This window comes from Lissotriton helveticus, chromosome 4_1 (assembly GCF_964261635.1).
Source record: "Lissotriton helveticus chromosome 4_1, aLisHel1.1, whole genome shotgun sequence".
NCBI classification, from domain to species: Eukaryota; Metazoa; Chordata; class Amphibia; order Caudata; family Salamandridae; genus Lissotriton; species Lissotriton helveticus.
This window is the reverse complement of record NC_136063.1, coordinates 2,111,166,857-2,111,238,945: the sequence shown is the minus strand read 5'-3', so window position 1 is coordinate 2,111,238,945 and position 72,089 is coordinate 2,111,166,857.

Sequence of the window (72,089 nt, the reverse complement as noted above, 5' to 3'; positions counted from 1 at the left end):
GCGATCCGCCCGACATCTGACCCCACCCACCACCTATTTCCTCCCGGCCATATTACAATGGCGGGGGGGACCGCGGCGGACAGAAACACCGCCTGCCGCTTTTCCGCCCGGTCGCCTTTCGGCCGGGGCGGAAAAGGGTTCATATGGTTGGCGGTGTCTTTCAGACACCGCCAGCCATATTAGGATGGCCTCATGCAGACTTTACTTTACAGGCATGCGGTCTTTACTTTGGGGGCCCCCCTGCGGGCCCCCATGGTGAAGGCGAGAGGGGTGTGCACATGGGGAGGTACCTGTGGTACCCCCCTGCATTTGCATACACAAAGCGGCAGGCACCGCGCAGTGCCTGCCGCTTTTTGTATGCAAGTCATGCATTTTTAACATTGCGGCGGGCGGTGCTGATGCGCCCGCCGGTGTGGCGGGCGCATCATAATTGGCATGGCGGGACTGCTGCTCACGTCCTGGACGGTCCCGTTTTCCACAGGGATGGCGGGCGGGCAAAGTCCGCCCGCCATCCTAATGGGGGCCATAGTGTTTATGGATGAAAAAATATGAAACCCTCCCTTTCCATACATACAGTCACAAAAAAGCAAGGATTTTCAATGCAATAGGTCCCACATTTGCAAGACTCAGAGCTGTTAGGTTTGTAAACATTAAAAAATGGGTGCCGTGCTGAAACATAAAGCCTGGCGCCCGCATTGTAAATATGAAAGCAGGAGCTGTGCTTAAGGTCAAAATGTCAATTTAAAACTGCACACACAGGCTGCTGTGGCAGCCTGAGACATGTTTTACAGTGCTATTTTGGTGGGCGTCACAATGAATGCACCTTCCCACTAATAGCATTTAATTTACAGGCCCTGGGTACAGTATATTGAACTTACTGTGATGTAAAGTCTTCTGATGCACAGTGCTGCAAAGTAATGACTGACATTCTCTAATAAGGAGTGGATTTTAGAAGCATCAGTGGCACTCTGGGGACTGATATTTCACTTTTCTTGTTACCACGGATAATTCATGCTAGCTGTTTCATTTTAGGTTGTAGTCAACGGGATTTGTGGCATAGAGTTTGGTACTAGAACTTGTGAAGGTTCGACAACCTCATATGGCGCTGTCTAGATGAACGGACATTTTGTTCTTGGGGCCATGGCTCCTGATGTTTTCACCTCCATTGATTTCCTATCTGCTACTGTATTAAATTAAGCACTGGCAGCTTCACGCTGCATACGCTGTAGCTACAGATACAGAACCAAATGTACCAGTTTATGTGTGTTTTTATCATTGGATCAGAATATCGCTGAACCGGCACGAGGCTCAGTATGTATTTTTATTAATGTTTGAAGTGATTTTGAAAACGTATAATTTAGTACTGTGGTAAATTGCATCTATTTTCTGTTAGGAATTAGACCGCAAAGATAGCCTGGCTCATGTTGTCTATGAAGAATTTATTAATTAAAAATGTAAACAAAATGGGCGCTAAGTTGTTTACGGAACAGCCTTCCTGGCTTAATGCCGCAATCCACCACTTCAGAAACGCAGAGCTGCACTATATTTACAGCAATATGGTGCAGCCCGGTGATTCCCCCTGCGCTGACGCTAAACTTAGCAGGCAAGCGCGCTTCCAGACAGTGCATGCGCCCTGCCTAGGCTCGACCTAAGAGAGAGCAGCCTCCCTGAGAGGTCCTCACTCAGTCATACGCTATGCTTGGAGGATCAGCCAGCTTTCCATTAGTGAATGTTCCCCCTTACCCTTAACACACATATACACTGGATTCCTGCCAAAACAACATTGGTGTACTAAAAACCTGAACTCAACCAGTGCCCCACTACTAACAGCCTTCTATCTGGAATAGCTGTGTGACACATCATACCCCCTCATGAATTACACTAAGGTTGGCACATTGTAGCAAATTCATGCTCAGCACCAGTCCTTGCCTTTATTTTGTAATTTGTGAATGCACAATTCTCCAAAGTGCGTATATGCTGGCATGTTGGCACAATATAAAGCACTACAAAAATACATAATAGTTAAACACTTAAAAAGACTAATTAGTTCAGCCAAAGACATTTGATGTTTCATGCAAATCAATCTGTACATCACAGAGCACACTGCTTTTTTTAATTTACTCTCTTCAGATTCAGAAAGATACATTCAGAGGTGATTTATCCAATGAAATATCTGTGCTGAACCTCACAGCTTAAAGGCACTTGCCTGCATTGCACATTCCTTCAAACAGACACACACTTTGCCCTATGTGCCATCCACCCAGCCCACTATGCAAACTCCTGCATACTGCATGTTCTATAGTTTCCTCTGCAGACTCATGATCGTTGTAGACAGACTCGTGCACACAGTGAGCCTGATTCACAACTCGTTCTATCACTAGGAGTATTTTAGTCCAGGCATAGGTATGATTTACTCAAAGATTTTCAAGAGTAAGACATCCTTACTCTTGAACCTCATCTGCAAAATACTTGTCCCCACTATTTGTCATGCCTGACTCCTGATGATTCAGGAGCAAGTGATGCTTAAACTTTCTTTGCTATTCGGGTGGAATTCACACTTAAGAAGAAGTAAAACACAATTATTCTTACAAAACTTTATGTGACTCAGGCCATGTGTGTACTCACTGCCACAATCCTCATTTGCCCAACTCTTGTGCTCCTCTGCATGTGGATTGTATTCACTATAGCTTGCACTATTCTTCTATCTTTGTGAAGAAACATCTACACACTAACTCTACTCACTGCAAGCTACTGTCAGGTAAAACCAAAGGGGCGTAAGCTCTTGGTTATGGCAGACAAGAGTTTAGTGGTTGTGACGCTGAGCAAGCTACTCAGGATTGAAGTCAGTGGATGGGGCTTCCAAGGCATTGTAAGCAACAGTTCTACTTGTGACGCAAGTTTCATTTAGGAGGGTGTCTGTTTCCGCGGTGCACTGGCGCAACCACTTATTGTCCTATGTTATGCATTGTTTCTTCATCCTAAACCTTTCTTGTTTTCTCCTTCATCAATTTCCTGAATATTTGGTCTGTACTTTTGACCACGATTTCAAATAGTATTTTGTCTCTGTTTTGGGATTTTTATTTGTGCCCTTTAAGGCATAGATTCATCAAGGTAAAATCCGCTCGCAAAGGGGCAGATTCTCAGAATCTGCCCCTTTGCGACCGGTATTTTTGCATTTGGGATGCATCATCCCAAATGCAAAAATCACAAATTAATAAATCGCAAAATTGCGATTACTTGCATTTAAGGAATCTCAAATTGAGATTCCTTAAATGCAATGCATTAAAGTTTAAAAAACCAGCGATTTCGCTAATAGGGCTCGCAAATTACCATGACGTTGAACTTCATGGTAATTTGCAAAAACTTTGAAAAATGCACTAAAGTGAATTTTTCAAAGTTTCATGTTGCGCACACACATGCCCTAAGGGCTTGTGTGTGCGCAACATATGTGCACAGATCAATTTCAGGGGTGCAACAGGGTGTCCTTTGGACACCCTTGCACCCTTGAAATCGCATTCTCAATTTGTGATTCGCTAATTGCGATTCGCAAATTGAGAATGTCTTCCCATTCATTCCTATGGGCCTTTAAGCCCATAGGAATGAATGGGGAGGTATTCCTTAATTGCGACTCGCAATTTGCGAGTTGCAATTAAGGAATTTTAAGAAATCGCTATTTTTTTTGTGATTTCTTCATGCATTGCATTTTACTATTCCTTAATAGCAAATCGTTATTTTTCGCTATTAAGGAATAGCAAAATGGGTTCTTGATGCATCTGGGGGTAAGTCTTTTCTACTAGAGTTCCTATCTCTCGGGGCGTGCACTATCCGTTGCATTGGCTTCTGTCTCCAGCTTCCCTATGGTGTAGGTTCTTGGATGTCTGGCACCATGAATACGGTAAGGAAATGATATTTTCATCTCAGATAAAATAATATCTTACAATGCATGTTTACTTGGCTAATATTAATTTGTGCTTAATATTATTGTGTACCCATAACCATTTGAGAGCTCAAGTCTGCGCTATTGCTACTACCAAAGACCAGAAGTCAGAGAGAACTTTCAGTGACGCGGCTGAGAAGTCCTGGCTGACCCTTTTGCTCTTTCATTTCCAGATCCCCTTTCCTCCAATATTTTGTTCTGCTTTTAGTAGTTGTCTGCACACTAGGAGAACCATGTTCTGAGGACTAGAGTGGATTGTCAACAGAGTCATCAGGACATTAATCCTAAAATCTGACAGCCACTGTCTTAAAAAAAATGTTTACGTTGGTTGCATATGAAAGTATCTAGCTTTCATTTTTATAATCTTGTTCTGGAAACGCTGAATCATATTCAGACTAAATATTTTGAACAACATAATTCTAAATATCAATGTGAAACAGCTCTCAAATAATTAAAATAAATTCCTTATTCCTTATATTCCTATTGTAGGGTTAGGTGACAGACTTTGTACACCCTTGCATCTAAATTAGGAATCACACACCCTCCTATCCTTCACCTAGACCTATGTCATTCAGCTGTCCGAAAAAGATTCAAAATGTGAATAACTTTATGGGGCAGATTACGATGTCGGTCGGAAAGTCTCCGACCGCTAGTCGGAAGGTTTCCGACCGTGGTCGGAGGTATTCCGACCAACGTGGTCGGTCTGCAGTCCGACTGCCAAATTGCGATGCCGGTGGTCAGAGCACAAACCAACCTGATATTCCAATGCGGTATTGACTGGCTCTTGGAGTCTTCCGGCCAGTTGGACCTGCACCGTAATCCCCTATGGACGATGTTTCTGACACAGAAACGTTGTCAGAAGTGACTTGGGGACCCTTAGCAGGGCCCTCTTGCCTCCGTGGCCTATGGTTGGTGGCCGAGAGGGTGCCCCCCTGTAAACCCCCACACTGTATGGCAGGCACAATGGTGTGCCTGCCACAGGCTGCAAGGTTTTACACACACCCACATTTCTCTATGGGAGCCTGTATTACGGGCGGTTTACAGCCATAACACAAGCTCCCATAGAGAAATGGGAGTATGCGACCGAACAGTCAGTCACATCATAATCAGGTCGTCAGAATCACTGACCAGAGGTCGGTCGGTCCAGAGACTGACACGATGTTGGTCGGAGGCAACTACAACAGACATCGTAAAAAGCCCCTAAGTGTTTTTCTCTTTTAGTAGACCAATCAGCTTTTTTTAAATGTATTATTTGAAGGTTTAAAGTATTATTGTAATATATTTTATGATGTTTTTTCACCAAAGTTTCATTTATTCTTTACATTTTATAGAATAATGGGAATAGATAGCTGGGTATTGAATATGAAATAAAGGAATGCAATTCTCTTCGGATGTTATGATTTAATTCCGATTTAAAATAATGGGGTAGTTGAAGTTTTTTTATTCCTTATTTGTAAATATTACTATTTTACTTAATGTGTACCTTTTTATTTTGTTTTCTTGAAATTGTTTTAACTGAGAATATTTAGTTATTGATGATGAGAAACAATATATTTTGCACTTTGCACTTCAAAAATCAAGAAATATAAGCATACTAAAGTTTACTTTGCACCACAATTCTTATTATTTAAGAAGACTATCCATTTTTACAAGCAATAGATACGTTGTAGGAATTTTTGGACAAGAGGGAGCAATATTTTAAGTATGTTAAATGTCTTTTATTTGTTTGGATTCCCAGGCATTCAGATGGTAAAACGTTTTCGAGTTTAACATTTAGTTGTGAGGTGGATGTGAGCTTTGCCCCAGGGAGAGGTGGTTTGATTTAATATTTGTTGAGCATAATATACAAGCGTAAGAATATCATAGCGCTAATAAAAACAGAATGATTCAATGATGAAGAGCTTGTTTTGAAAAAAAAACTGCAAGCGCTTTGGGCACGTTTGGCGTAGGAACTTTGATCCACTGATATGGCCAACTTTTGGTTGGTCTTAAAGGTATACCACAAATGTATTAAGCTTATCCATAACAAGTTTTATACTGTTAAAATTGAGGCAACCCAGAACTCCTCCCAAGAACTCTTCTCTATTGTGAAGTCTATCCTCATTGGACCGAATCCCAGTGTCCACTTCGCCTTCGGAGGAACGCTGTAACGCCTTAGATCAGTTCCTATTCTGATAAAGTGGCATCCATCTACTCCTCCTTCTCTGAGGCCTCTAGGGCTGCTCCTTGCCTTAACTTGTGGTTGAAACATCCTGCTGACCTCCCTGGCTGCCATTCTTTCGACCAATTGAACTTGAGAAGTTGTCCCTTCAATTCAGTCAAGTTAGGTTCTGATTTTGATCACGCATCTCCCGCCATCCTGGAACGAGAAATGGCGATAGTACTACCTGTGCTCGGTGACTTACTCAATGACTTTCAGGATGGGCGGAGTTCCACAACAATGGAAACACGCTACAGTAGTCCAACTTTAAAAAAAGACTCTTTTAGATCCAGCCAAGCCTCAAAATTATAGGCCTATTTCTTTGCTACAGTTTTTCTAAGTTCGCTGAGAAATATGTAAACCAGCAGCATTTGATCTTTATTGAGGCAAAGGAGCTTCTCCACAGGACCCAGTTGTGCTCCCGCACCCTGCATAGTACAGAGTCTGCCTTACTGCTTGCTTCTGAGACCATTCATCAAATTGTTGACAGGGGTGATACTGCAGCGCTGCTGCTAGATACCAGCATGGCCTTCAACACCGTTTCCTACTACCTTTTACTGGAACGGTTGTGGAGCTGCAGTGTTGGTTACAAGGCCTTGCAGTGGCTATTTTCTTTCTTACAAAATCGCACATTTCAGATGGCGCAAAGACCTTTTCAATCTCAGGTCTCCTCGCTGCAGCAGCGGGTGCCTCAGGACTCTTCTTTGAGCCCTACTTTATTCAATCTGTATATCCCCCCCAGGATGATTTCATCGAGCGTTACAACTTTAACCAGGGCCGGACTAGCCATAGCGGGTACTGGGCGTTTCCCTGTTGGGCCTCTATGGTGGCAGCCAGTTTGGGCCCTGGGGGGGCGCTTTTGTTACCGGGGGTGGCAATATCGGCCCCCTGTAACAAAATCAGCCAAAACCAGCCCTCGCAAACTGCTCTGCTGCACTCCCCCTTACCCTAGGGGGGGGGGGGCGTGAGAGCAGTTTGCCAAGGCCAGTTTTTTTTCCCAGTTCGGCCCTGACTTTAACATCGTATTGTACACTGACGATACGCTGATGATTATCACCTAGTCATAAAATGAAGTTAATATGGCTGCTTTGCTAAGAACCTTTCTATCGGAGGTCAACCAGTGGATGGAGCTCAATTGTCTCAAACTAAATGCTAGAAAAATAGAGGTCTTTGTCTTAGGCAAGCAGCCTTCAATTTGGTCCAATGGCTGGTGGACAGATTCACTCTGACTTCTACCTGTTCCAAATCCAAGGTCAAGAACCTAGGCATTTGGTTCAATGCTAAGGTCACATTTGACAGCCAGATTACAGCTTTAGCGGGAGAGTGCTTTGGGATCTTAAAAATTCTCGAAAAGATCACTGGTCTCCTCCCTAAAGCTGCCAGGAAGAAAGTAGTTCAGGCCTCGGTTACATCCAGGCTGGACTACAGTATTGTTCAGTACCTGGGGGTCTCGCAGTCTCGGCTGATGAGACTCCATCTGCAAAATGCGGAATCTCGTTTGCTGCTAAATCTTCCTAGATGGACTTCCATGAGCTCTGCACTTTCAAAATTGCATTGGCTACCTCTGAAGAAAAGGCTTTCCTTTAAGGCACTGTGTTACTGCTACTGCTTTACGAATAAGGGTCCTCGCTATTTGTACTCCTTTGTAAAACCTTACTCTCCTGAAAGGAACCCCTGATTGGCAGGAGCCTTGCTGGCCTGTATCCCCACTGTAAAGAAAGCTCTCATTGGGGGTTGCTCCTTCAGTTTTCTAGCAGCCAAACTGTGGAATTCTCTCCCTCTCAAAATCAGGCAGGAAAAACCAAAATCTTTGAACAGTAAAAATCTAAAAACTTGACTGTGTGCTCCTCTTTATCAGTATGCTGTACCCGTCAAGTTTTCTGAGCGTGAGACTTTAGTGCTGGGACACTTCGTCAGAAGTAACCATACGCAGAGACGTTTTAAGGCATGGGCAAAGTGGGCTCTGGCCCAGGGCCCCAGACTTTCAGGGGACCCCCTGACAGAGCCAGCTCTCTTGACCTGATGACCTTGAATAATTCTTACACAGATTATTTTAAATACCGTTTACCTTTGCTTTATTTTCAATGTGGGTGATATGCGAGTGTCTATTACAGACATTTTGTAGGGAAATGTGTTTATGTGACATCCAACAGCCATAAAAAAGTTTAAGATCAAATCAGAACGACACATATGAGATATGGGAAAGTGTCACAGAGATTATTTGCAGTATTAGCGAGCAGCTGCTAGGTTACAATATTGAAAACACATATCACTATCCCTGAATATTACATGTGAACATAATTAGAATTTGGATGAGTATGCATGTGCACTGTCAGTGAACCGGCCAAAGAGGGCATGAAAGAGCTGAAATTGGATCATAAATCCAAAATTGTTCCTAACAGGGACCGCCAAAATATGCTTGGCCCAGGGCCCCCAAAATCCTTAAGATGTCCCTGACCATACGCTTTATGAATCCCTTTTTTTATTAATATTATTGTTATGAATGGGGTAAAAACTGTTGTAGGGCTCACCAGTAGCACACTAAAGTAAGGATACCTTCAATGAACTAAGCTAATCAGCAAAAAAATAAAAAATCAATCCCGAGGGTCTCCTAAATAGGAGGACAGGGTGGTGACCTCACCGGATACGTGGCATCTGGCAAAAATTGGCTTCTTAGAGATCATACCTTGTGATGCACACTAAAAGCAGAAAGGACATCCTGCCATTTTTGGCAGATGTTCTGCATCTTCTTAACTCTAAATAACTCCTCAGTGGCTTTCAAGGCAACAATGTTGGAAGTTGTTACAAAGTTTTTAGCCTATGAATCTCAGGAGTGATGTCCTATGCATGAACGTTTTCTCTGTGGAATTACGGAAGCCTGGCAGGAGTGATCTGTCAAGGTTCTGTACAAGGAAAAACATTCATTCTGGCAGGAGAAATCGTGACTAAAGGAAAGGTTATGCATTAAACTAAGTCTCTGGAAGATGACTGGTTGCTTTACCAGCAGCAAATGTAAGCTACTGCATGTAAATGAAATATGAACAAATGTTGTCAGACTTGATACTGTCTGGTCAACACACTTTTGGATCCTTTGTAACTTAGTGCAGGACCAGATAGGCCTAAGTAGATACGACTGAAGTTGTCAGAAATTGGTGAACCTTCCCCAGCCTTTTCAGTGCATGGAAACTGGCAGGAGAGGCAGCATTGGTTTAAACCTTAAAGGTAAGCTCTTATTGTTTGATGGAGATCTTATAACTGCAAAGTCCACAGCATTCCATTGTGTCTCATTATCTGCTTTCCAAACAAGAGTAGGTTGGTTTTATTGGCATCAAGGTTTAACAAAAAACCAGCAGAGCATTCATTTTTATATGTCCAGAAAGCAATTTCTGATGCCTGGTGGGTGCCCCAGTAGGTCTAAGTGAACTCTGTCATCAGCTTAGGTTACCACAAAGCATCCAAAAGATCTATTTAGTTTGGACAGTGGGGATGTATGATAGTACAACGCGATCATTTTGATTGCGGTACTTTACATCGCGGATTTTACAACACAAGTCGTTACATTTTTATATTCCAACACCAGTCCACGTAACAGTAGGGAAGGTGTTGGAATATAAAACTACAATATTCCTTAACTAACAGCGCCATCCAACGCAAGTCGTAGTAACGACTTGCGTTGTAATGGCAGGGTGGTAAAGGTTGTGCGGTGTAAATACCGCGTTGTAAACGACGTTTACCGGACAGTGGTCTGTTGTAGATATTAAACAACATTGTCGGTAGAGCGCAGCTATGCCTGATGCCGCTTTTGCAAGAGGAAACTCTTTGACCGAAACAGGTGAGGCCATGGATTAAAACCGACTTTCATGAAAGGACACATAACAAACAGCAACAGTGCCTCCGTGAGGCTGGTGTACAGGATGTGATGATCCACAGTGTTCAGAGTAGCTATTCATCACTGCGCTATTGTGTGAAATATCACATGTACTTTCAAAAGGATGTGCCATCCAGCACATTGAAAAAGTAACATGTGGCGACAACAGTGGTAATAGGAATCCATATGACTGAACTTAGTTCTGACCCGTGCAATTACATTTTGTTTGAGAATTGCATATCGTGTTCCCAGTGATATTCTTGAGTACTGTAAACTCTGCTACAGGATGAAGAAGGGGATTTCTTTTAAATGAACAGATACAATGATTAATACAGACATTGTCTCTGCAGCTCAATATATAATAAAAGACCACGGCCGAACAGGCCTTTTGTTCTGCTGGGCATTTCCTCGATGGGCTGGAGCCATTGGAGGCTAGTTGTCAAGGCCAGGGCAGCTCCTGGTGCCTCTGTCACTTTCTCTAACTCCATGGGTTTAATTGCAGCAGGCAGGGGGAGACTTCGAGAGAGAAAGAGAGGAAGGGAGGGGAAAGGTAGGGAGAAAGCCATTGAAGAGGAAGAAGAGAGATAGGAGATAAAGAGAAAAAGAGAATGGGTGGATGGAAAGAGGGACAGATCTACCTGCTAAGGAAGCAGGGCTGGTTTGAGCATTTTTTGCCAGAGCTGCTTTTGGTTCCCCAGTCTGACCCTGCTGAAGATGCACAACCAGCTATAATTAAGCAGACCCAAACACCCTCCCAAGCCCATGATCTTACAACAGAACCCAGGGCTATCACAAGCAGGGGGCAACGTGGACTCTTCACACCTGACCCCACGCATTGCAGGGCCCTGCTCTCCTACTGCAACAAGTTAGTAATAATAAAACTACTTAATACAGCTAACACAGGATCACCAGTGGTGCAAAATATTGTGTTTTTAATTTTCCTAGGGAAACACTTCCCATACTGTGCGTCGTGACCCACTGGTGGGCTGCCAGACAATTTCTGATGGGCACGAAAGAGCACTAAATAAAGATGCCTTTACAATTTTCGTTTATCTTTTCTCATTTGCTGTGATTCGAAGGTAGAGGTCGAATATCAGGCTCTGTCTTCTGACAAATTGCTGCTTATTCTTTTAACATGAGAATTGATGTTTACTTTTTTTTCTGCGACTACAAAGTGAGAAGAGTTTTTAAAATGAACTACATAACACTCCTGCTTCGGCACAGGGAGTGTGAAAGCAAAGGCTGTAGGAGGTCATTTTTTGTTACAAGAAAATGTAAATACCTGTAAATGCACTGTACATGCATTTGAGAATATATCAGCAGTTGGGAAAGCAAAAATGAAACACACTTTTTGTAATTCTGAAGTGTGATGAAAACAAACAATAGGATCAAAATAAGTCAAGAGACTTTTACTTGGTGATGTGCAAATGATAAATATTCACTGAAACCTGATTTCCACACATTATCATTTGTGTGCTACATAGTTTTAGCAGTAAAATTGTATGTCTATGCAAATGTAGTGGCCATTTCAATGGAAAATCTGCTGTTTGTAAATCGGGCTACAGTACAATGCTTTAGTAATATATGTGCAACAGTGTAGTCCAGAATGCACCATCAGCTACATACTACACCCCCACCACTCTCCTTCTGAATACATTTGTTACATTTTGTGTGAATCTAGTTTTTTTCACAATCCTTATGACTTTAGTGATGTAACATTAATGTCAGCACCCCCTCCCTAAAAAATGTTCAAGCACCACTGGTGCAATGGTGCAGAACCATGTCCCTAAATCCAGTTTTAAAATCCAGTTTCAAAACAAACTCTTGTAAGCATTACCAAGCAAGACTCCGGGTCAACTTTCCAGTATTGTTCACAGCTGTGTTTTTACTTCACAAAGTCGTTTCTAGGGGGAATGTGCTTACTATATGTGTTCATGCGCAATCATGCCACTTGTATATCACTTTCACACAAACATTGAGTAATGTGGTTGTGGCCTAATGGCCAGAGCTGCTGACTTTGTATCTAGATAACCAGGTTTGAGTCCCGACATTGGCAACGGGCAAATCACTTAGGGCTTGAATGAGAGTTTGGTGGAGAGGGTACTCTGTTGCAGTTCACCCTCTGCCACTCTTATAGCAGATCACTCTCTTGGCCACAGTCCAATAAAGATATATCGAATGGTGTGGTCAAGGTTGTGACATTTACAAAAAATTATTGTTAGCGAGAAACACAAAAACTGTAAAGAGTATGTTATTTTGGTAATTCACGGCATTTTGAAAGCATGTTTACTATTATATTAAAAAATCACCCCACCTCGTGTCCTGTAAAGCTAGGTGGGTCATGACATTTTGTCATTCTAAAAAATGGGTTGTGGTTCTAAAATGTTTGGAAAGCACTGCCCTAGAGAACATCTTCCATGTTATAAGCTGCTTCTTGGGTTCTGAACTGGTTATGGTCCCACACAGGTTATGCCCCCTGGTCCCACCAAAGCTTCTGATAAGTCTGACTGAACCTGTAATTATTGATGTAATTAGAAGGTCACTAGGTGCAGCAAATGCTCTAGGGACCAAATTCCACTGCCTTTGCAAGCCCTAGCCTCAGATGGGCCTAAGTAGAAGCTGGAATAGATGAACAGGGATAGTTTGCTGTGCACAATGCTCCCCATAGCTCAGAAAAGGTCTCACCTAGCAACATGCCTTTGAGGCATTCCAGGCCCCAGACAACCCCAAGCTTGAGTATACTTGGCCAGTAGGCTTTCAGTATTGGATTGTTATTGCAGACATGTCAGCACACAATAAGGAGCGGTCATATGTCTTCCTGCTGCTGCTGGACCCTTGCTTTTTTCGTGTGCAACCTGGTGAAATGCTACACGTTCTCGAAGACAGTCACAGTGACTGATTTCATTTACCCTTTTCAGTTTAGACCAGTTCATGTTTAGTTGGCTGCGGCTGCAGCTTCATGGTTTTAAAATTTCATATTTCAGACGTTTTCATTCACTTTTGTTAGAATCCGTTTCAGAGGGCCACAGGGCAAGCAGGAGCTACAGAGCCCAATCATGGAGAGTTGAGGCCTTTTCCTCCTGATGTCTTTGAGCCCAACCTAATAGGTACCCTGAGCAGCGGGGCCAACCCTTCAGCACTTGACTCTCAGTGATAGCGCAGGTTGAGCACTCCAAGGCTTCTCGGAGGGAAGGTAGATATAGTGGGGTGAACACAAGCTCAAAACTCAAATTATATTCAATAGCATAAAAAATGATTATCCAGTCAAATACTGTCTTTTAGGGCAAAAGTAGGGTTTATCTACATACACAAAAGGCAAGTAGAGCATACACAAACAATAAACACAGCCCCATGAGGTCAGGGCTCGAGTGTTTAATAAGCAAAACCCTGTGTCCTAATTCCCGCTTACTAGTGGTAGTGGTTATTCCTCATTCACTATAGGCGACATTAAGGTCAGGCTCTGCTAGCAGTCCAAGCAACAGGATTTCCACACTGACTGTTTTAGAAAATTAAAAAGTGTTTCAGCACCAAAGCGCTATCTGGAAGACAAGCTCCCGCAGAGCTTTCTGGCCCTTCAATCAGTCTCACGGTACCAGCAGGGATTACAGAACCGGAGTCTCCACGAGCCTCTCCCTTACAGGTGCAGATGCAGTGACTGCCTTAGGTGAGTAACACTTCCAGCTCTGCAGGGGCAGTGGCTGGATAACGTCAGTACTCCTCCGGTGCGCCGGTAAGTTTCCTTTGATACACCCACAGGTGGGGGGTTGGGGATTCAACAGCTTCTGATTCCAATTCTCAGTCACGGCTCAGGCCCCCTTTGTGTTACCATGGTGGCCTCTCCTATCAACAACGGCATCAACCAGGCTACAATCCTTGTCCTTTCCTGTGCCCCACGTGGCATACGGGGTCACCAACCATACTCCAGAAAGCAGTCTGTCCAAGCAGGAGCGACTCCAAATCTGATAACCCCACAACACAAGCCACAGGAGAGACCCGAATGTTCACACCTGGAAGTCAGCCATAGTGATATGTGTATGAAAAGGTTTACCCAGGGCCCCAAATCTACTCTTTCTGATTCTTTTTGTTTCTCTAATCAGCACTATCTCCTTCCTAAGATGTGGCCACACACCTTTCAGTGACTTATCTTTGATTCAAAGAGCACCCTGTAAAGTGTACTGGGGAGCATGGTTCTCCTTCCTCCAGTGTGTGTGTCTCACGCAGCAATCCACAAATCTGTCTGGTAGGATTCCTCTACTCCATCATGCCCCTCCAGTCAGCCCGAAGTCTCACAAAATGAAACGCAGAATATTCCTTGTATCATTCACAGGCACACATACACCCTGCATATGAACACAAGACACATACCCGGCGCAGCTCTACATACCACTTGATGAAGACTAAGTGTAAGTTAAGCACACAACAGCAGAACATTTCATGAGTGAGCATGTAGGCCTCACTCCAGTAACACAGGTAAAAAGGGCCTGTTCACTTCTACTGATCCCTACTCAGTACACTGCCACCACTGCGCTCATGCTACTTAACTCCTAGCAAAGACATTAGGCTTCTACCACTATGAGGGTAGCACTTTGGGTGCCCCTCCTCAGTCAACAAGACTGCAATCCGTGGGACAGGCCTATGTCATGGTGCACACGCATGATCCGGGTTCGCCGGCGACAACAAAAATCAGCACCAGTGATCCAGACATCATTGCCGCTGAGGCATTCAGGGTATGGGAACCTGTCCGTCACCATGCAAGGGTCTTTTCCATCCCAACAAGTTCATTTTCATCCCTGGTGGTGAGGCTTCTTGGCATATGATCCACAAAGAAACAAATGATTGTCCTTTCATTCAAGTGTGGACGAAAGAGGGAAATTGAGTTTTCACAGACCACCAGGACTTCAGTTCAGGTTTGATATGCGTGTGTACAGACTATGATGGGGTGCTACATGTCTGAAATTAAGGAGTATTTTAGAGCTGGTTGTGGGTCCCAGTTAGGGTGCCATTTTACCCTCTTTGCCATCTTACCAGTATTTACAGACCTTGTGTGTACTTTCATGTCAATGCTGGTAAAAAAGCAACTTTGGATAATCATCAAAAGGTGGTATTTTTGCTATTGCGATGTAACTTAAAACATTAAAAGGAATAAGTAATCACTTAAATTTGTTTTAATGTTTTCTAAACCTGTGGTTCTAACCTCTTGATGTCTTTGAACCACCAGGTAATCAATACTGGAATCCGGGGACTCCACGGAATCATTATTGGAATCCAGGGACCCCGGTCTAAGCAATTTCAATGATTTAAACCGGAAAAAGAATGCAAACAAATACAGAAAGTCTGACCACCTTTTAACAGTGTCCTCCCCGGAGTGTTGCCTGCAACATAATCATTGGCGCACTTTCACTTCCACTCTCTGTCGAGCTCTAGACCTTTGCAATATGCCCATTGTTACCTTCTCACCCAAACACTATAAATTATTGGCACAAGTACTTTCCCAAATTGAATTATCTCTTTGCCCATTCCTTTTGCCAGTCCTACCTGTAGCACACATGGTGCGCCTTTGCTCTAGGGCCAGGCTGTGGGGTCTCAGGCTGCCTGTACGCAGCTACTGAGCCACCTGACCTCACTAGTTGTTCCGGGTGATTTCTCCAGTCAACCCATCTCCTGCAGATTCCTTTGCTGAGGTCTTGCCCTCCCTTAACTGGTGTGCCTTTAGTCTCTGTTGGGCTTGGTCATTGTACTGTGCTAAGCATATTGTGTACTAGAGATGCCAAAGGACCGACTAGATATCGAACTGGTTGTTGTCGATAGTGAGTATCCAGGTTACCCCATAAAAGGCTAAGAGTTGATGGAAAAAGCAGAAGTGAGATTTGTGTAGAGTAACATGGTGGATAGTTGATGGAAAGTGATTGGACAAGTTTTACTCATGCTGTTCACTGTCTTCTCACTGTCTTATTTATCAATCTGTATTCATTCTTCCACTTTCTGTACAAAGTATATGATTTCTAAGCATGCACTGGAGCTCAACAAATGGTGTGTCCTGTCCTCTGGCCTAATGTAAGATATATCTTTGTTGCTGTCATATAAGCCTCTGGCAAGAAGCCCCAGGTCATGCTCCTCTACTTCTCTTTGCATTGTGGTACACATAGTCATGCATTTACAATGGAAAAAGTAAAAATTTGGAGCATGCAAATTAGAAAAAATAAGATGAGCCACCCACACCTCACATACGGCCTAACTGATCTTGTAGGATGGAAATATTTTGGTGGAAAAAGGAAATATTTTCAAGAGCATTGTGGCACACTGTAGGTATGAAAGTATAGTAGCAACATCATTTCTGTGCAATCCCTACCATTTGTATTTTGTCCCCTCCTGTAATTGTTAGGGACCCCTGGAATGACACATCTGGTGCTCCTTGTGGATATGCTTGGCACACCCTTAACTTAAAATGGTGAGAACCTCCATTATTATTATTATTATTATTATTATTATTATTATTATTATTATCTTTACTTATAGAGCGCAACTGACACCCTACGGGTAACCTGGCGCTGTGATACAGGTGTCTAGCTAAGTGCGGCAAGACTGTGCCCCCTGCCGGGAGAAAATTAGCAGGATGCCAAAGAGCATACACGAGGTAGAGCCAGGTTTTTATCCTTTTTCTGAACTGCAGGATATTATCTATTTGTCTAATATCAGGTGGAAGTTTCTTCCAGAGGTGGGAGGATGCCGTACTGAAGGCCGTGCCTCCTGATTTAACTTTCCTGACTCCAAGTACCCTCACCAGATTAGCCGATGAGGAGTGAAACGCTCGGGAGGGACATACCATGTACGTTTCTCCTGCCAGGATTGGGCCCATGTCTATGCAGAGCCTTTAAAACAATACTCAGTGCCTTGAATTGTATCCTCTGCAAGACTGGCAGCCAGTGAAAATCTGAGAGTGCTTGGGAGGCGGAGGAACGGCGTGGTTGCAATAGTGCCATTTTGGCCGCCATGGTGTGTATTCTCTGCAGTCTCTCAATCAGGTATTGTGGAGATTCCACTAACAGAGTGTTCCAGTAGTCCAGTCTACTGGAGATGGTGCTCCTTACTATCAGCGTTCTGGCCTGTATAGAGAATATCGGAAAGATTTTCTGAAATACTCTAATCAAAGTAAAGCAGCATCCAACTGTTTTGTTGACATGTTTTTCTAGTGTCAATTTGTTGTCAAACATGACTGGGAGCCAGTGGAGTAGTAGGGGATGTTGGCCAAAAATCGAGCGGAAGTGTAGGGGGGATTTTACCTACTGCACACTGTAGAATTTCTGTCTTCTCAGAGTTAAATTGAAGCGAGTTCTCCCTAAACCAGGTTGCTGTGTCCTGCAAACATGCATGAAAATCTTCTAGGGACACTGATTGCTCACCCTCTAAGTACAGGATGAGCTGGGTGTCGTCTGCATAATTCACTAAATTAACATTATAAGACCTTAATGGCGAGTAGAGGACTCATATAAATGTTAAATAGGATGGGGCTAATCGCCGATCCCTCCTGGACACCATGCAGTGTGTTAGAGAGCTTGGACCGAAAAGGGAGGAGGGCTACTGCCTGTTGTCTCTAAGATAAATATGAATAGAAGCACTTTAGGGCAGTGCCCGCAACTTCCACCTCTTCAAGCCTGGACATGAGAATCCCATTTTTTTACCATATCAAATGCGGCAGACAGGTCAAGGAGAACCAGTGTGACTAACTTCCCCCTGTCTGCACGCATCCGTAAGTCATCCATAACGGTCACCAAGGCGGTCTCCGTCCCATGGCCTGGGCGAAATCCAAATTGCAACTTGTTCAGAATATAAGAATATTATTTGTTTCTAAGAACTGGGAGAGTGTTTACTAACCACTCGTTCCAGAATTTTAACTAGATATGGTGAAAAAGAGATGGGTCTGTAGTTCTTTAAGCAGGCTGGATCAAGTGATGCTTTTTTCAAAAGGGCCGTCACCGATGCCTGTTTCAAGCAAGCTGGTACAGAGCCACTCATCAAAGATTGATTACAGATTTGCCGCAATGCCAGGAAGAGTTCAGGGGCAAGCTCCTTCCAGATTTTATGTGGCAGTGGATCCAAAGGGGACCCTGAGGATACTCAACTTTTTCGAATTCTTCTGCAGAAAGTATGTCAAAGTGGTCTGGGGAATAGGATTTCTCCACCCCAACTCGTCTTGCAGATGGTAATTCCTTGGGCGTTCTACCCAGATTTAGTCCATACTGTTCCTTAAAGGGTAGCCCTCCTTCACCTTCAATAAGAAAGCCTTAGCTGAAGGAAACTGATTGTTTCTGATGTGCTTCAGTGTGCCCAGGGGAGATGCCTTTTGGCCTTTTCATTTTAATTTAAGTCTGGAGGCTTGAGGCAGATGGGAGTCGCTTGCTTGTTAATTTTCTTTGGGCTAAGCGTAATACTTGTTTACATTATAAGTTGCCAGTGTAATGCTTATGACCTCCAGTGAGTATGAATTGTGACAGAGGGCTTTGTGAAATTTATTGGTGCATCTATGGTAGGGTTATTTATAAATGCTTTTGAACTTATCATAATGTAAGAATGGCATTTACAAGATGGAGGACATGTAGCGTCTACAGACATAAATCCCATCACCCACTCCTTGTTCCTGCTCTTCCTATGATTAAGTACACTGAAGGGAATGCACGTGGTTTATCTCCAAAGAGGATCAGAGCAATCCTAAACTCTTCTCAGAGTAAAGAAAGCTGACCATGGGGCGACTGACTGACATCTTTGAGTTGTGTCTGGCAGCTCGCTGAGCTTTTCTTGGACTCAGACCCATGGGGACCTCTTCTTCCAAAGTGTGGAGCCCAGATCTTTCTGGCTGAGACTAAGGGGTCGATTCCAATTCGGGAAAAAAAAACGTCTGTACGATTTGTATCCGGAGCCCTCTCCGTACGAATCGTACCCGTCCGTCCGAGTCGCGAAGTACGATCCGTATTCCGTGAATCCGTCCGAATCGTCGCGATCCGTACGTATTGCAAGGCTGAAACCATGAACCGTACGACTCGTACACATACCGTACGACTCGTACACATGCCGTACGACCCGACGAGTACAATCCGGACCGGGGTATGAGGACGCGATTCGTACAGTTCACGTCAGGTAAGGGCGAGTCGTACGGAAAAGCACACAAACACATACACACCGTACGGTCCGTACCCCCCATAATCGCAGGGGTACACACCGTACCCTTGCGATCATGGGGTGTACGAGCCGTACCCCCATTGTACAATCGGTGTACGAGCCGTACCCCATGTACGATCGGTGTACGAGCCGTACCCCATGTACGATCGGTGTACAAGCCGTACCCCCATTGTACGATCGGTGTACGAGCCGTACACCCATCGTACAATGGGGGTATGGCTCGTACACCGATCATACAATGGGGGTACAGCTCGTACACCGATCGTACAATGGGGGTACGGCTCGTACACCGATCGTACAATGGGGGTACGACTTGTACACCGATTGTACAATGGGGGTACCGATCGTACATGGGGTATGACTCGTACACCGATCGTACATGGGGTACGGCTCGTACACCGATCGTACAATCGGGGTACGGCTCGTACACCGATCGTACATGGGTACGGCTCGTACACCGATCGTACATGGGGTACGGCTCGTACACCGATCGTACAATGGGGGTACGGCTCATACACCCCATGATCGCAGGGGTACTGCGATCATGGGGGTACGCACCGTACCCGGGGGGGCCGTTCCGTACCTGTTTCGGCGTGAACTCTGCTTTTACGGCTGTTTTCAGCTCCCGTAGAAAAAGGGTCATACGGTGCGTACCCGACACGTATCGTACTTGCTGGGTCATAAAAACGACCCACGAACCGTAGAGATGTCGCGTACAGCAGGTTCCGAGGGAGAATCGTACAGAGATTGGAGGCGTACGGTGTCTTGTACGACTCGTACGGAGTACGACTCCTGGTACGAATCGTACTTCGTCGTACGTACGGGACGTTTACAGGTACGATTCGTACGGGGAAAAAACGCTCCGTACGACGATTCGGAGCGCTTTTTACCGGATCGGAATCGACCCCTAAGTAGAGGCACAACTGAAGCTCTGCTTGCCTCCTGCTGCTGCTGCCAGCAACTGCCCAGTCTTGGGCCTGTGAACTCGAACTAGTCTGCTCTACCTCTCACCACACGAAGGAGGCACTCAGCCGCTTGACTCGCACAATAGCAATGGACATAGGTTGCCACAGAGACCGTCCCTATGTGTGCAGTTACGATGTTGGTGCTTTGAACTGATACCCTTTTGATTAGCCAGCCCACCAGATTCAGATACTTTTGTGGTCCAATCTGAGTTGCGTGTTTGTGGGCCGTTATGCCACCGTGCCTGCACATATGTGTATAAATCTGGGATAATGTGTCCATGTCTTGTAGGTGCCCATAATATTGTTATTGTATTTCCTGTCTGTGAGCTCCCTTTTAAAGTAACTTAGGAGTTACAAAGTATCCATTTTGGTTAACTGTATCCATATCAGTAGAGCTTTGTGAACAATAGCTGTTAGCAAACTTCAGATACTGTATCCGTATGTCATTGCCTTTGTCAGTTTTCTGCTGGCAAGTTGTTGTACATGTCTTTCGATGTTTGTGATCATTAGCTATCATGAACATTAGAGCTTTGTGAACATTAGAACTTCATATTCATAGAACAGTCTGTTTAGCGAGGAGCTGTGGTTTCAATAAAGTTACAACTGCGGTTTTTGTGTTTATTCCTCCCCCTTGAGATCATCAATTTTGTAATGAGAAAACTGGCTCATGGTACCATTAATGTATGCTGAGTGCTGCATTTAGTATTCCTTAACATTTGGTCTGAACTCTTTGATCCTCATATACGAAGAAGTAACTGTCAGGTTCTACTCACGTTTCCGCAGTAACGTTATGCAAAAGATGAAAGGTCCTCAACCTCTCCTGGTCGTCTATAGTACCCAACTGAGTCAAAGTACCAACAGTAACCCGGGGAAGAAGGGAAAAAACAAGGAGGACAACAAAGGTCCCACGGCGCACCCCACTCCGGGACGTAACCAGTCAGCCAAGAGAGATCGCTGTTAAATCAAAGGACAGAAAAAGGTAAATATGCAGGGAAATTCTATTTCTAAGGTCAAGGCTTTTCTATGCATATTTGTAAACTACCTGAATAATTCCCTTCTTCCGTGCATTCTAGTAATTGGTGTGAGTGAATGGGTGTTTATGTCTAAAAAAGGTAAAAGAAAGAATGATAAATAAGGTGTTCAGAGTTAGGAGTAATTAACAGGAAAACGTATAAGGCAGACTGCACTGAAACCCACCTATGAGCATGTAATGACTGAATAAAGGACTTTCAACTTAAAATATCATAAGTTTCTTGTGATACTCTATGGTACACTGGATAACATCCACCTTAACTTCAGGTAGACCTAACAATATTCCTTAACTTTCAGGAATACTCATGTGCTAATCAGCAGCTGGAGCAGAACAGAGCTCCACAGACACTGAGCCTGCATTAGAGAAGTAACACATAGAGTTAAAAAAATAATCATCAATTCAGCGCTACAAGCGATGTTACCGTAGAAGAGTGATGCAGCTTTTCTTTCTCTCTCTTGTTTTCACTGTAGGAAAAATATCCCCAGGAGTTTGCAGTTTCAGTTCCATTATTTTTGGGGTGTTTGTTTGGCAGTAGTATGCCTTGAAACCTGAGACTGTTGCAGCTTTCCATGCCTAATACTGCCAATGTTTGGGAATTCCAAAAAGTAGTACATTTGCACCCTTTTAACGAGCACTTCTATGTGTGCTGATTTACTACTTTTTTGATAAACCGATCACTATACATAGTTAATCTCCAAATCCAAAAAATGAACACGTTAAAACCACTTAGTGAAATGATGGCATCAAAAAACAACATAGGCATAGCAGACCCGACTCAGGCCCTCAAACCCAACCACCAAGCCAAGAATGCATTTATTTGGGGAGGTGGCACCAACTCCCCCCCCCCCCCCCCCCCCCCAAGCTATGACCCTGATTACAGACATTGTTGACCATTACCCTGGCAGCGCATATGACTCTTTCATTTCCGTCACTGTGGACTTAACCTCTTCGATGCTCATGGCGGCTCCCGGCCGTCATGAGTCACGGTGGGCGTGTGCTGATGACGGCCGGGAGCCGTCATGACCACGCCCGCGATCGGAATGTTCAGCACTGCGGCAGAATTTGCGCCGTAGTGATGAGGTTAACAATCGTCTTGCAAGGGAGACAGGGGAGATGGATGCTGGCTTTGTGAGTGTGATGATGCATGGTGCTATGTGTTTCATTCAATTTATATCCACATTTCATTCGTGCTCATGTTTGTATGTTACAGGTGACAGAGCATATGCCATTCGGCCACAAACACTTACCCCATATTTACATCTACGAACACCAAGGGAACATCGCTGTAATGGAGAAGATAACCCGACCTGCTCAGTGACAGAAATAACTTTTGGATTTTTAAATGACCGAAGTTACACTTTTTATTTGCAATATGTTCTCCTATTTTGCAATAAACGCTAACTGTTGCAGTTGTCTGTGTAGGTAGAAGTGTGAATGTAGCTGATGTTTCTAACATTCCCTCAAGGCAGTATGGCTTCCTAACACAAGTGTATTCCCTCTATAGTGTCAGGTAATGAACTGTGACTTGTCACAGGCCTCTCTTGATGCTGATGGGTCTGTGGAGACAAAGATTAGTTATGATAATGAAATGTCTTTGTTAAATTAGCATACTGTTAGCATGTGGAACAAATATTTGTATGAGTTCTTGGTTTACTGGTAAGGGCCATATGTTCCAAAGGCTTATAAATAATTCTGTCTAAAAGCTAATGCATTCATTAGAGACTTAGATTAAAAATAATTTTCTGGGGAAAAAACTTAGTGGATGTCGTTTAACATTGTATACTTAAGTTTCTTTTTTTATTCACATTTTTTCATATTAAAACTACAACTCCCATAATATATTGTTTTTGGGTGATGTGACATAAATCAATTTCATTATTGATATACATGAACTTTTATATTTACATTTGTCTTAAGAGAAATTCATGAGGGTTTAAAAACAAGATTTTCCCCCCAAGTGTTATAATGGCCACTTGGACAGTGGTGTTGATATTACCAACACCAATGACCGCCTTGGGTTGTAAAGTAGTGGTGCCATCATCTCATTTCTTCAGAAGGGAGACTCTGTTCTGTGGCTACCTCCTGTTCCACTAGCCTCTGCCCTTCTTACAGCCAACTTTTCCAGTGGCAGCTCCTCCGCTATGGCGGAGTAGCGTCGCCCCACTACTCAAAAGGAAAAATAGAATGATAATAACGTACACTTATTATCATTGTATTTTTCCTATTGAATTCAGTGGCTCTCGGGGTGGGACGGGGCTGGGCAGAGCAGGGAAGGAGTGTTTTTCACTCCTTAAGTGGCATGACTGCTTCACCGGCCCTATCTCGCTGGCCTAGCAGTCATGCGCACTCTGCATCTTCCTTACCAGGCTGCATTACACAGCCTGGTGAGGAACATGCAAACCCTCCCAGTCCCCGTCTGAGTGCCGATCCACGGTGCTCCGACTATCACAACTCTGCATGCAGCGCTGTGATTGGCTGTGGGGAGGCTGGTTGCCGGGTGCTCCCTGCTGCCATTTTCATTTTTGTAATCCTCCCTCTCCGTCCTACCACTCCTGTCTGGTAGGAGCTGCTACTGAACTTTTCCTTCATTTTTGACTACAGATCGTACCACCCGTTCTCAATTTCTTCGTTAGTATGATTGGTGACTCCTTCTGTATTATGCAGTCGCAAATTCTCTCCAAAATGTGTTGCTTTGGGAACATTCAAGCAGGATTTGCCTAAATGTTTATCATGTTCCTCAACACACTCCTCGGCCATAATTTCTCACTGTGGTCCATCACCACCCCCCTTTTGTACCGCTTTATAATTTCTCACTGGGAATCACTTAAAGTTTTCTTTATTTTTCGACGATCATCTTCTCCAGAATCTTAACTAGCCATTTGGCTAGATTTTGATTTTGATTCCACAGTGATTGCCCCTGTTCATCTCCTTTCTTCTCTAGAAATCCACCAAGCTTACTTCCTGCTTTACTTATTTATCAGCGTCCATCTGTGCAACGTTCGCAAATTGCAACTTTTAGCTGTTTGATAACTGCGATTGGGTATTTTACTATTATGAATCATAACTTCAGCATGTGAGCCTTTAGTACAACATCTGTACAAAATCACAAGTTTTTTTTCACCAATTACAATTTGTTGTTTTACGCTTTCATACATTAGGTCCTTGATACCGCAAATATATTGTATGTACATGAGTTATTACTGTCGTGTTGTATACACACAACACTTGGCTGGGCCTTTATGCTTTATTGTTGCTTGGAATGGTGTGTTGTACTGTACATACACTCACCCCCCTACTCCCTCTGTGTTAAGATAACTTATGACCAGCTCGTCCACAACTACCAAGGGAGGCAAGGATGTTTAAATGACTCCTCCTTTTTTGTAGACTGTGTACCTTGAGTGCTGATTACTAGTGTTCCTGACCTTTCTATCATTAGGAAATCTCAGAGGCCACTATAACTACCAACACAGGGAACCCTGGCTTGACACAGTCTATGGTATATGATGATTAAGAGAATGATGCCTAAATCTTGTAATACTAACAAATTAAGAAAATTGCTGCCACTTTCTCACCTATCAAGCGATGTTCTTCATGTCATGTTTTTTCCTTCACAATATTTTGCATGGCTCTGCTTATAGTTTCACATTTCTCCATTATGCATGCATTATACATTCAAAAGTGATGTTAAGCTAAACCCAGTGATAATGTGAGTGCTCTGATGAAATAGTAGTTTTGTAGGTTACAAACGTCCCCCCTTTTACGTTTTGCAGTTTCAAGTTTTCCTGTATTTTTAGCTAACAGCAAGATGTATCCTGAGATGTCTAATCTTCCTTTTTCGACACCGAAAGACTCGAAAGAGCCAGCATCGAAGGCGCTATTATCTGAAAGGCCAGGCCAGGCTGAAGGAGTCTTGGATACTTTGGACACTTGTCATTTGCTTTACTACTACTAATGGACTCACTGTAAGTGTCAATATCCAATGAAGGGATCTTCTCCTATGACCATTACCACTATAGATGCAGAGCTGGAAGTCCCACAATGCAGGTCTGTGTTCTATAAATGAATGTATGAATGTATTTATTGTTTCAATTAATTAATATTGTTACAAAAAGACTGGGCGAGGTGTCTCCATCCGTGCACCTTCTTTGATCATGAATAAAACGTAATCATTTCATTTAGCAAGTCTAATAGTCACAACGCACAACAATAAGAAACGAATAAAATTAGATGTGTATACACTCATTTGAAGCTGTGTTCAGCCTCTATTCATTGGCTGAGTCTTTACTTATAAGTTCTTTCAGCTGGTGTGCAAATTTCGCTAGTCTGGCCAGTTCCATTGGAATCTCCAACTTGAAGAGAAGTTTCATTGCATGTGTTCTATGTCCCTTAGGAGCCCTGTCTCTGTTGTGGTCTCCGTTTCCTCGTTTCGCTCCAGTCACTGATATCATGCTCACCCTGTTGTGGCATCCGCTGCTAAGTATACTTGGCAGATGCTCTGCCTGCAGATCTACTATCAAGAATATCATATTCCTACAGTCTATAAGAGGAAGGTCTAAAAGGGTCATTAGGAGCTTGGAGGATGTAGGACACTCGCCAAAAACCTCAGATAATTTGTCCGCCAAACTTGTCGTCGAAACCCTTGACCTGACAGCGTGTTGCCCACTTGACTGCTAGGTTACAGCAACGATCACTCTGCCTTATTAACCCCTTGGATGCTGGTGACAGAACCACTCCGTCACCAGCCACGGGTGGGCTGTGCTAATGATGGAGTGGTTCCGTCACGGCCCGGCCGCCGCGCCTGCGCAGCATTAATTTTGCACCCGCGCGGCACGTTCTATTAAGTGGGCGGGGCCATGACGGAACCACTCCGTCACAAGCACAGCGCGCCCAAGGCTGGTGACGGAGTGGTTCCGTCACCAGCATGGCAGCGTCGCGTGGACCCCCTTCCACCTCAGCGCTGCGGCAGAATTACCGCCGGGCCAAGGGGTTAAAGGAAGGGTCACTGGTTGTCTCTGCATTGCGTGGTAGGGAAAGCAATGACTGGCCCCAATGTTCATGTGAATCCCTACACATGCGGGCTATTGTTTCTTTCTTTAATGGAAACAAACCCCCACTTTGGGTTTTGTTTATGGAAACAAACATTAAATGCCGAGTGGGTTGAAAAAAACATTGTGGCACATTTGGCATTAGCAGTGATGGAAGTGCGTCCACTTTCCTAGTGGATACACTTAAGTCATGGAGGTCTGTGTCGGAGGGACAGGTATCTCTAAATGTAGCAGGCAATCCTCCGCCAAGGAAGCAGAGGAAAGAGCCTTGCTGACCCGAAGGCCGGCCTGAAGTGGCTAGACCATGCATCAGGCATTTCCCTGGGAGGCCGGAAGGGTGGGGGCTGGTTCTACAATATCGGCCCCAGTAACAAAAGCAGCAAGCAAGCCTTTCCAGCCTCCAGCGGCCAGGCAGGGGCTGGTCTGAGAAACTTGCCAAGGCTGCTTTGGGGTCCCAGTCCGGCCCTGCCTGAAGAGCTCACTGCCACCCGAAAAGCTCTACATGGAGGCCTTTGTTTCTAACCAGGGCACAAGTCCTAAAAAAAGAAGTGGGGGGACTCTCCAAGGTAGGCGTGGTCACAGGAAGTGACATCACAACAGGAAGTGACATCACGACAGGAAGTGACATCACGACATGAAGTGACATCACGACATCCTGAGTGTCCTATAATAGCACGTGTTAAATCTGGTTATTCCACGTCCCGAAGAAAGGGTGGTACGGGTAACTGGAAGGAAGAGCCTCTGGGTTCTGCAAGTGTGACCATTGTCCACTGGGGTACAGTTATAGGCAGAGGTCATTCCACTGAAATGACGCTCCAGTCAGTACCTCTGAAGGTCTGCCTACTTAGGGCGGATTTGCTGAGGCAGACCACTCTCAGTGTCTGCCATGCCTGGCAGGAAAAATGAACACTGCCCACCACTTGTAGGGGAAAATCTCCCTGTGGGTAGGAGACATTTTTATTTTTCAGAAACAAACCCTTGAATTGTGGGCTTGTTTCTGAAAAACAAAGAAGTTTGCGAAGTGGGCTGTAACAATATGACAGCCCACTCAGCATTCAGTCTTGCCAAAAGCACATCTACTTCACCAATGGATACACTTGTGTTAAAGAGTTCCCCATCGACACAGTAAAGAGTTATACGTTGGGTGGGTTGTCCTCCATAGGGAGCGGTAGTAAAGGTTACAGAATATTCTACGTTCTATTATATGACCTGCATTTTTGGGCAGCATGTTTATCCCTCAGTTACAGATATTGCCAAGATGCCATTTTGCTAATTATCCAAATACAGCCCACATTGCCATATTATCAGACTGAATAAACTATGCACTTAAAGTAGCTTAAACATGGATGTATTTAGGTGGTAAATGGTACTAATGAGATGAAACATTTGCCCAGTTGCGGTGATTCCCAGGATCAAGAAGGCCAGAAGTGGCGGTAGCCTCTTCTCACTCAATGCCTCCAGACTATGGAATGCCCTCCCACTGCATCTACGGAGCGAACCAAACCATTTGAACTTCCGAAAACAGTTGAAGACCTGGCTGTTCATATAAAAGCTCAGACCCCCTCCCCTTAGCCCCGTGCAGCGCTGGGATGCCTCCGGGTAGCCATGCGCTATACAAGTAACAATACAATACAATACAGTTAGTGTTAGCATGAGCAAAATTTCAAAATAATAAAGTAACTCTATCATAAAATATGCAGCATTATACTACATAACTTGCCTTTGCTTGCCTCATAATTCCACCCTGCGGCATAATTTGGTCTTCTCCTGACGCATAATTCCAGTGACCCGGACTATGGCAAAAGGCAAAGGTGGGCGAGACACCAAATTACCAGGGACAGCGGAGCCAAGGGTCTGTTCAGGCTCTTAAGAACCCATACACAAGCCAAGCCTTGAAAAAATGTGGTGTGTCAATCATGCAGCACAGATTATGTTAGACTATAGTAAACTATCGAAAGCACCTCATGTTAGTACTTCAGATTATGTGCAAAGTATTTATCAAACAAGACCTGAGAATCGTTCCAGCTCCCCCACCACCTCCCCCCAAAAGACAGTGCTATTAGTGAACTAAAAGGCAAGTCAGGGGTTTTGTACAGAGCAAAGCCTGAAGTCATGTATTTGAAGGTGTATTCTTTGTGATGATAAATAAAAAGGAGGATTGGTTTAAAACTGTTTGCCTATACTTTAAGATGAATGTTTAATGTAGTTTTTACAGTTTGTTTATCAACATCGACTGGAAAGTATTGGAGCTCTTCATTTGAGTATCAATACTGGAACCTGTTTCCAGGGCCGGCTTTAGCACTGGTGGTGCCCAGTTAGCGCCCCCCAATGACCACTACCGGCACAGATTCCCTTACAACCACCCTTTAACAGGATTCAAAATGTAACACCATACTTGAGAGTTCTCTGTAATAATAACAATTGTTTTCTACCCAAACAAATCTTTTTTGCAACAATAAAAAAATGGAAGACTGGGGAAAAAAGTATAACACTCTAATATATAACTTGCAGTTTGCATGCAGCGCTTTGATTACAGTTGATAGCTCGCTGTTCCATTTTAGGATTTTAACTTAGAAACTGCAAGTAACTAAAGAATACCTCTAACAAAAGCAGTAACCCACTGAGCTACCTTCATAAATACAGGTCTGTGATGTATGGTACACGTCCTTTGCATCAGGCATATTAACCCATATTAACAATGAGTCAAAACTTTCACTAGACAAAGCTCCGATCTCACTCCAAGTAGAACATTAATCACCGAAGCTATGTAACATTTTTATTGTGGCTAGGAACGAGGCAGAAGGGGCTTTTTAAACTTTAATATACTTACCCTAGTGCCGGCCTCGCAATCCTCCCCCAGTTCCAATTTCAGCAACACTCGGCGTAAAGACACGTCCACACCCTCTCATTGCAGTGTGAAACACATTCACATAGGATTAGTTTCACACTGCCTGCTAAGGGCCTCTTGGAAAACTGTAAGCAGCCCCTTTGTAATTTAATTGCTGTACTGGGCTTCCTGGTGCGCCTCCCGCTTTGAAAAGGGACGTTTTGACGATACCCTTTTGTTATGTATTCTGCTTCTCGAGGGGAGAGCGCACTCCCACAGAGCGTCTGGGCGCTGTAGGAAGCAAGTCTGCATTCGGGCACACACGCGCAGCCTAGAGGAAAACATAATTCATCAGTAATGGTGGACGCGGTTTTGATTGAGCAGGGTGGACGGCGTCCACCCTGAAAAACCCTCGAAAATAAGTGGGGGGATGCCGTCCACCCGCGTGGTACCCCGACTCGTGCCCTGTTTCTAACAGCTCCTACTCCAGTCCCGCCTCTGATTTCCAGTACTGGCACAAGTTAACAAGGAGTGTCCAGGTGGGATTAGTATTTTAGAAGTAGGATTCACATGATGAACCCCACTCTACCACACTTCTTCAGCCGGCTTTAGTAGAAACCATACACCTTGAGCCAGAATAACCTCTCCAAGAAACATCTCAGACAGAATGTGCATGATCTACAGTCCTCCTCTTCCTCAACACTGACATGTGTCAATTTGTGCAAAAAAGGAAAAGCCCTAACCTCATAAGCTAAGGGCAATAAATGCCCTAGGTGTAACCCAGGTGAGCTTTCAAATGAAATGCCTAAGGAGCTGATTGGAAATTAATGGTGGACTGAAAGGCGTAGCTGAAGGTGACATGTCGATGCTATTTAAAACATTTAGAAATAAGAAAAGCAAAAGAAAATCACATTCATTCTACTCCATTTTTTTTTTAAAAGGAAAAAATAAGTTTGTCCCGTTCATTAAAAGCTCAAATTTGGTTAAGGTGAACAAGTTAAAGCTTTTTTGGGGGGGGAGATAAAACAGTCAGAATTGCATGGAGAATGAAATCATTGTTAAGCTAATAACTGGAGTTAAGCTAAGGGTCTTGAGCTCAATGTCCTCGGACTCGATAATTCTTGCCTCGGCGCCTACTCTAATCAAGGGTCCCACGCTGCAACTCTGGGCAATAGCTTGCTTAATCTCCACAACGGCCCCTATAACACTGGGATGCCTGGCTTCACCTCGGGGGTGCCCTGGAGGGGCATCTCACAGGAAGGGTTCCACAGTGTTATACAGCGCCGGGACGCCCCGTTGGGGCAGCTGTGCGCTTTACAAAATACACTACATTTACAACTACGTGAATAAAGGACTCAATGGTTTTGCAGATATTCCTGCCCTGGACCGTACGTTTATTTTTTTATTATTTTACACGCTCTTATCTAAATTGGCAGGTTTTGTCCTGGGACCTTGTCTCAAAGAGATGAGGAGCTGCACTGTACATAATGACATAAAATGGACAATTTCTTTAAAAAAAATACATTTTATTCATCATCTCCAGTTACAGTACAGGTAGACAAGACACAGAATTGTTATTTTCTTCATAGCAGAACCACACGCAAATGTATTGTACTACCAATACCTGAGAGAAGACATATCTGTAAATAAAATGGACAATTACGTATGATTGGTGTTGCTCTCATATTCTTTATGCCTCCTGCAGACATATTTGAGGAGATTCCAGCCACTGTTTTAAATCCAAGTGAGAGTGACTCAGGCTTTGATCCTTCTGAAGTGGTGGATGCAATCACGCTTTTAAAGACTTCTGGCATGAGGACTCAGTCCTCTCCTTTATGTAAGAATATTTTTTCAGAAAATCATGGTACTTTGACATTGTTACATAAATATTTATTGCAGTAACCTTACAGAAAATGATGTTTTAGTGTTTTTTAATCTTTAAGCAAACTATGCCTTAATAAGAGTTTGAACCCATTTCAAAGAGCTATGGGCCTGATTTGTACTTTGGAGTACAGAGGTAAGTCCGGTGGTATGGCGGAATACTTTAGTCCCACAATACCAAGGGTCACCGCCCACCAAATTTGGAGATTTCCGCTAGCCCAGCGGACATCTCTTAAGATTGTCGGGAAAGACTGGCATGGAGATTCCTGTGAATGTATTCAAAATTTGATGGATGGCTCCTTCAACATAACGGTACCATCTGTCAAACTTTTAACACATTTTTGTATTAAAAAGAGAAACAAAGCGGGATTTTGTTTTTGAAATATAAAATTCTAATGACCTCCACACCATAGGTAATGTCTTCCATGGTGTGGGGTTTATTTTGCAGTTTGCACTTTCCCTTTGGCAAGGTTTTACTTGGGGTGATGGGCAGTGAAAACTGGCCATTCAACCACCAACTTTAAATCTGGGGCGTGATTGAATGGCAAAAACTCTGATGGCCCGACAGAGTATGGAGTAAGTCAGCGACAGAAAAGGAATAGTCTTCATCGCTGCCATACTTAAGATCCGCCCATCTGTAAATCAGGTGGGCGGTCCTTGAGTTTGGCAAAGAGGGTACACCTTCACCCTTGAACTCCTTCACCACTCTGCTAAGCTCTAAATATGCCTCATAGATAGCAAACTGTGATAAAGAAAATAGGTTTGAAACCATTGCAATGAACTAAGATAGCAAAAGGATCAAATCCCAAGCCCCTGTTTCTTAAAGACCATCATCTATTACCATTTTGTGACCCTTAACATCTTTCAGGGCAGACACTCAAGATTTTGGACAGGAATGACAATTGTTTCATAACCTCTGTGCACAAGATTGAATGCCCTTGTTTCAATTCAACATGGAGAAAACAATCCTCTCAAATTATGAACAGATGGTTGTCATCAGAATTAAAAAATGTATTCCAGTGGGGTCGGTAACTCCAGTTACAAATTATGAAGTGACTGCACATCTATTATCTTTCACCTAATAGCAGGTAGAATCTCTGGGTGAAGTAACTCAGGAATGACAAGGGGAATAAGAATTAGAATCAGCATTACTAATTCCCCCGGCTATTTATCACCTCTCAAGGGATCCTCAGGGTTACATGTGAACACCCAGTAACTCTGCCCCTGAAATGACCAATGCCCCAAGTATCGCTAACTCAGGGGGTTGGGGCAGAGTTACCAGGAGAAGCTATGGGGCATTTACAGGGAGGACCCCAATCTCCAACTCTCAAATCATTTAATGCATCTAGGTTTAACTTATGCACACAAAAAATACATTTGCAATGGTAAATATGCAATCTTGATCCACATATTTAATACCATGCAGCTCTACCTTTTTGGTAGAATAACGGACATTCGTCAGCGACTCTCCAAACTTGGTTTCAGTATACACAATATCAACAGAATTATTTTGAGAAGAAAGCTACAGACTATATTTGCGAAACTCCTGAAGAATTCTCAGGAGCTTCAAACACACTCTTAAAGTTTTTTCATTTCTGAGTTAGCCTTTTTGCAGAAATGTAGTCAATTGTCTCTTGTCTTTAAACAAAGCAAACCTCTTTCTTTTTCTCCATGTTGCCTGTCCTAAATACCTGAATTCTCGGTCACCACAACTATTGCTTTGTTCTATTCCTATTTCTGGTTGTTTATGATGTGCAAAATTTGCCTGAAGGGTTCACAGTTCTATGAGAGGTACAGTGACAGACACAATGGTGTTGATTTAGTAAGGCCCTGAGGTATTTATCAAAAAGCCAGGTTTAAATTGCTTTCCTGAACTTGCAAAAGTTGTACATTGAATCGGCTTTTGCGGTTAGCATTAGTGCCCACTTTCATAATGTTCATGGGTTTTGAAAATTCAGATATGCCCACCTTTAATGTCCTCTAACATTTCCTCATCATTCACACTTTAACGCCCCATCTTTTCTCAGATTGACACTGCCATTCTTCCTGCTTCTTTTCCATGCATTCTTTGATTTCTTTTATGTCAAATGTGTTAGACAACACGTTGGCATCTAATACAGTTTTATCCTTGGCATCCTACCTTCCTTTAACTAAAAAGGACCAGGGGCCTTAATTAGAGTTTGACAGACAGAGGTGGCAGTCTTCCCGCCAACCAATGCTGAGGGCTATAATGCACTCCGAGAAACCCACTGAATTATAATATTTGTTTAATGGAAATATTTCAGCAAGCAGCAAAAATCCACGTGTAAATTTGCAAACGCAACGGATCCGCGCTTTGCCGTCTGATCCATTGGCGCAAAACAAGGAGTTTGGTCCTTAATGAGGCTGAGGGGGGGCAGGACCGTTATACAATACACATAGAAAAAAAAAACACCCCCTTCTCACACCACTTGCAACGTTACTTTGGAAAAGGCCGAATAAACACATTAATTGGATCCGGTCTGGTATATTTATTTATACCTTATGCTTTTTCAAATTTTTAGAAAAAACTTTTTTAGATTGGCAAGAAAACATACACATATCAGGAGATATTTACATTCTTGTTTGGTCAACAAATTACATATTAATACAACAACCCCATTAAACAAAACATAAATATACACAAAAACTCAAAAACAATTTATAAACATCCAACACAAACACAATTCATCATTTCGGAATACATATAATTCAATAAATCAATTATTTGATTCCAATTCATAACCAGAAAGAGATTTCATAACAAGAGCTACAATATCCATTAAATTCAGTCTAAACAGCAGCAAATGCGGTGCTTCGCTCTTGATGGATATGCCGACACGTTTCAGGTTCGGGTAAAGATTCCCCAAACCCTCATCAGGGCTCTGTTAATTATCTATTGAGGATGCAAAAAAACGTAAAGTTTTAGTGACCCTTCAATACCTCAGTCCTCTACTATAATGTTTGGCCAGGTTATATGTTTACCTGTACTTTTCTGTGGGAGGCCACTGGAGACTGTTGTTAGTTCCTGCACTCCTTTCTTCGATTCTGGGGGAGTGTGTGTCTAGGGATCAACAACATGTGTCCTTTAGTTCCTTTTTGGGCTTGTAAAGGGGTGGAACATTTTAAAACCTTCAATTTAATCAAAATTAATGAAAGCTTCATACCTCTATCTGCGCAGGCTGGCGCTGCCGGAGGGGAAATAAGAGATTTCTATCTCAGCTTGTCTTTGTGTCCTGATTAAAAAGACACATTCACGTTTTTAGGCTTATTATGCTATCATGCTTTGGATACATTATCTCTGCATGAACACAGTAAAGACCCTACCTTGCGAGTCTTTCAATGTCCCGGTGCAGCTGAGCTACTTCATCCGATTTTGTCCCCACGGTCCCTTCCACCTAATTTAAACAAAACCTCCATTAAATCCACTATTGTACTATTTGAACGGGTGGTTTTTGTGGTGTTACAACCCGTGTGCTGAGTCAAACCCTACCTTTCCTTTTTTCAGTATCAGCAAAGGAGGGGATCGTGTCCTCTTTGTGAAACTCGTCACCGGTGCTCGAGAACAGGCAAAATGCTCTAGTGATAAAAAGATGAACGCGGTCAGTTTGTGCGTGCGTTCATCACTTGTTGGCTGGTTGATACTTGTTGACACACTGCCTTTGCTTAAAATGTGCCACACAAAACATAAGAGACCCGCTGATCTGTATTCATGATCAGATCCCATTTAACCAAACCATTTGTCCACGATGAATAAAGTAAACAATGTGCGCACATAGACTCTGTCCGCAAACTATGACTCCCACAAGGCATCATGCCCACTGATGCAAGCCGAATAGATCCACTCTGCTTGCTCGCAAACTACGACTCCCACAATGCATCATGACTATTGTTGTAAGTCTAATAGACCCAAAATGGCGGCCGCAGTCACAAAGAGCATCTGAGGAGGCACACGCTACCGTTTCTACGTTATGGAGCGGGTCTTTGAATAAACAGGTAATGCGCAAAGATATACGCGCTAAGGATTATAGCTTAGCCAACAAGTGATGAACGCACGCATCATCTTTTTATCACTAGAGCATTTTGCCTGTTCTCGAGCACCGGTGACGAGTTTCACGAAGAGGACACGATCCCCTCCTTTGCTGATACTGAAAAAAGGAAAGGTAGGGTTTGACTCAGCACACGGGTTGTAACAACACAAAAACCACCCGTTCAAATAGTACAATAGTGGATTTAACGGAGGTTTTGTTTAAATTAGGTGGAAGGGACCGTGGGGACAAAATCGGATGAAGTAGCTCAGCCGCGCTGGGACATTGAAAGACTCGCAAGGTAGGGTCTTTACTGTGTTCATGCACAGATAATGTATCCAAAGCATGATAGCATAATAAGCCTAAAAACGTGAATGTGTCTTTTTAATCAGGACACAAAGACAAGCTGAGATAGAAATCTCTTATCCCCCCTCCGGCAGCGCCAGCCTGCGCAGATAGAGGTATGAAGCTTTCATTCATTTTGATTAAATTGAAGGTTTTAAAATGTTCCACCCCTATACAAGCCCAAAAAGGAACTAAAGGACACATGTTGTTGATCCCTAGACACACACTCCCCCAGAATCGAAGAAAGGAGTGCAGGAACTAACAACAGTCTCCAGTGGCCACCCACAGAAAAGTACAGGTAAACATATAACCTGGCCAAACATTATAGTAGAGGACTGAGGTATTGAAGGGTCACTAAAACTTTACGTTTTTTTGCATCCTCAATAGATAATTAACAGAGCCCTGATGAGGGTTTGGGGAATCTTTACCCGAACCTGAAACGCGTCGGCATATCCATCAAGAGCGAAGCACCGCATTTGCTGCTGTTTAGACTGAATTTAATGGATATTGTAGCTCTTGTTATGAAATCTCTTTCTGGTTATGAATTGGAATCAAATAATTGATTTATTGAATTATATGTATTCCGAAATGATGAATTGTGTTTGTGTTGGATGTTTATAAATTGTTTCTGAGTTTTTGTGTATATTTATGTTTTGTTTAATGGGGTTGTTGTATTAATATGTAATTTGTTGACCAAACAAGAATGTAAATATCTCCTGATATGTGTATGTTTTCTTGCCAATCTAAAAAAGTTTTTTCTAAAAATTTGAAAAAGCATAAGGTATAAATAAATATACCAGACCGGATCCAATTAATGTGTTTATTCGGCCTTTTCCAAAGTAACGTTGCAAGTGGTGTGAGAAGGGGGTATTTTTTTGTATGTGTCTGATCCATTGGAGCATAGAACGCTAGGTTCACTTCAGTTTCACATTTCTTTTTTAGATTTTTGATAATGTAACAAGTAGAGGATAGAACATGAGATGCTATATGAAACTCCAGAGAGCAGCTACAGAGCAGGTGCCTAGCTCTCCTTGTGGGAAGTGTGTGAAAAGACCTTGAAGACTTGATTTAGTAGGGTATGGTAGAAAGCTGACTATGTAGAGGGCTTAATTTAGAGTTCAGTGGATCGGTTATTCTGTCAAAACATGGCAGATATCCCATTCGCAGTACTGCGAGTGCCATAAGCTAGTCTACACTTGTAATACGGAAGACATAACATCCATTTGCGGTGGAGTATTCCACCCTCTAAACTTTAGATAAGGGCCTAAATCTGTAGCGCTCACTTGTCCATGCCAACCTCAAAACGAGGTTACACTTACTCGAACATTTGTATTGCACAACTTTGAAATACAAGATGGCAGAACGTTTCAAATGTGTGTTAATGTGGAGCTATACAAAGACTTTGGTAGTACTTTAAGCAGATATAACAATGATTTCACAATTCACTTCTGTTTCACCATGAGGTAAAAACCTACAACAAATCACTAGTGTTCAATGTAATCATTTCAGCATGAACATATGAAAACCAACATCATTTAATTTTTCATTCTCCATATAACTGTTAGCATCTTAGGCTAGAGCAAGTAGATAAGTAGGGACAAAGCATTTATTTCCACCAATGTGTTGAATTTGCATAGGCACAGTTGATCCAAGACATATATAATTATCACAGCAAAAATTATTGCTAGTGGTATTTAAAAAACAATGCTCCTCCTCCAATTTCCGAATTTCCCTGATATCCAAGACCTGACGGTACTTCAGCTGATTTTAAAGGCACATTTAATCTCATTTAGTTCCCAAACACTAAGCTTGATGTGGCTTAGTTGTTCATGAATGAACTCAGCGCTCTCCTCAAGAAACCCACAGCAGACCCCACCGACCTCAAGAACTACCGCCCCATCTCGCTCCTCCCGTTCCCGGCCAAAGTCATCGAGAAGACCGTCAACAAACAGCTGGCCGCCTTCCTCGAGACGAATGGATCCCTCGACCCCTCACAGTCCGGCTTCCGAGCAAACCACAGCACCGAGACCGCCCTCATCGCCGCCACCGACGACCTTCGAACCCTGATGGACAACGGAGAAACAGCGGCCCTCATCCTCCTGGACCTCTCCGCGGCTTTCGACACTGTCTGCCACCGCACCCTAATACAGCGCCTCAGCAACACCGGAATCCAGGAGAAGGCACTGGAATGGATCACCTCCTTCCTCAACGGAAGAACACAAAGAGTCCGCCTACCACCGTACAAATCAGAGGCCACCGAAGTCATCTGCGGCGTCCCTCAAGGATCCTCACTGAGCCCCACCCTCTTCAACGTCTACATGAGCCCCCTCGCGGCCATCGCACGCCAACACAACCTCAACATAATCTCCTACGCCGACGACACCCAGCTGATCCTCTCCCTGACCAACGACCCCGCCACCGCCAGAGCCAACCTGCACGAAGGGATGAGAGACGTGGCCGAATGGATGACGACCAGCCGCCTGAAACTGAACTCAGACAAGACGGAGGTCCTCATCCTGGGCTCCACGCCCTCCGCCTGGGACGACTCCTGGTGGCCCCCCGCACTGGGCACCGCACCCAAACCGACAGACCACGCACGCAACCTGGGCTTCATCCTGGACTCCTCCCTCTCCATGACCAGACAAGTCAACGCCGTCTCCTCGTCATGCTTCAACATCCTGCGCATGCTACGTAAGATCTTCCAGTGGATCCCCACCGAGACGAGGAAGACGGTCACCCAAGCCCTCGTCACCAGCCGTCTGGACTACGGCAACGCCCTCTACGCCGGAACCACGGCAAAACTCCAGAAGAGACTCCAGCGGATCCAGAACGCCTCGGCGAGACTCATCCTCGACATCCCCCGACGCAGCCACATCTCCGGACACCTGAGAGACCTGCACTGGCTCCCGGTCAACAAGAGAATCACCTTCCGACTCCTCACCCACGCACACAAAGCCCTACACGACCAAGGCCCGAGCTACCTCAACAACCGGATCAACTTCTACACTCCCAAGCGCCTCCTCAGATCAACCAACCACGCCCTCGCCGCCGTCCCCCGCATCCGAAGAGCGACAGCAGGAGGAAGATCCTTCTCCCACCTGGCCGCCAAGACCTGGAACTCACTTCCGACCAACCTGCGCCTGACCCAAGACCACCTCTCCTTCAGGAAGAAGCTCAAGACCTGGCTGTTCGAGCAGTAGCGGCACCCCCCCCCCCCCCCCAGCGCCTTGAGACCCTACGGGTGAGTAGTGCGCTCTACAAATGACCTGATTGATTGATTGATTGAATGCTGAGTTTTGTGCTAGATATGTAAGTACAACATTCGGACCCACTATTGCACATACTCCCCTGTTGGCAGGGAGGATTACATTTAGGGCTATTCTATTCTCCAATATGGCAGTTTGGTTACAGTCCAGTTGGTTAGTCACTAGACTGAATGAGATGAATGAGGCATTGGCAACCTCTTCTAAGGCACGGACATTGCCTCTGATTTGACTAATGACCTGACCAATCACACATGTAGGGAAAAGAATGGAGTAAAAAAAGTTTAGCCTCAGAAACAGTTCTGCGTCTAGTTAGATACTGTGGAAATTTTTTGGGGGGGATGGGAAGGGGAGGTGGGGAGTGACAGATGGGTTTTAGCCACAGAATAAGCTTTCTTGCTATATAGTATACAATGATCAAATCTATCCTCAGGATGATGTAAGTAACGGGGGACCCTACTGGTAACATGTGGGGGTGTTGGACTCCCCTCCAACAACATTTAGTAAATAAGTTAAGTTTATTTGCATCAGTTAATAACTAAACAGTGCATTAAACTTTACAAAACAATAAAGTAGAAAAAGTCAGTTTAAAAGGATAATACAAATAATAAACAAGCATTGGTAAATGCATTGGGTTCTGCCTATGGGATTCAGTTAAGAGGTGTTGGAGCAGTATATGAGTGCAGGGAGAATGGTGTGAGTGGACTCTTTGCAGAGTGAGTGGTGCATGAATGAAGCTTGATAAGTGGCTAAGTGGAAGGTGAAAGTGCTTTGATGCACAGTGATTGATGTGTGTTTAGTGCAGAATGAGAATTGTGTGATTGCACAGGGTGAGAGATGTTACCTTGTACAAGGTAAGAGGTGTGCAAGTATAGGCTGAGTGGCATGTTGATAGTGTAAGTGCAGGATGAGCAGTTTGAGATATGGTGAGAGGTGTGGGTGGAGTGTGAGAGGTATGCGAATGGTGTGCAGTGCAGAGTCAGCACTGTGCTAGTGGTGGATGAGCAGTATCTGACTTCCAGTGCAATGTCAGGGTGACTGTGCAGAGTAAAGGGGGGGTGAGTGTGCAGAGTGAGCGGTGTCTGACAGTAGGTGAAAGATTGAAGTGTGGCTCACTGGTTAGAAGCGGCAGACCCTGATGCAGAGCTCTGACCCGGGACCAGGGTTCAATTCCCGACGCGGCAGAGTCTTGGTCTCATTGTCCACGGACTCGATAATTCTCGCCTCGGTGCCTACTCTAATCATGGGTCCTACTCTGCAACTCTGGGCAATAGCTTGCTTAATCTCCACAACTGCCCCGAAAGCGCTGGGATGCCTGGCTTCACCTTGGGGGTGCCCAGTAGGGGGCATCTCACAGGGAAAGCCAGGAAGGGTTCCACAGCAGTATACAGCGCCAGGATGCCTGAAAGGTGATAGTGCACTTTACAAGTATACATACATTTACATACATTTACATTTACATATCTGAGTGTTGTGCAAAGTTACAAAATAAGGCAAAGCCGTGCTGTGTCATAATGTGCAAAATACATCTGCATGGGTCCCATTCACCTCACCTGGATCATGGTGAGGCACAGCTTGTCTGTTTTACCACATGTGGCATCAGAGCAGTGCAATGCAGAAAAGAGAGACGAAGAAAATACAATCAATAAAGGAAAGCATGAGAGAAGGAGGGATTGAGGAAGGAAGCAAGAAGACAAGTTAGTATTTAAGAAAAAAGAAAGAGAGGGGCAGCAAGCAAGTAAAGAATCAAACAGGAAAGAAATGATTGAAATCTGGGTAGTGAAAAAGAAAGAACAGAAATGTGGGGTTTTGATTTAATTAAGTAAAGGTTTAGGATGTGGAGTTTTGGATGAGTGAAATAAAATGTTAGGATGTTCTGGTCACTGCTGTTGATTTTATTTAGCCATATGGTAGAGCTGCTCTGCTGCTAAACGGCTGGATCTGCGCATCAGAGCTTTTCTTTGGTTAATTTCAGCAATGCTGCACCGCAGTTGAGCAGCTGTCCACCATGTTAAAACACATTGACAAAGTCAATGAGACACTGATAGCCACGCTCCCTGCACGGTATCATTCATAAAAGAGCAGCTCAGCCGTGTACATGTCAAACATGCAACAAGAAAAGGGGTTGAGTGTTTGCATATTTCCAAAGCATTGTCTTTGTTGTGTGCCCTTTCATGTCTGCAGGAGGGAGGGAGCCTGCTTTTTTGGCCTGAATGTGTGAAGGTGGTCAAAGAAGAGGACCATGAGGAAGAGACTTGGGATAGAGAAGAAAGCAAGTCCCAATCCCCTATGTTCAGTGGTGTAATCAAGGGGTCTCCATTTATACTTTGTGCTCCTGACAGTGTGTGCCTTTCATTGGCAGATGGATCTTCTGCACACATATACAAGTTGGGTGCAAAACAAATGTGGGCAGGGGGAAATAGCGGGTATTAAATGGTGGGGCTTGCAGGGCGGTGTGCACCGCAGATAATGCACAGAAGAACACCTACGAGCAACAGAAACGAGGAAAAGTAAAGTGACATGCACAAGGAACAATAAGAAGTGAAGGCGGGATGTAAGTCCCTTTTATAATATATATAATACAATAGATTTCACAAGCACAGCACTGTGCAGGTGAGACCTAGAAATATATTAAGATACATTACTAATGACCACAAGTACATTAGTCTGTAAAGCCCTCTTGTAAATATAGCCTGAGGGTGTGGTATGATTTCTCTCCCTGGATGGCAGCCAGGAGCAGGAACAGAGTTGTTCTCTAAGAAGCCGGACAAGCAGATTAATGACATCATGAGTGCAAGTCTAACAGCTTCATAAAGTGCTCTTGTAATGTCGGTGGGATAACCTGGCCCCTGTTCTTTAAATAACAGCTTAATGACAATGTAAGTGTAAGTACACCAGATTGATAAAGCAGCCTTATAACGTCATGTGAGTCCAGGTTGGTCTGAGGGTGTGATATGAATTCTCTCCTTGGCTAGCAGCCTCGCCCTTAATGCAGGAACAGAATTTGTGTTCTCTAATTGTCACTCACTTGGCCGCTGAGCCATGCTCCACAAATTTCTAGCCTACTTATTTTTTTTTTAGAATCTGATTAGGTATTTCACAACATCAGCATTTCTGTATAGGGTCATTAGGTTATAAGCAGGCTATAATGGCCTACCTGCATGTGCGTATCCCGTTGTTTTTGGAGCGTCCTTTTAAGCAGACAAGTTCTGTCTCTGGCCATTTCAGGACAGATGCACATGAGGTGGGAAAACCTTCCCTGCTTGAGCCACACAGGCAACAGCCTCTATAAGCAGTGTACTGCCATACTGGTGTTCCCACTAGGGTCAAAATGGAACCCAGACGACACTGTAGCAGCTTTAATTTTAGATGTAGTGGATATGTACTAGCCAAATATTTTGGGAATAGCTGTTAATCACCATCCAGGCATGGGATTTTTTTGCAAGATCATCATTGTCCTTCAGAATAGAGAGCTTGGTCATTGCAGTATTAACTGAGTTTTTAAAGACATCGATTCACAAAAGTAATCTGAGACAAAATCCTAACTTTACGACTTTCTGTATTCACAAACGGCATTTAGGAGTAGTAAAGTTAGGATTCGTAACTTTACTACTCCAACTACTGTTGTCTTAAAACTTTTTTCTTCTATTCAAAGAAACGACTGCTCAGCCTTGTGACTCTGCATGCCTGAGACACGTTTCGCTGTTGCTGGCTAATGTTGAATTCATTAGCTGATCAAAATGTGTCATCAAGGAGCTCCCGGTCCAAGGCTCTAGGACCTATGCCCTGGCCCAGGTGTAAGGTCAGGCACTTACAATAATAACAGTTATGGCAGCTGGGCACAGCTTGGTGCCAGTGATATAGTGTGCACATGACCCAGGTCTGGGTAAATCTGTCCCACTTAGGGTGATAAAATAAGCATACAAAACAGTGATGGATGGAATGCTTGAACTAATCTCAGCTACTGGCAATCGCTTGGGCCGCATCCCAAACCATTGTTATATTGCACTTATATTGCACATCATGCCACCTCAGTCTGCACCCAGCTATATGCAAATCAGTCTTGTTGGAGGCACTTCATTGAATAAACTCTATCTTCAAGAGTTATTGATGTACCTCATTACTAACATTTTGGGGATGAGTTGGGTCCTCAGTTGAGTCACGTTAAGCCTGGGGAGTCTAAACTAAATATATATATACAGTATGTTCTCCATGCTTAGTACTAATCAATTGCATTGGCACTTTAAATAGAGGTCTCACAGACTGCAATGCTGTCATGTGATCAAGGCTGGGGTCTGCCGAAACGCGTCATGGCAGCTTGATGGTGTGCTGAACAATAAAACAAAATCCCACCAAACCTGGGTCTACCCTCGTTTGTTTATGGAAAAGCTGAGAGTGATGTTCGTGGCATATATACCTCTCGCTCTCTCTCTCATATATATATATATATATATATATATATATATATATATACATATATATATGTATATATTTATATTTATATATATATAGCTATATATATTACCTACTGGCGGTCGCCAGTAGGTAGTTATAGTTAAAACCTAGTTTCCATAGGAAATCCGCAACATTCTATTTGGAATAACTTTAGCGCCGGTGGACGAATCTTCGCGAATTCAGACAATGGCCTGCTCTGCTTCGCTCCTTCCCTGAAAGTTTAGGGGTGATTGGTGCAGCGGGGGCCGAGAAAAAAGGGGGGCCCCAAAACGTGTTTTCCCCATGAAATTTTCCATAGGACTTTTAGCCAGGGCTACAGCCCGAGCGGCTGAACGGAATTACACCAAATTTGGCATAGAGGTAGAGTTCGGTTCACAGATGACCCTTCTTGTTAAGTGGTGTAAATCCATTCAGTAGTTCCTGAGAAAATCAAAAGTAAAATCATAAATATATCTAGAGGTGCATACGGTAAGCTTACTGTAAGCTTACTGTACTCTGTACCTTCCCGAGCACGAGCTGAATGCTAGATGGCTGTCAACACTCTAAACCAGAAAGTGTTGGCAGCCATCTTGTGCCTCGGTAGACTGAGACACAAGAAAGCAGAAAAACAAGCGTGTAGAACGCAAAACGGGGGCAGGGTAGAAACACCCTGACCTCCTAGACCTGCTCAGGGGGTCCCACAAGGTCCCCCAAGGCCCCCCCAATGTTTTGGGGGCAAAAATCGCGGGGTACGAGTACCGTACGAGTACCGTACGCGTACCTTTCCGAGTACGACCTGCATGCTCATTGGCTGTGAACACTCCAAACCAGGAAGTGTTGGTAGCCATCTTGTGCTCGGTAGACCGAGGCACAAGAAAGCAGAAAAACAAATGTGTAGAACACAAAAAGAGGGCAGTGTAGAAACACCCTGACCCCCTAGGCCTGCTCAGGGTGTCCCACAAGGACCCCCAAGCCCCCCCCCCCACACACATTTTTTTGTCAAAAATCGTGGGGTACGAGTACCGTACGAGTACCGTACGCGTACCTTTCCGAGTACAAGCTGCATGCTCATTGGCTGTGAACACTCCAAACCAGGAAGTGTTGGCAGCCATCTTGTGCTCGGTAGACCGAGGCACAAGAAAGCAGAAAAACAAACGTGTAGAACGCAAAAAGGGGGCAGGGTAGAAACAGCTTGACTCCCTAGGCCTGCTCAGGTGGTCCCACAAGGCCCCCCCAAAAAAATTTTAAAACCTGGTCTGCATCTTTTCAAATTACCCCCGAGGGGTTCCAAATCCAAGGGGGCATAGTGAAAAAGAAGTGTGGGGGGACCCCCAAACCTCCCCACTCTGCCCCGTGAACCACCATCCCCCGGGGCAAAGCAACGCAGCCCCCTGGCGCATACTGTAGGTTCCAGGTGGGCTAGTTGGCCCCAGTATGCAAGAGGATTTGGTTCCCCCTCTGCAAACGTGCCAGGGGGCTGCGTTGCAGAGAGGTGTAAAAAGGAGGGTGGCCTCATTACACCTCTCTGCAATGCAGCCCCCAGGCGCATACTGGAGGTTCCTGGTGGGCTAGTTGGCCCCCATGGACCCCCAGTATGCAAGGGGAATTAGGTCCCCCTCTGCAAACGCGCCCGGGGGCTGCGTTGCAGAGAGGCATAAAAAGGGGCGTGGCCTCATTACACGTCTCTGCAACGCAGCCTCCTGGCACATACTGGAGCTTCCTGGTGGGCTAGTTGGCCCCCAGGCACCCCCAGTATGCAAGGGGACTTAATCCCCCAGCTTAGAACACTCTACAGGGTGCGTTAGCACAGTGGTGTAGGTAGGGGGCGGGGCTTGAGGTGATGTGAGTGCAAACATGCCCTGAGGCGCGTTTTAAGTTGGGGAATTAATTCTTGTTCAATCCAGAGGTCCCCTAGGGGGCAACTAGTCCAACAGGTATCTCCAGTAAGCACCACGGAGCTGTGTTGCAGAGTGTTGTAAAAAGGGTGTGTGCCCTTTGAACGACTCTCTGCAACACAGCTGCCTGGCACACACTGGAGGTACCTGGTGGGCTAGTTGGCTCACAGGGACCTCAGGATTGAAGAGGAATTAATTTCCCAATCTAGCTCACTACTATTCCTGAAAAGTAAATTTAACAGTACTTACCAGTAACTTGAATTTCCTTCCATAGGATATCATTGCCTGCTATATAAAATATATATAAATAAAAAAAAAAAATATATATATATATATATATATATATATTACAATTTCAATATTTTTAAAAACATGTTTTTTCCAATTTATATTAAAAATGTGTAATGTAATTTAATAAATAAAATATCTGAAAATAAATAGTTTGAAATAATGTAGTAAATCAGTATAATAAAATATAACAATTAATACATTTAAGAATTATCATTTACAAATCCTTTAAAATTCACTGAAAAAACCATAGGTTTCAGCCATGTTATAGTTAAAAATTAGCATTTAAAAAACCTTAGAAATTCACTGAAAAAACCATAGGTTTCACACACGTTATAGTTAGGAATTAGCATTTAAAAAAACCTTAGAAATTCACTGAAAAAAACATAGGTTTCACACATGTTATAGTTAGCTGGACATTTCACTCATACAAAACCATTGAAATTCCCCCGTTATAGTTAACTATAACTCGCGCGCCCACAATGCACTTCTGATGACGTCACATATTACATCACTCATGACATGGTCAGTGACATCACTCACGACATCTCAAATGACATCACTGATGACATCACTGATGACATCATCCAGTGAATGTGTGTCTTTCTAAAAAATAAATATGTTTTATATGTATATCTAAAGGTCGATGGAAGAAAAAATGTGTAAATAAGTGTCTAGTTATGGAGAGGTTAAATTTTTATTCATTGCACCAATCTTCTAATGAGGCTATTGAAAGCTATGTGACAGTTTTACATATTTTTGCATCGATGTGTGCTTTTGGAACCTTGGCAGATCAATATATCAGAGATCAGATTATTATGCATTGTGCCAATAAAAAGATCCACAAACAGCTTCTTGCTCAATAAAAACGATATGAACACAAAAAAAGATTTAAAAAAAAGAAAAAAAAAATGTTCCACAAACAGCTTTTATCTCATCAGAATCCAAAGCTTGATGAAGTAGTAGAGATCGCCAAGGTTATAGAAAGATCTGCTAAGTCATGCAGGGTACTTAATGAGGATAACCATTCAAAGATTGCATTGCTGCGTAATGTTAACAAAAGCAGATTCAACAAGATAACATAAATATCTCAGTAGATCCAAATACTCTAGATGCGGATCAAATATACATGCCACAAAATCATCCTGTCCAGCGTTAGCCAAAGATTGTTTTAAATGTGGTAAATCTGGACACTTCTCTCTGGTATGTAAATCTCAAAGGAGTTTAACCCCTTCGGGGCTCATGACGAGCTCAGCTCGTCATGGCATATACCTCTCAGGTGCTCATGACGAGCTGAGCTCGTCATGACCACACCCGTTTTTATTACGGCCCAGCACTGCAGGGGAATCGCTCCAGCAGCCATGAGGATAAACATTGTTTCAGAGTATAAAATGGAGAATTCACAAGAATCTGAGGAGAAAGAAAATATGATTTTATTGATTAGAAGGTGGTGATAAAGAAAAAAATGCGATGGAGGTTCTGCTTACAGCTGTGGATGCAGAGTCCTGTAAAACTCCGACAAGTGAAGATGTCATTGATGGTGTCATGACACAAATGTTGATTGATTTGGGATCACCGTTTTTGTTGGTGTCAGAAGTGTTTTTCACAGAACACTGGATAAACAGAATTCTCAAAGAAAATTATATTAAGGCTTATGTTTATCGCACATCCAAAATAACCATTATTGGTGATTTAGTGTCTACTATTTACATGATAACTCGCACTGTTTTAGGGAAGATCTACATTGTCAAGAATGGCCAGCATGTTCTAGGATGACGGCACTAAGGAAATCTAGGACTTGCTCTTGATCTATCTGCTGATAGTCCTATTTACTGTATGACTAATCAGGAACAAATTATTGAAAATGTGATTTCCTATTATAAAGATATTTTTAGGAAAGAGCTGGGGAGCGTTAATGGTTTTGCCTATGAAATCAAACTGTAAGTTGGAGCACATCCAGTCAAACAAAAGCTTAGGAATGTACAGTGTTAGAACAGAGTTAAGTACGGAACTGCAACAATTACAAGCTAATAGTGTCATAGAACCAGTAGATTTCTCTGAATGGGTTTCTCCAGTTGTTTTACTAATAAAAAAAATCTGGTTCTTTCAGGTTGAGGTGCAGACTTGAGATACCTTAATAAGCAGATTATGGTAGATTGTCATCCTCTACCAAAAATACAAGAATTATTAGCTCAGTTAGAGGGTGCAAAATATTTTATATCTTTGGATCTTAAGTCTGCATACCACCAGATTGTGTTGGAGGAAAGTTGTAGACAGTTTACAACTTTCATCACGCCTGATGGAATGTGCAGGTATATACACATGCCCTTTGGACTAGCCTTGGCTGCGTCCAATTCTCAGAATTTCATGTTTACACTGTTCAAGTGTATGCAAGGTGTTTGGCTTTCAAGGATGATTTTTAGGAGTTTGCAGACTTTATAGACTTGCACAATTCACGGTTGTCAGACGTTTTATCTATCTTATAGGACAGGGGAGAGACACTGTAAATGGAGAAAGGCAAATTTATTACTCAAGAGGTGGAGTATCTGGGGCATAAAATATCTAGTAAGGGAATCAATTCAAGAAATTGAAAGACTGGCCACACCCAAAGACAGACACGAACTCTGTTCATATTTGAGATTGTGTGAATTTTATTCCAGATTTGTAGATACGTTTTCACACACACCCTTACTGTTATGAGAACTAGTAAAAAAGATGGGAGGTTTTTGTGGTTAGTGAACATCAGACACATTTGCCAAATTGAAGGGTTCAATTGCCAAGGCACTACAGTTATTGCCTTTTTATTAAAAAAATCATAAGTTATTGTATGTTGATGCCAGTGTGAGGGGTTTGGGTACCATGCTTATTCATAAATATCAAGGTGGGGAGAGAACAGTCGCCTTTGCTGCAAGACCCCTATCAAGCGCTGAATGTAGATATTCCACTGTCGAACATGAGGCGTTATCATGCACGTGGGCAGTGGAACATTTTAAAACCTATTTGTGGGGTAAAGAATTTACTATCAAAATGACCATAAACCTTTATTATCCTTACTCAGTAGCAATGGTATTGGAAGAGCATCTGCGAGACTAGTCAGGATACTATCTAAAATGTATGAGTACAACTTTTGAGCAGATCATATTCAAGGGCTTGTAAATGTTAATACAGAATGTTTGTCAAGCTTGCCTGATGAGAGTACTACTTCTGTGATGGAGTCGGTTGAGTAGTAGTCAAGTAGATAAGCATCTCAGTAAAATAAAGAAAATCATCAATAGTAAATGGCCCCGTGAAAAGGTACTAAGTCCTACTCTACAGGTTGTGTGGAAGGTTAAAGATTCTATTTCTATGGTGGGTGATATGGTGCTCAAGGAAGATTATGTGATTCCGACTAAAGTAATCTGTTCTACCATTATCAAACTGGCTCATATGGTCCACCTCACTAAGAAAAGGATTAGGGAAGTTTTTTGGTGGCCTTACATGGATGCAGAAATGTATGTAAAAGGTTGTGCCATTTGTTTTATTTCTGATAAAACTTACCACTGAATGTTACCCATTTTCCATGTTTAAAGTTGCACACCAAGAAAGTCATTGGTTCCTGTAAGGATTGAAAGAGAGTTACCTATTTTGGATTGTAGGAAGCTGACTCTGTATATACTATACCAAAGTAAGGTACAGTGTGCGCAGAGTCCAGTGGAACCCCAAACGTAGGCGGAGGTAAAAGTAGAAAATACCGTACTCTCTATTTGTGGTAATGTGGGTGAGCAGTAAGGCTTTATCAGAGGGTAGTGTTAAGCATTTATTGTACACAATCAGGCAAGAAATTATGTCACACCGTCAAAGACTGAACTCAGACCAATTTGCTTGTATAAAAATATTATTTAGTTATTTTATTTCTAGGACCAAGCCAGGCCTGGTGCAATTAAGTAAAATAATACTTTGCAGGTATATTGCAGTTGAAATACAATTGAAAGGCAGTTGGATGCAATCAGTTTGTTTACAGGTAAGTCAACAGTTAAAATTACTTTACAGTAACTTTTGCGTTGACTTTACTTTTCAGAATACTTTTCAAGTTACTTTTTCTACTGTGTGATATACCTAGATATCACAATGGGACATTTCTTAGAGAAAAGGTAAGTAATTCAGTTTTTGTACATTGGCAGTATTTCAAGGTTTCTTACAAACCTTCTCCACACTTAGAAGAATTTTCAAACTATGGGAGGAAATGTAGTTATCGGTTTACAGGTAAATACTTGGTTGTGGGAGTTGGGTTTCTGGGGTTAGAACCAGGTTTCCCCCAGGGTCAAGGATGCACTCTCCAAGCACCCTCAGCGGCAGTAGGGCGGCTGGGTGCAGAGTGCTGAGGACCAATGTTATCCAATAGGGGATAGGGGGTCTCCGGTTGGTGGCTGCTCCCAAGCAAGCCACGGGGTGTGGGAGCAAAGCTCCGGGTGTTAGGCGCAGGGTAAAGGGGAATCCGATACAGCACACAAAGTGCACCCACAGCGGCACAGGGGTGGCCGGGTACAGTGGGCTGGTTTGGCTTTGGGTGCCCTGTTGAGTTCAATGGCAAATACTGCAGGCTCTGGGTTGAAGATCTTCTGGAGGCGACCACCAGTTGTGAAGGTAAGCTGGGATGTCTGGGGATGCTGGGATACCATCAGTCGGGCCACCCAAGGCCGTGGGACGTTGGGTGCAGGGGTGTCTTTACGCGTCAGGGTTTTCTTACAGACTCCGGTCGAGGGGGGATCCTCTAGAAAGGGGCTGCAGGCGTTGGTTTGAGACTTGAGGCATGTCAGTGATCACCAGATTCCAGATCAGGAATGCTGGGAGACCTCCTCATGGTGTTGGGCCACTTGAACTCGTGCCATGGGCGTCAGGTACATAGTGGTGGAGACTCGTGGATTTGGCCGGAGCAAGAGTCTGTTGGGGTGAAAATCTGGTGTGCACAGGAGACAAAGTCTGGTTTGGGAAGGCAGGTCAGGTCAGGTCCTCCGGGTTTTTGGGGGCTGCTGGCTGCAGGACACACTGAGATTTTGCTGGAGCTAGTTTGAGGTTTGGACAGGCCAGTAGGGCTGGCGCCAAGTCAGTTGGTGTCCTCCTCCTCTTCTTTCTGCACAGCTTCTTCTGTCCTTCCTCTTCTCTTGTCTGCGGAGGTAAGATTTGAGGTTGCCCCTAAATAGGGGTTTTACAGGTAGGTACAGGTCAGGACCAATTGGACCGCTCCTTGAGATGGGTACACCCTCCATTATGCCACCCTCCAGTAGGAGGGTGCATAAGCCTCACTTTGGTTGGCTGGGTCCCCCCATCTGCAAGATGGTATGGACAGAGTTGTGCTTCACCTCGCCTCCCCCACCTGAGGGTTGGGGTTGGCAAAGGTGAGCACACTTCTCCTCCTTACTTGGTTTTCCCATCGATTCTCCCACCCAAAGTAGACTGGGGTAGCTCACAAAGGCAGCAAGCCTTTGAAGCTTCCCCTTCGTGGACCCTGCCCATCCTGGAGGAGGAGATTTGGCACCTCGTCCCAGGATGTGCTTTGTTTCAGTACCCAGAGAGTAAAAGGCTGTCGACCCAGGGGTCCAGAAACATGTCTTGTGGTGGCAGCTGGCGACCAGCCACTCAGTCAGGACACTATACTTAGGGAGTTTTTCAGGGGGCATCTCTAAGATGCCCTCTGAGTGGGTTTTTCATGTAAGGATTATGGCCTATTGTCTTAGCCAGGCCACCATCCCTAACTTCACTGTCATTTCTAGGGGAGCACAAATTTCGACCTGCTGTTTAACATAGCCACACCATTTTACGATCCCCTGCAAATGTTCAATTTCCGATGCAGCCTATTAGTACATAGTTGGCATTACAATTGCATATCCATTCTAAGACCAGTCAGTAATAGACACCTAACCTGTTATTGGCTATATTTTGGTTGACTGCCACTTCTGGCATAGGCGTTTTATCTATGCTCTTGCCATCAGGGTTTAATGTGACAACTAATCATTTAAAAAAGATCCTTCTTGGTATAATACATCTAGAAATATCTTTAATTCGTAGAAGCAGGAGGCTAATTAATGGTAATCGGCAAAGGAGGGTAAGGGCTAGGTAATGTTTATGAGTTGTTATGCGAGATTTTGCAAAAAAATATCTCAGTAGTAAAAAAATATTAATATGGATACAACTTATAACTGGTATACATTGGGAAAGCCAACTACACATGGATTGAGTTAATAAATACCAAGGTAATTAAAAAGGTTACGAAGCATCTGAATGCTTTTCAGCAAGATGAATGATTACAAATAATCTTAGAAAATAATCCAAAAGGCTTTTGGAGTTTGGTTTCAGAGGCTCCCACGCTATCCCAACTATTTATTGTCATGTATGCATGTATGCATTGTATTGGTCAATTGTACACCCCTATAGAACACAGTGAGGCATAGAATATGGGCAAACAAATTGGAATCAGCCCCATTGGAGTACAAGACCAGGTAGAATATTGCATTTTCTCCTTGAAGTGGCACCAGCGAAGTGGTCCATTACAGCATCTCAACTTTACTATCATGTGTTAACTGAGGTGCCGTTTCCAAGTGTGTCTGTCATGCATAAGAAGTCCAAAGAGTGGCCCTGCATCACTGCCACATTTATGGGTAAACATGTCCTCTCAAAGAGCTATGACAGCTATGTGGAGGAACTGGATATGCCTCTGTTGCAGGCTCAGCAAGATTCTTCCTTTATCTTGAGCAAGAAATCTCATGCAACATTTTTGTGAAGGTGGACAAAACTCGGATAGAGGTCAAGGGCAAATTGTTGTCCCTCATTCCTGTGTTGCAGAAATAGAATTAGCACTGAGAAGTTCCTTCACGTTCAGTTTAGCAAGAAACTACTTTTGGGTCTGATCAGATATTGGTTAGACTTGTAATCAAAGTACAAGGTAGACTGCACAAGTCTGTGTCAGTTGTATACTGAAGAGTTCATTGCAGAGCAAATAGCTGTCCACATATATATCAAAGCAGTGTAAGTGGAGCTCTCCATGTATGGTACACAAATAGTAAAGAAAGATATACAGATATTACACTCAGTGTGGCAAAGGGCACTGGTAGTCTAAGAGCACATTCCCTTGTCTCCACAGCCACTATTCAGGTTTTAGTTGCATGCAGGAGATGATAGGGTGTCTCAGTATTCTGCCTCAGGGAAAGTAGAGTCAGAGGGTGTTTACATGCCTGAAACTTACACTTATTAGAAAATGTGAAACTTCAGAGCTCCAGCCAATGGAGCGGCTCAGCTTCAATACTTGAAATAATTTACCCAAGGGTGAGGGCACTCCCAGGTAGTTATTGACCTGGGTAGAGCTAGAGGGCCCAAGTCAAAGTGGAGGGCCCAACTTCAACCAGGTCAATAAGTTTCTGAGAGTTCACCCCTGTGGATAGTGTTGCTATTGTAAATCGGAAATTACATTTGGGTTGAGATTCACAACATTTTTGATGGTGTGGTTTTAATGGTACAATTTAGGTGAAAGGTTGCAAGAAAGATACCTGTTGGAATTTTGGGGACAATGCTCTGCCACTTGTGCTCTTGAAATAGATTGTTGTGAATGCCTGATTTGGAAGGTCGTGGAAAAGAGCATATGGAAAGCATTATAACTGATTTTCATTACTTTGTAAGCCATTTATTGCTGGTGCCATACCAATTTTAGTAACTGTGGTGGGTTCCTAGGTGATTTCACTCTGTTGAAAATGCTGACCCTTTTATAGGATTTGATGACTCATGATTTTTCCAGGAAATTCTTTTTGCAGTGGATACTAAAGGCAATACGTAGTTTCTATAAATTCACAAATATCTTGAGAGAAAAACAAGAGAAAAAAAATCTGACATGTTGAGTTAGACACATATGTTCAACAGCAGATGAAGCCTGCCTATTGATTCTATGGCAGAGGCAGGTAATATGCATTTAGTCTTTGTTTACTTCCAACAGCTGTCTTGCTAATAGTCAAAAAGGTTACATTACAAAATATGTGAATTTAACAACGAAATGAAGTGAACAAAGTCGATTACATCAAACCACCCAGCAATCCTAGACTCTTTCCTTGCCATCCCTCCTCCTTTCAAGGTTTAGTTTCAGAAGAGATCTGGGATTAGGTGCAGGTTGAGTTGGGGCTGGAAACTTTGAAAAGCCTATGGAACCTGAAAGGTCTGGACTGGACTCAAACATTGGCATTTGCTTGTGGACTATACTCACCCCCTGGTGTCAGGGCGCTTCTGTGGGAGAAGAGGTAGAGTCCGTATTTAAGGTTCGAGCTAATATGTAAATGATGCATGTCAATGTATTCATTTTTGTGTTTTTGCACCTATTCTGGTGTCTGTCACTTGTGTTCTTTTAGTATTATTTCAGTTCCCACACTTCCCTAGTCTTTCTTCCTTGCTCCTTTTGTTTTGAATTGTGTGTATGTGCCCTCGGGTCGTTGCCCTTCCCTGGCTTGCTGCCACAGCTCCTGCACGGTTTGGTTTACCTTGGCATCTAGGGATCTCCGCCTCATATCCTGGATTGGAAAAAAGTTTGTCACAGCAACATCGGCCACTGGAGCAACCCATGCAGTGCAGTACTATACTTCTGCTAGTGAATCCTTCTAGCATGCCTTTACTGAAGAAAGATAGGACACTTTGATAAAATGTGAAAAACAAGAGAGGTGGCTCAACCGTCCAAGGGAACAGAGCACTCAGTAGCAGTAAGAAAACACTAAGGGCTAGATATAGGTAATTGAAATTTACAGATTCGAAAATACCGAATTTTACCGATTCGGTATTTTTGAATCGATAAATTCTATGTGGGTAAAAAATCGGTAAAAAATACCGAATCGTTAAGATTCGGTATTTACCGAATCAGTATTTACCGATTCGGTAATTGCCATTCATTCCTATGGTTCTGGAGGCCCATAGGAATGAATGTCAATTACCGAATCAGTAAATACCGATTCGGTAAAATAGGGAAAGAGTCAAGGGTGACAGGGTGGCACTTTGACACCCTGTTGCACCCCTGAATAGTGCATGTGTGCACATGTGGCATACATACATGCCCTAAGGGCATGTGTGTCTGCCACATGGCACTGGTGTAAATGCACATATTTGCATTTACAGAGGTATTCCTTATTTACCACCAACTAATAGTTGGTGGTAAATAAGGAATCCTTAAGGCACAGAAGCACTCTTCAAAGTGCTTCCTACGTGTCATTTACCGATTCGGTAAATACCAAATCGGTATTTATCGAATCGGTAAATTTGCCACCTACATCAGAAAAGCCTATTACCGGTCGGTAACAGCCGATTTCGGCCGTTACCGACCGGTAATAGCCTTCCTACCTCTGGCCCTAAATTTCCCCTAGAAAACTCCGCATTCACAAGAACTCCTATGCAGTCGCTACTTTCATACCAATTACCCACCTCAAATAAGGGACCTCCCAAAAATATTTTGAGGTCTTAACACATAAACCCAAAATAGAATGTAGTGTTTACACACATTTTATTACCAACTAAAAATGTTGTTTTAAATACAATTTAAAAACTATCTCTCTGCACCCAGAGATAATTGTACAGTGCACAAGATTAAAATTCATAAAAAACATACCATTTCTACATAATGCAGCTCATCATATAAAAATACACAAAACAGTATGTACATGGTAGTTCGAGCTATACTCAAAAAGGAAACCCTGGAAGCACAATAATATGTACTGTTGCTCTACTTGACCCAACACTCTATTAACATATAGAAAAACTGTTAGGAATATCAATCTAATACACGTGATTCCCATAGGTTGGGTTCTCAACACAAAACTAGCGTTGATGCGTTTCGGTGGTTTTACAGATAATATACAACGACCACCTTCTTCAGGACTCAGCATAAATATGGGATTTAGTCATCCCTATAGCAGGTTGTTATCATGGAAGAAATATTTTTCCCACACTGCACCTGGCATGTAACTGGCCTTTACTGTCTATCAGTCCGTGGAATTGTAGATATGAATTGTTACATTCATACCCAGGTACGGCTATCCAACACTGTTGTGTATAAGGTGAATGCAAACTGTTATTCTCTATTATTTTGTCGCTTTCACCCCTTTCAATTATTATCGTTCAGGTGGTACAATCCTTTCACTTTCCCAACTATTGAGATAACTTTCTTGGATATTTGACCCAATTTTTCATATATCTTGCCCAGTGGAGTGTGTTGATACATCCACTGGCCAAATCATGTGAGGGTTGGAGGAGATTTACACCTCTTTAGTATATGTCCATGCGCAAGAATGTGCTTGTCTTGTTTTTTTACAATCCGCCACAGTAGGTCGGTTCCTGACGTACATGATAATATCCGTGCTTTTGCTTCCGCTACCGCATCCTTTGATAAAATGTCTGCACAAATGCCAATAAACAAACTGTCTCAACACTGAATAACAGACCACGGAGACCAGGGAGGAGTAATGTAATCACAGAATTGTCCATAACCAACAAGGCCCAATATTTCTTACAAGTTTTATTAACAACCATAGGAGGTTCGATTACAGTCATGGCCTCTGAAGATTTAGGGTGTTTCATGGATCAAAAATTTCAGAATGAGATTCAGGTCTGAAAAAGAAGGACGCCAGAGGAAATATAAGTAATAATCAGAACAACTGCATCTTCTGCAGCAGTTCAGAGTGAAACAAAATCCTTCCCAATGGCTACTCAGACCAGGCATGTAGAACAGGGAAGAATTGATATTATTGATGCTACTGTATTTCTATTGCTTTAGGAACAACATAGCTTCATCTTCATCATCATTAGATCTATTAGAAAAGTCCAACTACAAAATGTTCTTTGCACTATTGCCCACAACATTTCTTTCAAGCTTCTACCAAAGAAAAGACACACCTGCTGGCCTCTTTTGGTTTACAAAAACCTACACAGGATCATAAGAAAGAAATCAATGAAGTAATCAATACATTTCTGGTGCCTTATCGAAATGTTTGAGATGCCTTTTCTAAAAAGGAAATAGGTATTCTCCCTGTGCATCAGAAATATGAATGTGTCACAGAATTGATGCTTGCAGTTGCAATCCATGACAGAAAAATGAAACCCTTCACAGTCATGATAAAATAAATTTTACGAAAGCCTTTGAAGGAAAATCTGAAGAAAAGCTTCATCAAGAATTCAACAGCTCATGCAGGGTCTCCTATCTTTTTCATAACCAACAGGGAGTACCAGTCTTGCACTACTGATTATCAAGATCTAAATTCAGTCACAATTAGGAACCAATATCCTCTTTCCCTAATCTCAAAGCAGAAATATTTTCACTAAACTCAATCTATATGGAGTGCACATTTTGGTGAGAATACTAGAAGGGGACAAACGGAAGGTGACCTTTAACCCACATTATGGTTACCTCAGGTATCTGGTGACACCTTCTAGTTTTTGAAATGCTTCAGCTGTGCCCCACCACTGTCAAAACATTTTTAGGGATATTTTAGATGTTTAAATAGTGGTTTACTTGGATGACATCCTGATCTAGTCTGAGATTGAAGAACAATATTATAGTCGTGTTATAGAAATATTGATCAGATTGAAAAAACACCCCATGAACTCCAACCGGGAAAAGTGCTTCCTTAGGGTTCTCACAAAATCCGTTTTTTGCTTCAAGATTTCCAGAGAAGGCATCTGTATGGACTCCTCCAAAAAGCTCTCTTTGGCTTCCTTCTGCAGATCCAGTCCAGGTTTTGGTTGCACTGGCATACAGGAGTCTCCTCTTATTATTCTGGCCTGCATCAGGTTCATTACGGGCCGGCAACATCTGCCACTGGAATAGGCCGTGCAGTGCTGTACCATACTTCTGCCTGTGAATCCTCCGGTGTCGCTACCGACACGTGCCGAATCCAGCCCAAGATGTAACTCTAGTTCAGTGTTTTCCTCTTCCTCATATGTCTCCAAGTCACTACTGCGAGCAAGAAGTTTAATTTCTCATTTGTGTAGCCACAGCAAGGGCCTTCAGCTGGTCTACACCAGGGACATGACAGCTGCAGTCCTTATTCAGCCATACTGCTTAACTTCAAACTGGCTTCCCATTTGAACACTTGGGGAGAAAACTTTATTTAAATCCTACAGAAGCATTCTCCGGGACTTTCATAAGGCCCTACCTGTGATCTTTCACTTCTGCTAAAAAAGATTTGCTTAAGACAATTTGCATGGTTGGCTGACTTTCTTTCATCATCCTACCAGGTGTTCTTCCAGAGACTTGTACGTGTTTCTATCGCCTCCAGAACGGTCTATCTAACAGAGTTGTGAATAATCTTCCAGATGAGACCATAGCAAAGCTTCAAAGGTGGCTCGACACATTGAGGTATGGAACAGCAGAGCAATTTTCCTATCCTCACCAGATATAAATATAGGGTCCAAACATAAGATATACAAATGCAAACCCTTTTCCCTCTTATATCCCTCCATTATCCTTCTCAATCCAATTAACTGACTAACATATTCACCACTCAAATTACTTTTATATTTCACTATACTAATTCACCACTAATCCTTTATGGGTTCTCGAGTAGTGTGCTACTCACTGAAAAAGCACTTTGACGCCTTGTCAGGGGTAGTAACCGCTCTATAAATGCAATTACAATACAATACAATCGCTGCTGTCTGTTACAGCAAACGTCTTGAGGGACCAGATACAGAGTTTTGGCACACCTGTCAAAAGTCTTTTGGCATTGTTGCCTAAATTATCATTTATCAGTTAAGGCAAAATCCCTTCCTGGCAAAACCAACATAATTGATGACTTAAACTTAAGAAGCCTGGTAGATTCCAAAGACTGGATTCCAGACCTACAGGTTGTCAAATACCTGCTGCCACTATGGGGCCCCAGCAAAATACATGTAATTGTTGTTTGATAGAAGTATAACTGGATCAGGTTTAGAGTTAGCCCCAGTTCCAGGGGTGACAACCACAGATGTTTTCCTGCCCTGCAGAATTGGCAGGATACCTTTTCACCCCTTCGTCATGCTACCAAGATTAGCTATTCAAGTATGATGACAAATGGTGTAGCTTGTTCATGTGACTCCCCTGTGGCCATCACAGATGTGGCTCCTTGAGCTGCTTGGAACTATAAGTCACCTCTCCATTTTGACTCCCTTAATTTCTTGAATTCATGAAGGATGCGAAAAAGGAGTTTCACCCTCTGATAACTTTGGGACAACTACATCTAATGGTGTGTTGGTCCTTTTGAGACGATGCCAAGTCCCAAGACTTTTGCAAACATCTAGTGTTGATAATAGCCAGGCCTAGTCCCTGAGTACTCAACAACAATACAGAAGCATGTTCCAAGTGAATGAATTGGTGCTGTGTGCAACATCTGGTTCTGATGGGGACAACTGTTACCAATTAAGTAAATTTTCTGTCTGAGCTTATAAATTCTTATCGGTAGGCCCTTCTGGCGGTTCATTGCCCTATTGAAAATCTCCCAGGTGGGGAACACCATATTGTGAAAAACATTGAAAAGACTAAGACTTTTGGTTTCTTTTGAACCTAGTTATTCCTCCTTTTGGGATGCCTACACAGTACTGAGGTTTGTAGACCATTGGGCAGCCAACAAAAACCTAGCTTGCAAACAATTATCAGCAAATTGACCAGGTTACTCTCAGGAACTTTATTCCTCACAAGGTGACTTTTCTTTTAACTAGGAAACCACACTTCTACAAGGTAAATTTTTTACCCACGTTTTCCTGACAATCCTCGATTAAGGGCAGTCGGTTGCTGTCATGAACACAGTGTATCAAGAGTGTGGATGTTCAGGTCGATCCCTCCATCTTCCAAAGAGGTCAACTTAACCCCTAGAACTGGTTCAAGGGTGTTAAAGACGATCCAGACTAAGGAGAAAAGGGATAAGGAGAGAGATTGTAAGACACACTCCTACATGATGGGTTTTGGAGACACAGTGACTCAAGGTCATGTTTAAGGCTATCAAGCTCTCCACCTAAGAATGAGAGAACACAATTAATAAAGGAAATAAAACATGAAACATACATTAGACAAAAGGAACTACAACCTGAGCACTAGGTGTGGTACTTACCTGGTGCAAGTGGAGGGAGCGCTATAACCAGCCCCAGGCGCATCGGAGTCCTTGCAATGGAGTCAAAGATGGAACCCTATGCCGCAAAGGGACACATGAGTCCTGGACAAGATGACAAACTAACATGAAGGTAACAACTCAGGATTCACCAACAAAGAGAAAGGGAACCAGAGGACCAAGGGATCCCGAATAAGAGAGAAAACAACAAAGGGGTGGGGTTGAGCAAGCCGATTGTGAAATACAGCAATTAGCAAATAGTCATAATAACCGCTGTTGCAAAAAAAAGGGAACTCATCTAAAGGGATCGGGGGAGGGGTATGAAATATTGCCAGTCTTGCCCAGAAGTGCAACTGATAATGCTAGTCCTCTAGCGCATTGCAAGGGCGGCATATAAATCTGCCGTCTTTAAATCCAAGCGCTTATGGGACGAACAGAGGTGGCTGGACCTGAAAGAAGCAGGACGCCACAAAGACTCGAGAAAGTTCTGGAATGTCTATAAATGGGATGTGTAAATGGTAGTTCTGACAAGCCACAGAACTGGGTCCCGCAGGATAAATGGGTATCCCATTTTAAACCACAGTTTGCGTTGAGTGATGACCAAGCCACATTTATGGAGGCGCCCTCTATCCCCTTTATGGAAGACCCTTTCACCCTAGGTGATGTTCAGCTGGCCCTAGATGCCGTTGTCCCCGGTAGAGCGCCAGGAATCACCGGGATTCCAGCTGATCTATTTTTACAAGACAAAGCCTCCTGGGGCCCCTATATACTACAGGAATGTACAGGAATTTTTTTATATAGCGCAAAATCACCAAGCGGTTTCTAAGCGCTTGCTTAGGGAACCTGTCCTGGTATTCCCCTGTGAGATAACCCCGGCAGGGTATCCGCAAGGTGAAAGCCAGGCATCCCGCCACGAGGGGCCGTTGTGGAGAATAAGCAAGCTATTGCCCAGAGTCGCAGAGTGTGAACCCGTGAATCGAGTAGGCACCGGAGCGAGAATTGTCGAGTCCATGCTACTCTTGGCGAATGCGGTTGCTAGGGGAGCGCCCATTCATGGAATGGGGCCGAAATTATCCCAGTTTACAAGAAAGGGGATAAATCCCAGCCTGGAAATTATCGGCCTATCAGTTTGATCGATACCACCCAGAAAATCATTGGTAGGCTGATTTTAAACAAGGTCCAGGCTTGGGAACGGGACCATAGTATTTTGCCTCACTTGCAGGCTGGCTTTAGAATGTCCATTAGCACGGTCAACCAGGTTTTGCATTTTGCAATGCTGTACTGGAAGACTGTTTTAATTGGATGTGGCAGCCTATATGCTGCATTTATAGATGTAAGAGCAGCCTTTGATCTTGTCCCGTGTTCAACTCTGTGGAAAGTGCTAAATGATATGGGTATGCCAGGGGACATTTTGTCACTAACTAAAAAACTCCACCAGGAGAATTTTGCTCAAATTAGGTGGGGCAATCCTGGCAATGTTACATCCCAGTTCCCAGTAGAAACAGGTGTTCGCCAAGGTTGCGTCCTGGCGCCAACACTATTTTCTCTGTATATAAATGATGTTGCAAAATTTTTTATTGGTTCTAATGTTGATGCACCTATCCTGGCAGGAGCCAAAATCCCTATTTTAATGTTTACCGACGACTGTCTTATAGTATCGAAAACCCCGAGCGGGTTGCAGAAGGCTCTATTAATTTTTGAAGATTTCTGCGTTGCCCGTGGTCTGAAGGTTAATGTTCTTAAATCAAAGTACATGTCTTTTAATGCACCTAATACATATAAGGGCAATGTACGAATGAGCAATGGTCCCCTGGAGAAGGTACAGGCATTTAGCTACCTGGGTGTCTGCATCCAACAGGATTTATCCTGGAGGCAGCAGATTGAGCTGGCTTCTTTGAAACATCGCCAGCTCTCCGGAGCTTTGAGCCTAGAACACTCCAGGTCTTTGACCAAGCCAATATCACCAGTGCTATCGGTTTACAATGGCAAAGTGGTTAGTTCTACTTTGTATGGTGTAGAATTGTGGGGAAATGAGAATTTAAGTGGGATATTAGCCTCAGAAAATTCATTTCTCAGGAAATTAATAAAGCTACCCCAGAGTACCCCACTGAGCCCCCTATTTTATGATTTGGGCCTATCGCCAAGGGCTTTAATTGCATCCTTCCGCCCAATTTTATATTGGAGGAGGAGTTGGATTACGCCTGAACTGGTCACATACACCAGGGGGTTGATGGATGTAATTAAAAGTGACGGTTCCCGGAAAATCAAGTGGCTAGGACATATTCGGAGTGTTCTTTTTGATTTAGGCCTAGGAGAACTGTGGGAAGACCCATCAAATGCTAGGTTTCCACCAAAGAAGGTACTTAAGAACTTATATTGGAACCATCAGCCTGATTCATGTACGGGCCGTTTTGCGTGGCCCTAATAGCGAATCATAGCGACTCGCTATTGAGGACACGCAAAACGGCATTCATGTAGGAATTGCTAAATCAATAGCGATTCCTACATGTTCTCTATTTGCGAGTAGCAATTTGCTACTCGCAAAAAAAGGAATAACTCCCCATTCATTCCTATGGGCCAAAAGGCCCATAGGAATGAATGGGGAGTATCCCTTATTTGCGAGTAGCAATTTGCTACTCGCAAATCAGATAGCGATTTTAAGGGTGCCAGGGGTGTCCAAAGGACACCCTGTAGCACCCCTAAAATGCACATTTGAACAGGTGTTGCGCACACACATGTCCAAAGGACATGTGTGTGTGCAACATGCAACTTAAAAAAAGCATTTTTCTATGTTTTTGCTATTTACCGAGAGGTCTGACCTCTCGGTAAATAGCGGCCCAATTTTGCTAAATCGCAATTTTTGCTAGTGTCATGAATAGCATTTAAGGAATCTCTAATAGAGATTCCTTAAATGCTAATCCTCGCATATTTGCTAATTCCTCATTAGCGATTTTTGCATTTGGGATTGTGAATCCCAAATGCCAAAATTGCACTCGCAAAAGGCAAGATTCTGAGAATCTTGCCCTTTGCGAGTGCAATTTTGCTTCATGAATCAGGCTGCATGTGGCCTCAAAAGCCTTTAGTAGCACTCCTTCCCACTCTCTCACTGGATTGTTCTTGGAAATTAAAGAGCGGCCTAAATTTGAGGAATTTTGGGATACCATCACGAAGCCCCTTGACCGTAAGCTCTACTTTCAATTAAGAGTAGGAAGCTTACCAGGAAGGGCGTTTTCTAATAGGTGGACTAGCGGGGGTAAGGTTGCCTGTCCAGCTTGTCTGGATATTCCCGAAACTATTGTCCACCTCCTGTTTGAGTGCCTAGTGTACACGGCGCCTCGTCGGAAGTGGCTACGCCCGATGTGTAGGCTACTGGGCACTAGTAGTGGACTAGTTGCAATTAGGATTATTCGTACCTGCCCAAACATGACTGTGTATATAGCGGTGGCGAAATTTTTAGGCTGGGCATGGTCAATTAGAGGCCGATTGTTGAAAGAATAATCCGAATCATGTAAGCCAAGTATCTTCGCTAAACCATTGTACAATAGTATCGTCCATACCTGTATTGGTTATGAATTGACTGTATCTTATGTATTTTATGAATTTTATGATCTGGAATTTTAACTTAGTTTTATTCATTTTATGCATGTATTTTTTTATATGTGGAATATGCTTTTATGACAATCGTCGAATAAAGCTTGCTTGATTGATTGGCTAGTCCTCTAGTGGCTGGGGCTGTGCATGAGTCAGGAAAATGTAGTCTTTCAAGCGCAAGTATGCATCTTTCACTGTCCTGTGTGCCATCTCTTCCAAGTTTCCAGTCTCTTGTACCCAAACATGTCTTGTGATCTGAGAGTGACTTGAAAGAATACAAGAGCAGAACTTAGACCTATTGGAGAGAGACAATTGTTAATATCCTAAGTCAAATAATTGCCTCCATTTTATGCAGCTTCATTGGCCTGCTGGATTAGGTCTGGAGCTCGAATTAATGTTGGCAGATTTGGGGCATATTCGTGACTGAACCTCTGGTGACGGAGACTTACCTTATAAAGAATTCTGATGACTGATCAAATAATTCAACTTTTAAAATGCTCTTTCTTCTAATGAGCAACTAGAATGCCAACATTCTGTATTCATGACAAATGTGAGCACACGTAATATCATCTTTCTAGAATAGGAGCTGTACACATGGGTTCTAGGACATTTTACTGCAGGATTTACACCCATACACTATATGCACAGGTGTTTGTCTGACTTTATAGCTCTACATGTTTCTTAGTACAGTTCTCCTTCTGCATTAGTTTTTTTATTTCTGCTCTTCCATGTTGTTTTGCAAAAACAGCTTTATGTGGCTAGTATGTGTGGACGTGGACTGCAACCTGGATGTGAACCTAGCGTATTTTGCCCGCTGTTCAATTAATGTTGGACCCCCACCACCTCTGTGTATTTGAAGCTTTTTCTTTTTCTTTTTCTTTTCAGGGGTGCCCTCACCAACACCACACCTCCTTGCCTCCAGCCAAGGGTTCTTCCCTCCGCGACAGCCTTGCCTGCAACTGCATGTTTTGCATTACCGCAGTGAAGTGCAGGTGCTTTTTCCTTCTCTTTGCTCTTTTTGTAAGTAGCGTGATCACCCTGCATGGACATTCGCTGGCTTCAAAATCATTTTCACTGAGGAGTAAAAATAAAGTAATAATAAAACATGTTTGATCCATGCTTAAAATAGATATTTCTTGTCTATAAAAATATTACTTAATAAAATTTATAAAGAACTACATTCAAAGGTATTTTAAAATATTCAGCTATGTAATTCAGACAAAGAGATATTTTAAAACACAGTGAAAACTGTCACAGACTACACATTTTCAGACACTGGGGACTCGCAAAAGATATTTCAAACACATGGCAACTGACAATCAATAGCCTTTGATGTTTGTTTGTCTAGCATGCCTTCGTATTTTTCAAAGTAGCGGCTGGCAGGGAATATGGGTGATGGGGCGGAGGGTTGGAGATTGTGGGGGACGACAAAAGAATTATTACTTTGTCCGCCGGCCACAGCTCTCCTCTGCTTGGCTCCCCTTAGCCAATCATAAGGCTGCAATGCACTGCTGTGATTGGTCTGAGTGCCGTGGATTGGCGCTCAGATGGGGACGTGGGGCATGGGGCCTGAGCATGTTCCCCACCAGGCAGTGTAATGCACCCTGATGGGGAACATGCAAAGTGCGCATGACTGTTTGGCAGGTCCAGGATGGCTGGCCAAGCAGACATGCCCACTTGGAGTGTGCAAACCACTCCAGGGCGCCCTAACCCAGGCCCAAACCTGTGAAAAATAAAATGATAATAACTACGGTGGTATCATTTCTTTTTTCCTGCTCAAATAGCAGTATTCTACCTTTGCAAGCTTAAAATTACATGGTAGTGCCCCCTTCCATGCCAATGAAGAAGGAACTGATCCCCATTGGGGTAAGTTAGGACTCTCTAACAAGCCCACACTGGTTTTACTACAATTCCTATGCTTAAATATGTGTGCTCTGTATACAAGATACATATGAGCCTGTCAAAGAGAGTGCTACTACAGTGATCACGCGGGGGTGCTTTAATATCATTGATTATCTAATTTTAGGCATAAAATTGTAAATCAAAAGATAGAACTAATAAGTAAGCTATTTTGAATTATATCTGTTGTACAGGTAATTACATCAGCAGCAAAGACAGGTATGAGAGCCTTACGCCTCTACTATTAGTGCATGATGTTTTAATCTTAATATGGTGGATTTTCCGGGGCACATTCAAATGGATGTAACGTTACTTTCAGGAGACATCCAGAATAATCCCCTTTTTGACCATGTCCAGGGTAACCGATGAAGAACTGTAAAACAACTTTTGAGTATATCCTGTTAAATTTTTATACAACAACTGTATCTCTGCTTCTATCCCTATATATAAAAAGATTATTACGAACTGCGGTTGAGTTCATCCGAGCGGTATTCACCTCCTCGAGTGAGGAGAAGACCCCAATGATGAAGCATACCCCATACACTGTGGGTGAGGTGTCTTCTTCCAACAGCTTGAGGTATCGGTGATGTATTAGGAGTTAAACGAGTAGGTTGGTCCCTGGCAATAAGCCCAGCCACCGTTTTTATAAGTAAGTGAAGCTTATCATCGACACAGCAGCAGCGATGAAAAGGAAACACAAGTAGCACTTAAATGCTGTTTCATGCAAATTATTGTTACCTTCCAAAACATGGAAATTGAGATTTCCAAATGGTCTTCCAATGGTAAATGGGCACCATGTTTGCATATAGGCAGCTTGAACTGTCATTAACATATGAGACATCTTGTCAAAACACTCTTGCAGTTTCAGTCTTAAGAATGCATTATTAGTATCCTTTCACAGACAATCAACTAGCACAATTTTCTTCTGTTCTCTGTACATATTTGTTGGTTGTCATCGACCTTCATCCTAGGCTTTAGAAACAATTTCTTACATTGTAACATGATTTAGAGCATGCCAGGCCTTTCTAGCTTAATCCCTCATCAGGGAGTACATCATAGGTCATCTTTACAAAGTGTAGCGGAGGAGGAAGATGTGCTCATTGATCCCAGTGCTGAGCTGGAACATGTTGAGCCCTTTCAAGGACACAGGATTGGTAAAAAGAAAAGTTCTTCATTCTTTTGAAGGCTCTCCAGCAGCTGGCTTAGCTGACCACATAGACAGTACAATGTATTTTTCTATTAATACATTTTAAAGATGCAGTGGCCGTGGGAAGGGAACAGTGGTGGGGAGTCAGGGAGGGGTGGGTATAAAATAAAAAAAATAAATAGAAAATAAAGAAAATGTACCTGCTGGTACCTTTGCCAGCCCCCGCCTCTCCTTGTTACAGGAAGCACCCGGATTCCCAGGCTCCCTCAGCCAATGACAATGCAGCAATGCAGCATTGTTAGTGGTTCCCCTAAGTTCCACTAAGCCAATCACAACACTGCTTTTCAGCATTGTGATTGGTCTGAGCAACGTGGTTCGATGCTCAGATGGGTTACAGGGAGCCTGTGCATGTTTCCCACAAGGCTTTGTAATGCAAAGTGCTCGTGAATGCCTGGCGGGGCCAAGACGGACAGTCATGCGCACTTTAAATGTGCTCACCACTCCTCCCCAGGCTCCTGCTCTGGCCAGCCCCACCCCTACCCGCACCTAGGAATGGAACAATAAAATGATAATTATGTTTCTTTATTATCATTTTATTTTTCCTCTGCACTGCTCTTAAAACAGCGGGCGATGCTCCTTAGCAGAGGAGCCACTCCTGTAAAGACGTATCATACAATACCTTTGAATTTCAGTACATCCACTATTTTGTCAAATCTTGAAATACCGTTTGAAATTAGGTGAAGAAAAACAAGTACCGATTGTTAGTCCATCATTCCTCATACCTGAAGAGCCGCTCGTACAGGACAAAATTAACCAAGTCAATATGTGTGCCATCTCTTCCAAGTTTCCAGTCTTTTGTGCCCAAACGTGTCTCGTGACCTGAGAGTGACTTGAAATAATACAAGAGCAGAACTTAGGCCTATATTGAGAGACAATTGTTAATATCCTATGTCAAATATTTTGCTCCATTTTCTGCAGCTTCATTAGGTAGTTGGGTAAAACCGATTAGATCTGAATATCGAATCAATAGCGGCTCCTCCATGAAGGCGGAGGAGTGTCGCCCCACTTAACAAAAGGAAAAAGAAAATGATAATACATTTTGTTATTATCATTTTAGTTTTCCTATTTCAATCGGTGGCTCTCGGGCTGGGCTGGCCAGACAAGGGGGAGGAGTGATTTACACTCCTTGAGTGCGCCCAACTGCATGGCGGGCCTTCTTGGGCCGGCCAAACAGTCCTGCGCATGTCGCATCTTCCCCACCACGAAGCTCACAATAATCACAACGCTGCATTGCAGCGCTGTGATTGGCTCAGGGGAGCTTGGGAGCCCGAGTGCTTCCAGCTGCCGGCCGCGACTGCAGGAAGAAGGAAGGTGATGGGGGACGGAGGAGAGGTGGCAGCGAACCATTACAGGTACGTGTTTTTTTTCTTCTATTTCGTAACACCCCCTCCACCCCCCAGCCCCCATGACAAATGTGAGCACACCTGAATAACATGTTGCTAGAATAGGACCTGTACACATGTGTGCTAGGACATTTCACTGCAGCCTATACACCCATACACTATATGCATGGATGTTGGTTTCACTGTGATAGCTCTACACGTTTGTTAGATACAGGTCTCCTTCTTCATTTTTTTATTTTTTTTATTTCTGCTTTTCATGTAGTTTTGCAAAAACTGATTTATCTGACCAGTATGGGTGGACTGCAACATGGATGTGAGACCGGCTCTGTAAGTAAGTGGCTCTGTATTACCTAACCAAAGTAAGGTACAGTGTGCACAGAGTCCACAGTCCCCAGAGGTATAGCAGAGGCTAAAGTTAGATATAACCTTACTCTCTAAAGTGGGAGCTTGGTCGAGCAGTAAGACAGTATCAGAGGACAGTGTAAAGCATTTCTTGTACACACTCAGTCAGCAAATGGCCTCACACACTCAAGAACTGAACTCTAGGACAATAGTTTTGTATATAAAAATATATAGTTACTTTATTTTAGAACCACAGTAGGTATCATAAATACTTTCTCAGAATGAGATGTTGCAATCGAATACTTTCAAATAACAGTTGACTTTTAAATGCAATGGTTACAGTTGTTGCAATATGCAACACAAGTTTAAACACAAAATAACATTGAGCTCAATGGGAGTTTTTAAGTAAATGCAATAAAATTACTTTACCTATCTTTTTCTAACTCAGGACTGGATCATGGATTTAGCCCTGGTGCATTTCCTGTAAACAGTTGAAATAATTCGTTTTTGTTATACAGGCGATTTTTCAGGAATATTTGTAAGTTTGGAAAATGGACAATTAAATTCTGGTAAAAACCAGGCAATGTATTCCTATGGAGGAAAATTGGGTTAACAGTAAATCACAGTTATAATTACTTTTCAGGTTCAGTGCTGGGCTCAAAGATACAGCACTGGGATCTCTCCTGATTTGCAGGCGAGTAAATTCGTTTTTGAATTTCTGACGATTTTTAAGGAATATTTGTAAGTTGTGAAAATCGTCAGAAGAATTTCCAAGTGGAACCAGCCAAATGTAATGTAATGTAATGGGTTTTTCTATAGCCCAGTTTGCACTCCAAGGAGCATCTTAGCGCTTTGAGAAAAGATAGGCAGATCAGATGAGGAACTGGCTGGGAAAAGGGGACTGCTATATCAGATTAGGGATTTGCACATAGTGCTTGATAAATTAAATATCCAGGTTTTAAGGGCCTTTCTGAAGTCTGTTTCTCATTCTATTTGGCGAAGGGGCGGCGGAAGAATATTCCAGGCCTTAGACCCTAGAACAGCCAGGGCCTTACCTCCTCTGGTTTTTAATCTGAAGTTGGGAATTGTCAGGAGGTTGGCTTTTTGAGATCTGAGTTTGTGCAGGGGAGAGTAGAGTTTAAACATCCTCCGGATGTAGCTGGGTCCTTTCCCATTAAAGGCCCTAAAGGTTATTAGAAGGACTTTGAAAAGGACCCGTTTCTGGATCGGCAGCCAATGTAGTATGTCCATTGCTGCTGTTGCTGAAGTTCTTCTGTTCCAGCCCAACACCAGTCTTGCCGCGGCATGTTGTACCATTTGTAATTTATGACAGATTGTTTTATTTGTCCCTGCATATAGGCTATTGCAGTAGTCGAGGCGGGATGTTATAAATGCTACTGCAGCCATTTTCTGTGCCTGAAATGGTATGAGATAAAAAAAAATTCTCTGTATTTTAATGAGGCCGAAGCATGTTCCGGCCACCGCTACTGCCTGGTGTTTAAAAGTCAGCGAAGAGTCAAATCTGATCCCTAAATTCCGGGCTGACGTGACGGTGTTAGGGGGGCCATCCATGTCCTCCGGCCACCATAGGGAGGGGTTAAACAGATTCTCTTTCCCAAAGGGCAGGATCTCTCTCGTCCCTGTATTGCATTTAAGATGGTTTGCGCTCAGCCAATGTTACCCTATGGAGAAAATCAAGTTATCGGTCTTTGGGTAAGTACTCGGTTGGTATCATTAAGGTTGTGGGGGTAGACTCAGGGGTCTCCCTGGGTCAAGTAAGTACAGTTGTTACACCCTCAGTGGCACTGAGGCAGCTGGGTGCAGAGTGAGTAGGTCCAATGTTATCCCATGGAGGATAGGGGGCCTTTGGTTGGTGGCTGCTAGCAGGCAGGCCACGCGGCTGTTGGAGCTGAGCTCCTGGTCACTTACACAGGGCAAGTGGGAAATAGAGTAGGGTAGTTGCTGCACTTCCTGCGGCACTTGGGCGGCTTGGTGCAGGGTGCCTTTGGGCCTTCGGGCACCCAATGTTAATCAATGGGAAAGCTGGAAGTTGAACAAAGGCTGCAGGCTGGTGGATGGAGATTCTTCAGGTGCGACCGCCACTTTGAGAGGTAAGTTGGGATCTTGGAGGATAGGTAGACACCCAGGAGTTGGGCACAGGGGGCTGTGGGGCACCGGGTACAGGGGTGTCTTTTGGTGTCGGGAAATCTTACCCTCAGCTGGTCGCGGTTGGAGGGGTCCCTTGTTGTGAGGCTGCAGGCGTCGTCAGGATCATCGAGGAGGGTCCTTGGGCACTGGATTTGTGGTCACAATCACCGGGGAGACGTCCTCGGGGTCGTTGTCCACTCAGGCATGGGCCGGGCTTGGTTTGTGCAGAGTGTGCTGGATTTGCAGTTCCTGGCTGGCACCAGGGGTTGCTGCTGTTTGAGCAGAACCACTGCTCATGGGAGTCCCAGTCTATAGATGCGCAAGGCAGGCAGGTCCTCCGGGGTTTCTGAGGTTGCTGTCCGCAGGAGACGCCGGGGTTTTAGCAGGAGCAGGTTTAAGGATCACAGACCGGTATGGCTGGGACCAAGTCAGTTGGTGTCGTCCTCTTGTTAGCAGCTGCACGGCAGGTCTTCTTTCTTGTTTTCAAATCAGGATCTGAGGAAGGAAGGTTGGAGATGCCCCCAAATACTACATTTAGGGGCGTTACAGGTAGAGTAAGGGCAGGGACCAATTGGTCCCTGTCCTGGGGTGAGTACACCCCCTATCCTGCTCCTCTCCTGTGGGAGGGGGGCATGAGCCTATCTCTGACTGGGCAGGGCTCCCCATCCTCAAGATGGCGGGAGCCCGGAGTTATGCTTCACTTCGCCTCTCCCACCTGAGGGATTGGGTTGGCAGAGGCTGGCACATCCCCTTTCCTCACTTAGGGTTTCCCGCCTGTCTTCCCGCCAGAGTGGGGGTCAGAACCGGTGGGGGCCAGTTGCTGAGTACAGCAAGTGGCCTGGAGAAGCTCACAAGGGCGGTATGCCTTTGAAGCTTCCCTTGCCCATCCTGGGGGAGGAGGCGTGTCACCTCGTCCCAGGATGCGCATTGTTTCAGGCCCCTGAGAGCGGCAAGCTCGCGACCCAGGGGTCCAGAAACATGTCTGGTGGTGGCAGCCTCCGTAGCCATGCAGTCAGGACACTGGGAGTTGATTAGGTTTCAGGGGGCCCCTCTAAGATTCCCTCTGTAGTGCATTTTACATTAAATCCCACATTGGTATCAGTGTGGGTATAATGTCCTGAGAAGTTTGGTACCAAACTTCTCAGTCTTCAGTGTAGCCATTATGGGGCTGTGGAGTTTGTAATGACAACCTCCCAGCACCATACACTCTTAATAGCATCACTGCACTTACAGTGCCCAGGAATGGTCCTGGGTACTGCAGGGGCACAGGGCTCATGCGCCTGTGCCCACACCACTGGCATAGTGCACCCAGCTAGAGGGGTGACTGAGGTATGCCAGGGAAGTGTGTTTGTGGACATGGCACACAGGGATGTGTGCCATTTCGACTCTCTGTTTAGTTCTGCACCAAGACACTCAGCCTGCACAGGTAGTGTGTGTGTGTCAGGGTACAGGGCCCTTAAGGGTGGCACAATATGTGCTGCAGCCCTTAGGAGCCTTCTCTGGTCACATGACCCTGGGTACCTAGGGTACCATTTACCAGGGGCTTACCTGTGGCCAGAGATGCAAATTTGGTTTAGGTTTCAATACAGTTTTAGGGAAGGAACACAGGCCCTGGGCACCTGATTGGCAGGAGCCCAGGGCACACTCAGTCAAAGTACATCAGCAATTCAGCAAAAAGTGGGGGCATACCATGCAAGAAAGATGGCACTTTCTCACAGGCTTATTTTGCCGGCCGTTTAAATAATTGTGGTCCCCCATCACCCCTGTGTTTTGCAGCTTTTTCTTTTCTTTGCAGGGGTTCCTTGGCCCACACCACCACTCCTTGCCTCCAGACCCTGGTTCTTCCCTCCAATACTGTTCTGTCTGCAAATGCATGTTTTGCAATACAGTGGTGAAGTGCAGGTGGTGAAATGCCTGGGGCAGGAATTCTGCAATACCATAGACATGTGTGCATTTCTTAAGGAGGAGACTGCAATATATAAATTGTCTCTGAAAGTTTACGAAAAAGCTAAAATGGGGACACATTTTCTATTCATTTTCAAATATTTTCCTAATTCATGTGAGAAAACAACTCAGGCATGATGAGTGAAACAAGTGCTTCCAACAGAAGCAGTAGAGTGTCAAATGATTCCAGAGTGTTCTGCTGCAGTTTTGCCACAGAGTTCGAATGAACAATTAGAATGCAACATTTATATTCATGACAAAGGTAAGACTCCCCTGAATGTCATTTTACTGTAACAGAGGCTGTTGAAGCTAAAACGCATTTTCCGTGGAGCAGGTTGA